We start from the raw sequence: 72,089 nt of genomic DNA, 5'->3' as shown, positions 1-72,089 counted from the left end.
TGTCAGTGATGTGTGTGCCCACATTCCTTGGGGGGGGGAATGGAAAGGCACCCCTCCCACACATCTAGGCTGGCTGGTCATGATCCTTTACCTAGGAGTAAGTTTGGTTGGTGGCAATGGGTGTCGCTTCTGAGGAAACCCTCTGAGGGGCGCGACACAGCCATTCAAAGTATGTCACGGTTACTGTACCGAGCTTACTCCTGAGTAATGCGTGCCTGGTTTTCTTAACTGTAACCGCAGTATTCAGGGAATGTAGGGTGCCTGGCCCCTCCCTTCCAACCCTTGCATGTAGCCCCTCACTCTCTTACCTCCCTCACTGCTCTTCCCTTGCATACCACCCCTTCCCCTCTCTCCCTTCCCTTTCCCTCCACTAGGGTGGGTGGGTCATATCAAGATGCTGGGGCCCCTGCCTCCCCTCCCTTGCATGCCACCCCACTCTCTTCCCTTCCTCACTTCTCTTCCAGCAGTGGCGTAGGAGGTTAAGAGCTCATGTATCTAATCTGGAGGAACCGGGTTTGATTCCCAGCTCTGCCGCCTGAGCTGTGGAGGCTTATCTGGGGAATTCAGATTAGCCTGTACACTCCCACACACGCCAGCTGGGTGACCTTGGGCTAGTCACAGATCTTCTGAGCTCTCTCAGCCCCACCCACCTCACAGGGTGTTTGTTGTGAGGGGGGAAGGGCAAGGAGGTTGTAAGCCCCTTTGAGTCTCCTGCAGGAGAGAAAGGGGGGATATAAATCCAAACTCTTCTTCTTCTTCTTCTTCTTCCCTTGCATGGCTCCCACTCCATCCCTTTCCTCTCCCTCCCTCTCTTCCCTTGCATGCCACCCCTCCCCCTCCCTCCCTTCCCTCTCCCTCGTGTGTATGTGTGTGTGTATGTGTTTCACTTCCACTCGAGTTACTGCCTATGTACTGTTTTCACTGCTCATATCTGGCCGTCTGAGTGAACATTCTAAGCAGCACAAACATTCTAAAAGTGACAGTTACACACAGGCAGCTGCATGTCCTTCACCAGGGAGCGCCAGGAAAAAGGCATTTTACCTGGGCCAGGTGTGAAATTCCAAGTATGTGAACATCTAAAAACACTCTTGCCTGGCTGACTATAGTGGCTGGGAATTTTCAGAGGAATTGGCCCAGCAGTTACTGAGGTATACTGTCATCAACAAAAATACTGTTAACTTTATATATATATACTAGCGGGGCCCAGCCATGCGTTGCTGTGGCTTATTGTGGTGAAATGGGAAAGGAACAGTAGCAGCAAATCAATGCTGCAGAGGCCAGCAGTACATGCTCATGCAAACACGCAGCCTGATACTGTGCGACGTCATTGATGTGTATGCCCGCATTCCTTGGGGGGGAATGGAAAGGCACCCCTCCCACACATCTAGGCTGGCTGGTCATGATCCTCTACCTGGGAGTAAGTTTGGTTGGTGGCAATGGGTGTCGCTTCTGAGGAAACCCTCTGAGGGGCGCGACGCAGCCATTCAAAGTATGTCACAGTTGCTGTACCGAGCTTACTCCTGAGTAATGTGTGCCTGGTTTTCTTAACTGTAACCGCAGTATTCAGGGAATCTAGAGTGCCTGGCCCCTCCCTCCCATCCCTTGCATGTAGCCCCTCACTCTCTTCCCTCCCTCACTTTTTTTCCCTTGCATGCCACCCCTTCCCCTCCCTCCCTTCCATTTCCCTCCACTAGGGTGGGTGGGTCATATCAAGATGCTGTGCCCCCTGCCTCCCCTCCCTTGCATGCCACCCCTCACTCTCTCCCCTCTCTCACTTCTCTTCCCTTGCATGCCTCCCACTTTCCTCTCCCTCCCTCTCTTCTCTTGCATGCCACCCCTCCCTCTCCCTCCCTTCCCTCTCCCTCGTGTGTATGTGTGTGTATGTGTTTCACTTCCACTCAAGTTACTGCCTATGTACTGTTTTCACTGCTCATATCTGGCCGTCTGAGTGAACATTCCAAGCAGCATGAACATTCTAAAAGTGACAGTTACACACAGGCAGCTGCATGTCCTTCACCAGGGAGCACCAGGAAAAAGGCGTTTTACCTGGGCCAGGTGTGAAATTCCAGGTATGTGAAAATCTAAAAACACTCTCGCCTGGATGACTATAGTGGCTGGGAATTTTCAGAGGAATTGGCCCAGCAGTTACTGAGGTATACTGTCATCAACAAAAACACTGTTAGCTTTTTATATATATAGATAGATGAGCAAAATGAAAGAAAAGGTTTTACAGAAAGTGTGCAGCATTTTTTTTAAATTTAACACAGTCGACAATATTAAACAGAGGTGGGATCCAACCAGTTCTCACCACTTCTCTAGAAGTAGTTACTAATTAGAAAAAATTGGAGACAATGTCTTACATCCCCCCTTGCTAGGTTCTGTTAGGCTTATTACATGGGGGTTACTAAAGGGGTTACTAAAGAAGGGGTTACTAAAGCAACCTCCCTGCCCAATAGGGACTGGAGGTGCATGTGTGTGGCGGCGCCACTGTTTGAATCCCACCACCATCGGAACCTGTTACTAAAATGTTTGGATTCCACCACTGCCTTCCCCCCTCACAACAAACACCCTGTGAGGTAGGTGGGACTGAGAGAGCTCTGAGAAGCTGTGACTAGCCCAAGGTCGCCCAGCTGGCATGTGTGGGAGTGCACAGGCTAATCTGAATTCCCCAGATAAGCCTCCACAGCTCAGGCGGCAGAACTGGGAATCAAACCCGGTTCCTCCAGATTAGATACACGAGTTCTTAACCTCCTACACCACTGCTGCTGGATAGGCACATCCAGACTCAGAGCTCTGAACTAGATGGATCCAGAAAAGCCATTTTCATATTCTTTGGTTAAAACAGAGAACCAATGTAGTGTAGTGGTTAAAGTATCAGACAAGGATCTGGAAAACCCAGATTCAAATCCCCCTATACAATGGAAACCTACTGGGTGACCTGGGGCCAGTCACTAACTCCCAGCCTCCACTTTGGCTAGTATTTGGATAGGAGAACTCCAAGGAAAACCAGGGGAATAAGGCAGAGACAGGCAATGGCAAACCACCTCTGATTATCTCTTCCTTCGGAAATCCTACAGGGTTGCCATAGGTCAACTGTGACTTGATAGCAAAAAAGAAAGGAAACGGAGGGGGGGGGATAAAACTAGAAAGACAACATTATGGTAATGAGAAAGCTTTATTAGAACTAACAATGTATTTGAGTAAACAATACTCTAGGCAACTTTTTTTAAGTGTACAAAGCTTAGCTGACAAACAGAAATGAAGAAATACTTCATAAAGTGACAGAGAATGCAGCAATCAATACTGACAGATGAGATCCATGAACAATATACATGGGTTGATTTTCAAGGATACATACAGCTCCCAAGCTCCCATTGACTTCAGCTGGGATAGAATGTCCTGAGCATATCTAAATCTAAGCTTAATCTGCAGTGTCTCTCTTTGACTTCCTGTTTTTCCCCATGTAATAAGCCTAACAGAACCTAGCAAGGGGGGATGTAAGACATTGTCTCCAATCCCAATGGAGCCTCCCAGTTGTCTTCCCAGAGTACCAATTTAAAAGGGGGCCAGGCAGGGATTGCCCCGGCCACCCAGAATGAGGCTGCCTCCTTGGCCAAGGGAGCCTCCCAAATGTCCCCCAAGAGTTCCAACCCTCCCTCTGTGGAATCCACCATAGCTAACAGCACATGGTGTGTGCCCCCCTACTTTAACAGGCCGGCCAGTAGCAGAGAGGATGGGCCCTGGGAGGGTCACAACAGAAGGGGGTGGCTGGATCACGACCTCTGCTGGTGGAATCTGGTTGATGCAGGAAGGCTCAACTCCTGATAGCACACCGAGACTAGCTGAGGGCACACCCGCTTCAAATAAGGGGCCAGAGCTGAAGCCAGGGTGGAAACCGCCGAGACGTGCTGATCCGAAACCAACAAGTGGAGAAGAGGCACAGGATGGAACGGCAAAAGATGGTCCGCAGTAAGCCATGTCTGTCAGATGCGATCACGTCTGAAAAGAAGACAGGAGGCAAACAATGCTATTCATGAAAAATACCACTGTCAGTACACTCTAAGGGCGATTCCGCACACGAGTAAAATAGGTTCGACCCAGTCCCCTGAGAAGGGTACTGACCTAGGTCGAAGCCATTGTTGTTCCCCACTGCAACCAGCTTGATCCCAGCTTGGGGGGCGGAATCATCCTGTGCCTCTTCACAGCTCTGTTCCAATTGGATACTGTTCTACGGCCATGTTCCGTCTATCCCCACACACGTTATAAAAAAACTGCCACAGGAATGGAGGGACAAAGGTGGCGCTTTTTGATTGGCCAGCTGTACGCATGCCCGAAACACTCAGCTGTGATTGGCTGAATGGGGGACTCCTGGCACCAGAGATTCCGCACTTTACTGGAATCGAGCTGAGTTCAAGTGTGGTTCCCTGAAAAAGTAGTAGTTCCCAACTGGAGTTGGAAATTTGACCGTTACACGGGGCGAAGCTGGTACAAAACCACGTCAATCCCAGTGGTTGTGCGGAGCACTTAGGTTGAACGCAGCTCGAACTTAGGTCAATAACCCAAGTGCGGAACCGACCACAGCCTGTTTGGGAAGGGTGGTATATAAGTCTCAAAATAAAGAAATATAAATCAAAACAAGTATTATTATGGAGGCTTGGCTAAAGCAATAATTAATGGACTCCCATCATAAATTATCAGAATCAAAGCACATTATTAGAATGTTTTAATGTTAGTTGGTTATGTTTTTAAATGCATGTGGTGAGCTGCCCCGAGCCCAAAAGGGAAGGGGCAGCCTATTAAATACAAGCAAATGAAAAATAAATGAAAATAATGGCTATAATTAGTGGCCATAGTGGAGCTCAGAGGAGATTAAGAAACAAAAAACAAGGAAGTCTCTCTCCCCCCACCCCAATCCCCTGAAAGCAAAGGCAGCTATAGGAAAATTGGTGTATCTAAGCTATGAACATGTTCAGCAGCATAACCTGTTGGTACATCCAAAACCTATTAGTGCATCTAGAACCTGCTGGGGCATCTAGAACATTGTTCCTACTAGAAGCATCTAAAATTAGCTGTTTGGCAGAGATGATGGTGCGGCATGCGGGCATAGAAACAAAGGAAAATGTCGGCTGAAGGAAAGAATTTCTGACAATGGAACAGGAATTCCTCATCTTTTCCCTTTCTACTGTACTCTAAAATGCACCTCCAAATGCTGATCTTCAGGAACAGGAAACTCTTAGGAAGATCCTGAGATAGGAATTGGAGGTCTAATGTAGGACTCAGGAAAAAAATGCCTAACCCCAGCCCTCCCCACTTCATTAGTTGAAATTTTCCAGTAGATCAATTTTTCTGCCCCCAAGAGAAATCATATCTGACTCCAAGTGAAAAAACACAGGGTGAACTGGAAATATTACACAACAACCACTTTTGTAAGTGAAAAGTGAAATGTACTCTCCCTGTAGTAGGACAAGTTTCAAAGTACAGGAGAAGAAATTCCTGAATTCAAAGTTCAGGAAAAGAGATTCAACCTAAGATCAAGAAGAACTTCCAGACAGTTAGGCTGATTCCGCATGGGCCAAAAACTGCTGTGTGAAAACGGTGTGAAAATGGTGTAAAAGGGTTTAAAATGTTGTAGAAGGATTTATACTCTGAAGATCCTCTTCAGATCCTCTGAAGATGCCAGCCACAGATGCAGGCAAAACGTCAGGAAAGAGTGCTGCTAGAACACGGCCATACAGCCCGGAAACCACACACACCGTTTTCACACCACTGTTTTTGGCCCATGCGGAATCAGCCTTAGTCTTTTTGACAGTGGAATATACTACCTTGGAGTGTGGCGGAACCTCCTTCTTTGGAGGTTTTTAAACAGAGGCTGGATGGTCATCTGTCAGGAGTGCTGTTACTATGTCCCTGCATGGCAGGGAGTTGGACTTGATGGTCCTCACGGTCTCTTCCAGTTCTAAGATTCCCTACCCAGTCACCCTCACAGACTTCAGGGTTTTTAGGAGAGGCTGAAAATCCTCTTAGAGGAGTTTAAGTTCTCAATAGAGACAAGTCTGAGAGGAAAACAAGCTCAAATACCAAAGTTCTAACTATGGAAATGCATCAGGAATCACTAGATTTGTATGGAGCAAGCCAACGGAGATTATTAAAAACGTTATGCCGGAGCTAACCTGATAAAATCTTGGAAACAAAGCAGGATTGGCCCTTATCAGTATTTGGATGGGGGACCACCATAGGCAGACAATGGCAGACTACCTCTGTACATCTCTTTCCTTGACCTGGATGGCCCAGGCCAGGCCAGTCTCATGAGGCATTAGGAGCTAAGTAGGGTGGGCCCTGGTCAGTGGTTGGATGGCAGATGACCAAGGGAGTCCAGGGTTGCTCCATATAGGCAGGCAATGGCAGACTACCTCTGTACACCTCTTGCCTTGATTTGGATGGCCCAGGCTATCCCAATTTCATCAGACCTTGGAAGCTAAGCAGGGCTTTCCCTAGTGAGTACTTAGATGGGAGACCAGAGTTGCTACACAGAGGGAGACAAAGGCTATGGTGCTGCCATGGATTGGTTGTGACCTGTTGGCACTTTCCAGAACTATCACCACATACCACCCAGTTAAGAAAATGTTGGTGGAAGTGTATAAAAGCTCTACGTAAGTCCTGTTTCAGAAGGTATAAAGTGACTCTGATGGTCCAACTTACCCTTTTCTCTGCGAAGAAAAACTCAAGAGAGGTAGAGAGACGAAGTTGTTGGAAACTGGAGAGAGACAAGGGTTTTTATACTGTGTGGCATTCTCATTGGTTCAGAGAAACCTCTTTGTACAAGATGCCTTAATTACAACAGCCTTGAAATCTGCTGGTTTCATCATACGTACAATGATTTATATAACCCCCAAGGTGCTGAACCAAAGAATTATGCATTCCTAAGTTCAGTATGATAATTAAATTCCTTGTTATTTTCTCAGTTGTTTGTTTGTCTGTTTCCCACTCTGGAGAATTTCATCGAGTCAACAGCGTGGCGGAACAGCCCTGTTGAACTGTGGGTGAATTTCTTTTTCAGCCCTCCAACGCACCTAGGCACCCAGTGACTATCATAAGAACATAAGAACAAGCCAGCTGGATCAGACCAGAGTCCATCTAATCCAGCTCTCTGCTACTCGCAGTGGCCCACCAGGTGCCTTTGGGAGCTCACCTGCAGGATGTGAAAGCAATGGCCTTCTGCGGCTGTTGCTCCCGATCACCTAGACTGTTAAGGCATTTGCAATCTCAGATCAAGGAGGATCAAGATTGGTAGCCATAAATCGACTCCTCCTCCATAAATCTGTCCAAGCCCCTTTTATAGCTATCCAGGTTAGTGGCCATCACCACCTCCTGTGGCAGCATATTCCAAACACCAATCACACGTTGTGTGAAGAAGTGTTTCCTTTTATTAGTCCTAATTCTTCCCCCCAGCATTTTCAATGAATGCCCCCTGGTTCTAGTATTGTGAGAAAGAGAGAAAAATTTCTCTCTGTCAACATTTTCTACCCCATGCATCATTTTATAGACTTCAATCATATCCCCCCTCAGATGTCTCCTCTCCGAACTAAAGAGTCCCAAACTAAAGAATCCCAAAGTATCCTGAGTCTTGTCCTGAAACATAATACTGCCTGGCTCACTTGACCCTTGAAGGGGTTTCCTCTCTTACTTCTTCCCCAGTATGTTAGGAATTATCCACAAAAGGAGCAATACCCCCAGATTTATTTATGTATTTATTTATTGGATTTATAACCCAGCCTTTCTCATTGAGACAGGCTCCGGGTGGCTCACAACAATCTAATGCACAACAATGAAAACATAATATATACAGTTTCCCCCAACTCTAAAGATTCTGATTGTTGCAGTGCCATAAAAGACTTTCCTTCAGCGTTTCTGTTCTCACACACCCCATTATGTTTGAGTTTCCCAATACCAAAAATTCCCAATACCAAAAATTCCCAATGCCAAAAAGATTACTGCAGGGATGGTTTGCAAATTTGCTCACTCCTGCAGAACTCGTGAGTTAGCTGTTGACCGATATCTTCCCCTGCAACCCATTTTGAATAGTGAATTCATGCAGTGGAGGTCTGTGTGATACAAAGAACTGGCACTCACAGTGGAAAATAGAACATTAGACAAATTCTAATATACACAAATGCTCTCTGCACAGCGATGGATTGAGCAAGGAGCAGCAGTGGCGTAGGAGGTTAAGAGCTCGTGTATCTAATCTGGAGGAACCGGGTCTGATTCCCAGCTCTGCTGCTTGAGCTGCGGAGGCTTATCTGGGGAATTCAGATTACCTGTGCACTCCCACACATGCCAGCTGGGCGACCTTGGGCTAGTCACAGCTTCTGGGAGCTCTCTCAGCCCCACCTACCTCACAGGGTGTTTGTTGTGAGGGGGGAAGGCAGTGGTGGGATCCAAAAATTTTAATAACAGGTTCCGATGGTGGTGGGATTCAAACAGTGGCGCCGCCACACACATGCACCTCCAGTCCCTATTGGGCAGGGAGGTTGCTTTAGTAACCCCTTGCAGGCTTGACCACTTCAAAATGATGCAGGCTTGACCGCTTCAAAGTGACAAGTGAAGGTACTGTCTCAGAAATTCAAGGTCAGGCAGTATAAATAGACAACCTTTATATATTGGCATTCATTGACTGGGTGTCAAGAATGCAGCATATCAATTGCTTTCCATCCAGGGGTTTGATCTGTTGTTTTAACTTTGGCCCTTTCCGCACGGGCCAAAAACAGCGACCTGGGGACGGCAAAAACGCCGTTCCCAAGGACCTGTTCACAAGGGGGGCGCAGCTGTTTCGCAGCTGCACCGCCCTTGCTCCTCCCCAGCGGTGCGAAGTCGCTGTTTCCCAACCTCGCTCCCTGAGCAAGGTTTTTGGGAAACAGCGGCTTCCAAACGCTGCCGTGCGAACGGCAGCAGCTGGAAGGTGCTATCCCTCCCCCCTTTCCCAATCAACCTACCTTCCCTGCGACCGTCCGGCGTGTCGCCGAGGCCTGGGGACATGCCCCACTGCCCTGCGACTCTGGAGCAGTCACACAGGGCAGGGGGGGTGTCCCCTGGCCTCGGCAACACGCCGGATGGTCACAGGGAAGGCAGGTCGATTGGGCGATGTCACAATGCGGTGCAGTCTTCCCGGTAGTTTCCGGGACTGTTCGTGCGAACGGTCCCGGGGGGGGGGTTGGGTCGGCATCATGTACACCGACCTGCCCCCAGTGTGGCCGTGCGGAAACAGGCCTTGATTTTATCGTATTTTATTCTATGTCAACCTAAGCATTCAAGGGGAAGGACAGCATACAAACTGAGAACATAATAATAGTAATGAAAATAGAAATAAAATAAATTGCCGTTGGATTTCCAGAACTTTGGTAGTAGGAACTTACTAAGGCTCAGAAACAACTGACTTCCCTCCTCTGCTTGCCTGCTGCTAAAAGTGAGGAAAAAAATTTCAACCTAAATGTCAAGATTTCGTGAAGTCCAAACCATGGAGTAAAAAGATATTTCTCCACACACAGTAATATGTAAGTGCCACTAAACATACTGTAGTCCTATTTGCATGTAAATATTAGAAATTTTTACTGAATTCTCCTCTGATGAATTTGGAGATCTGGTTTTATTAGATTTTTAAAAACAATTAACAGTGGTGAAGTTGGAACCTACTATCCTCTTTAAATTTCAGGAATCTGAAGTGTGTCAAAAAGGAACAGGAAGAAAGGAACATGAAAATGATGGCTCATACACATGCAAGCCACTTGGGTAACAAAGTGTTCCTTGAGATACTAAGCTTGTAGACAGGCCAGAAACTAACTGGTTAACAGTACAGCTGAAGTCTAGCAGTAGGTATTACAGTGGTGGGATTCAGCCGGTTCGCACCACTTAGGCAGAACCGGTCGTTAAAATGGTGCTTGTAAACAACCAGTTGTTAAATTACTTGAATCCCACCAATGGAACCGGCTGTTAAATTATTGGAATCCCATTACTGTATAGGCACTCTGTGGAATAACCTGCCTTCCAGGAATTTGCAGTCCACAACCCAGAGAGGAATGATAAGAATGTCAAAAGAAATGTTATTGTCAATTGAACGTACAGTGACTGAAATACTCAGTTATATCTACATACATAAATTCCATAAGATTGCAAGCAATTTGTGGAGCTGTCAAGGGGCTGTCAAGGCAAGTGAACAGCAGAAGTGGTTTGCTATTGCCTTCCTCTGCTTCCTTGGTGGCCTCCCATCCAAATGAAAACTATGCTTAGCTTCCAAGATCTGACAAGATCTTGAAATATATCAGGTTGCCTTCCCTCCAGGGGCACTCAGTTGTCATTGGACAGATTTATGAAGTCGATCTATGGCTACCAATCTTGATCCTCCTTGATCTCAGATTGCAAATGCCTTAGCAGACCAGGTGCTCAGGAGCAGCAGCAGAAGGCCATTGCTTTCACATCCTGCACATGAGCTCCCAAAGGCACCTGGTGGGCCACTGCGAGTAGCAGAGTACTGGACTTGATGGACTCTGGTCTGACCCAGCAGGCTAGTTCTTATGTTCTTATGTTCTTATAAGTTGAAACCTTCATTGGATCATCTCACTGCTTTTTTCTTCCAAGTTGAGATCATACTCCACATGATCACCGTTGTGCCTCTGCAGTCTGTGAAGTCCATCCTGATAATGAACTATTACAGAATGTCCAACACAAGGTGCTTTGTATGCTACAAGGTCATGGGGAACCACAAGACTGAAATGTGAGCAAAAAAACCTACATGCCAAAAGACCCACAAAAACATGAATCAAACATCAACATCAAATGAACAGGATATATTGAATGCATTGTCTAAGGCAGGGGTAGGGAACCTGCGGCTCTCCAGATGTTCAGGAACTACAATTCCCATCAGCCTCTACCAGCATGGCCAATTGGCCATGCTGGTAGGGGCTGATGGGAATTGTAGTCCCTGAACATCTGGAGAGCCACAGGTTCCCTACCCCTGGTCTAAGGCTTTCACAGCCAGAATCAACTGGCTATTGTGTGCTTTTCAGGCTGGGCAGGCATGGTCTGGTAGTTTTTGCTCCTAACATTTTGCCACTTTCTATGGCTGGCCCAGAGAGAAAGACATATCGCTGTGATATACCTCTGATGATGTCAGCCATAGATGCAGGCAAAATGTTAGGAGCAAAAGCTACCAGATCGTGGCCACACAGCCCAGAAAACCCACAACATCCAGAACACATTTCACTAGATTATAATGCCAGTGGTTGGTAAAGAATGGAGGGGAGTCCCACAATTGTGTGGCAAACTCAGAAAAGGTCCCATGTCCAGTAGCTACCCACCTGACCTCTCAAAGAAGGAACACTTGGACTAAGCTTTTTCTTTTGGGAGACTCTTTCCTTGCATGGGAGAACTTGAATGGATATTTCTTGTATAGTACTGATAGTCCTCAATTAATACAAACATGAACAAGTGCCTGGAGGCAGTTCTGGAATGGATGAGGGAAAACAAGTTGAAACTTCAGTTCAACAAAACAGAGGTACTATGGTGTGGAAGGGAGCTAGGCCCTTTCCACACGGACCTTTTACAGCACCCTGGGGAGGGCGAAAAACGTCGTCCCGAGGGAGCTGTTTGCATGGGGGGCGCAGCTGCTTCGCAGTCGCACCGCCCTCGCTCCTCCCAGGGACACGAAGCCGCCATTTTCCCACCTCGCTCCCTGAGCGAGGTTTTTGGAAAACGGCAGCTTCCAGCTGCTGCCGTGCGAATGGCAGCGGCTGGAAGGCACCATCCCTCCCCCCTGCGACTGTCTGGCGCGTCGCTGAGGCCTGGGGACAGCCCCCCCTGCCCTGCGACTCTGGAGCAATCACGCAGGGCAGGGTGGTATGTCCCCTGGCCTCGGCGAATCGCTGGACGGTCACAGGGACAGTAAGTCGATCGGGCGACGGCGCAGCGTGGTGCCGTCTTCCGGTTCATTACTGGGACCGTTCGTGTGGATGGTCCGGGGGGGGGTTGGGTCACCGTCATGTACACCAACCCAACCCCCAGTGTGGCCATGTGGAAGCGCGAGTGGTTCTTGATGTGGCTCAGGGTGTGCTTCTGGACCAGGCCTCTTGTTGGATAAATAAGTGGCAATAGTGGGCAGAAATGTCTGTCAACCACTTCAGTTGTTGAGGCCCTTCCTGGGCAGAAAAGTTCTTGCCACTGTGTTGTATACCCTGATAACTATCACAGAGAGAGAGAGAGTCAGATGACACTAGAAAAAAAGGCCAGTAACTCTTATTGGGGGTAAGCATGATGTAACAAAAAAGTTTTCACCTGGTAGTGAAAGACACCTATGGGCGGAGTTAGACATATAGATCTGGGGAGGAAGTCTGCATTCTGTGGCGGAAGCAGAGGTGGGATCCAGCAGGTTCTCACAGGTTCCCGAGAGTAGGTTACTAATTATTTGTGTGTGCCGAGAGGGGGTTACTAATTGGTGATTTTTGCCCCTCCTCTCAGCAGTAGCGTGCAGAACTTGAAGCAGTCTAGCAGGAGGTGCACCGGCGTGCGTGGCAGCCTGAGCCTGTGTGCATTCGTTTCCCACCCAAGGACCGGCGCAGCGGCTGCATCCTTGCCACAGCCCCGCCATGGCAGCCTGAGCCTGTGTGCATTCGTTTCCCACCCAAGGACCGGCGCAGCGGCTGCGTCCTTGCCACAGCCCCGCCAAGGAATGCCCGCCCATGCCCCCGTCGTGCCCTGCCCAGCCCCATTGGTGCTACACCACAGTTTGAATCCCACCACCATGGGAACCTGTTACTAAAATTTTTGGATCCCACCACTGGGCGGAAGTTATAGCAGTGTGTGTCCACTGCTGAAAAAAGTTCCAATTATCTTTGTGGATTAGAGAATCTTATTCAAATTCAAAAGGACTATTCAAATTCAGTCAAAACCATGAACATCTGTACTGTTAAACATAGACCTTTGAAAAAGGAGCCTTTATATTGTCCCAGACGGCTATTAGCAAGACTTGCCTTTTTGTAAAGTTGGGGCACAACATTACAAAAAGGCAAGTCTTGCTAATAGCCACTTGGAGCAATAGAAATGCTCCTTTTTCAAAGGTCTGTGTTTAACAGTGCAGGCAATAATGGTTTTGATGGAAGCGGCACTTAAGAGACACTCATGCAAAAAGAAAATCAGAAGCAGGGGGAGACAGTCACTACGACCCTGATGAGCATTTAAACACAAGGAAGGCCCAGGAAGATATGGCAGATTAATTCACACATCTCCTGACATTTTTTCCCTGAGACATTGGCCCCTTCTGCACGGGCAGAATATGGTGCCCTGGGGACGGCAAAAACGTTGTCCCCAGGGAGCCGTTCGCACAGGGGGCGCAGCTGCTTCGCAGCCACGCCACCCTCGCTCCGCCCGACTGGTGCGAAGCTGCCGTTTTCCGACCTCGTTTGGGAAGCGAGGTTTTTGGAAAATGGCGGCTTGGAGCTGCTGCTGTGTGAACGGCAGCGCTCCAAGGCGCCCTCCCTCCCCCCTTTCTCCCTCTACCTACCGTGTCTGTGACTATCCAGCACATTGCCGAGGCCTGGGGACACACACCCCTGCCCTGAGACGCCAGAGCACTAGTGCAGGGCAGGGAGGAGTGTCCCCAGGCCTCGGCGACGTGCCGGACGGCCACAGACATGGCAGGTCAGCCGGGTGACGGCGCTCCGCGCCTCCATCTTTCCGGCTGTTTCTGGGACCGTTTGTGCGAACGGTCCCAGGGGGGTTGGGTTGGCATGGGATACGCCCACCCAACCCCGATCATCGCCGTGCGGAAACGGCCAGAGTATAGCAGAGAACAAGTCATCATATTATATCATAGAAAAGCATTCCTGACTCAAAAGTCACAGGGGTGAATTAAATTATTCTTTGTCTTGGTCAGCCCTACTGCAATTCTCCTTTGGGACTGTCAGTAAGTGTGGTGGAGCTTCATGTCCTAGGAAGTAGAAGGAAATTAGTCTCCCTGTTCCCAGAGGAGAGGTAACATGAGGCATAATGCCAAAATATAGGGGAGAAAGCTGCTGATTTCAAATTAGGGAGGATAGAATGGGGACTACACCTGAAGATGGCGGGAAGGGGAGAAGGACCAACCCGGTATTCATATTAATTAAAGTATAAACATGTGCTATGTGATGCTTGCAAGTGTTTAAACTATTCCTCAGATAATGAGCTAATATATGCACAGGGTTTCAAAAATATTTTGGCACAGCCAGCTATGCATTTTAGCCTGGTTAGCACAGTGAGATTACATCTCAGCCTGGCATTGGGCCGCCAGTCTGGCTAACTCCACTGTACCTTATTTTAATGTGCACTTTGATCTTTGAAAATGACTTGAAAACACTATACGTCAAGAGCAGAAAGCTTGCAAAAGCTGATCAGAACTTTTTAAAAAGTTTATTAGGGTTTTTTTTCTTTGTAGAGAGCATAGAATCATAGAGTTGGAAGGAGTCACAGTGGCTGTCTAGTCCAATGCCCTGCTCAATGAAAGATGAGCCTAGAGCGTCCCAGACAAGTGTATGTTCAGCTGCTGCTTAAAGACTGTGAGTGAGGGGGAGCTTACCGCCTCCCTAGGTAGCCAATCCCACTGCTGGAATACCCTTCTGTAAAAATAGTTTTCCTAATATCCAGTCTGACTTATTGTCTCAGAAAATGACTTGAAAATGCTGCACATCAAGATGTTACCCAAAATAGAAGAGTCTGTTCTCTTTTTAGAGTGGGAAATTAGCAGGAGCAGCCATTTTGCCTTAGCGAGAGCTGGATAAACCCAGGATCTTTTCCAGCTATGTATACCAGAATCTATTCTCTAAGCAATCTGCAGGAAAGCAAATAAAGTTTATCAAATTTATTCATGGATACCACACAGCACCCCAGTGATTCCGGTCGTGAAAGCCTTTGACAATACATTGAACATCTCTACGGGGAGAAATTGTTCCAAGACACACAGAGATTGGAAAAATACGGCTCAGGAAAGCACACCTACTACTCCACTTGCTTTCCTTTCCTACTATCAGATCCTCTGAAGATGCCAGCCATAGATGAAGGCGAAACGTCAGGAAAGAATGCTTCTAGAACACGACCATGCAGCCCAGAAACCACACAGCACCCCAGCAATTCTGGCTGTGAAAGCCTTCGACAATACATATTCACGAATAGTTGGGAGAACACCAGCACACAAATCAAAGCACACAGCGAATTCACACAGACTTAAGATAAATATAGTGTTGAGGAGAAAGGTTTGGTGATAGATTCAGGCAATTTTGGGGATTTAAAGGGCAATATATTACTAGGTCTTGAAGAATATGGGATCTAAGAAGTGACCCACTCTGAGTTCCAAGGAAGAAGACAATGTGTTAGGAACAGTATTACCAGACAGAGAGGTGACCAAATAATATTGAACACTGACTGTTGGAAGAGTGGTTATTTATACCTGAAAATGGGTCCTGAGGGTATGCTAATGGATCTGAGCTTCTGAGACAAAGGACAAAACTGGCTTTCTAAAGAAGGGACAAAGGGAGAGATTAATGTAAATGTTTGCTGATGGGCTAGGTGCTTGGCTTAATGGGCCAAGTTAGGAGTGGCAGGATGAAAGTAATGTTTTAGGGGGTTAAGTTGATGAAATAACAACTTCAAGACAAAAAGCCAATCGGGGGGGGGGCTGTGGTTTTAGGAGAGGTTAGTCAGGAAGCTGAAAATGAGATTAGTATTTTAAGGCAAATGTCAGGCAGGAACTTCACTGATGAGTGGGTTTTGCAGAAGCTTTGTCTAAGTGGCAGGGCTGGGGCTTGGGAGCTGTTTTCCAGGTCGGAAGGCATTATTTCTCTTAATACATCCAAGCAGAGGTATGGTAAGGTCTTTTGCATTGTTGATAGGGGCAAGAGAAATTCCAGACTAGCTGGCTGTCCAAGCATCACGAGGGCATTCTACAAGGCTGGCAGCATAAGTAGCAACATGTTTCCAAAAACATGTCACCCCCATCCACCATATATTAGCTTGGTAACAAAGGGCAGGAAGTTTACCAAAGCCAGTCAGGACATTTTAAAGGGATTTTTAAATGTTTTATTTATTCCTTGAATAGTTACAAAAATATTCCCAGCATGAGGTTCTCATGAGTTGGAACTCATTCATTAGATGCAGACTACCAAAAAGGTAGCAAAGAGAGATGTTACAAAGAGATGCCATATTTAAATAATATTTAATCCAAACAGTAATCAATCCGTCCAAACGGGATGGGTGGACAAAGCAAGATTCACCTGCAGTCACTGTTCTCCTCGGCCCTTTCCACACACGCGTAGAGCCGAGCCTCCACTGGCATAATTTATGCCTGCGGAGGCTCGGGGGCCGTTTGCACGCTAGCGGCCGGCACTTCCCCCTCAGCTGGAGAGGCGGTTTCATATGGAGCCACCTCAGGTCACCCCCCTCCACTCGCTGTCCCATCCAGTGTCGCTCTGGAGGAGTGCAGGGACCCGCCCACACTGCCATGTGACCACCAGAGGTTAGAGGGCAGCAAGGGCGGGTCTCTGCAGCCCTCCAGAGGGATGCTGCACAAGACAGTGAGTGAAGCCCACAGGGGAAACAGCATCTTCTCAGCTGTGCGGTTCACACTGTGTCGGCAGGAACACACTGTTTTTCTAAAACCTCGCTCATTGAGAAAGGTTTTCAGGGGTGGCTTCATGCCGCTTGAGGAAAGCCAGGACAGCGCTGCTGCAAAGCAGCAATGCGTCCTGTGTGAACGGTCTCCCAGGGACAGCATTTTTGCCATCCCTGGGACACTGTATATGGCCTGTGTGGAAAGGGCCCTATATAAGAAAAGCCAGTGGGAAATTACTAAACCAGTGTTCATCAAGAAGTTGAGTACAAGCATCCAGTTCTTGAAAAGGATCTCTGTCCCTTGAAAAATTCCACTGTGGATATTCATCTCTCATCTCTTCTCTGACAAATATTAATTGATTCAGTTATACATCACTGCTTACCTAACTCAATTGTTATATAGCCTATCTGTATATTTTGGTCCCCTCAGCATTATGATACAAAGAACCATCAAGTTGCAGTCAATTTATGGTGATACCATAAGGTTGTCAAGAAAAGAGAAATTCATAATGGTCAAAAGGACCATCAAGTCACAGCTGATTTACAATGACCCTTTAGAATTTTTAAGGCAAGAGATGTTCAGAGATGGTTGATCATTGTCTCAGACTTCCATGGTGATCTACCATTAAAGTACTAACTAGGGTCCATTAAATTATTAACTAATTTCTTCATGCAATGTGTGATTGGTGTTTGGAATATGTTGCCACATGTGGTGGTGATGGCCACTAACCTGGAAGGCTATAAAGGGGCCTTGGACAAATTTAAGGAGGAGAAGTCGATCTCTGGCTACCAAAGTCGATCTCTGGCTACCAATCTTGATCCTCCGTGATCTGAGATTGCAAATGCCTTAGCAGACCAGGTGCTGGGGAGCAGCAGCAGCAGAAGGCCATTGCTTTCACATCCTGCATGTGAGCTCCCATGGGCCTCTGGATTAGATGGACTCTGGTCAGATCCAGCAGGCTCTTTCTTATGCTCTTATGTTCTTAGATGGACTCTGGCCTGATCCAGCAGGCTTTTTCTTATATTCTTATGGTCTTAACAAGGGTAAACCCTGCTTAGCTTGAGACTGGGTTGGTTGGGACTCCCCCTGCATTAGCCGAACCAATTTAAGACTACGTCTGTTTTTTCAACAGTTGAGAGAGATTCTTATTCACCTTCTTTTTTGATTGCTCAGTATTTTGAATTGGCAAGGTGTATCCATGTCTTATATGCCATATACTCCCTTTATTTTTCCCAATAAAATGTGCACATTTTCAACATGATATTTTCATTATTTGACCTCTACAGTCCAATATTATGTCGAGTAAGGCTACAGAAATGAATGGGCTTAGACTGGAATTTCTCTGTGTAGAATTGTATTATCAGTGCTCAAAAGATGACATTAAACAAGGCAGCAAATCAGGAACACCAGGAACGAAAACTGAGTTGAATGAAAAGGGCTTCTGACAGCATCTTTGTACATTCCTACTCAGAAATAATCCACTGTAGATGCAATGGGAATGGGGTGTTCTTATTTAAAGAGCCGCAACTTGCTTACTTAAAAGTCCCTCCAGGAAATCACAACACAAATATTAAAAGAGTTTATTCATTATACTAAACTAATGACTGCAAAATTCATTTGTTCAGTACCTTCAGGATTATTAAAGTCGTCCTGGATGTGGTGAAACCAGCAAATATTGATGGTGTTCTAATTAAGACTTTATGCACAAAGAGGTGTTCTACAAACATCAATCATTCCACAGAGACAGTATAAAAGCCCTTTCTTGGTCTTTTCATAGCTTCACCTCTCAATGGTTTTTGTCTGTGCAAGTTGTTTACTAAGCAACTTGCCAGCAAATACAATTTTTTTTCTCATAAACTTCTGCATATTTTTTCCTCTGTTTGGTTCCAGAAATGTTTGTAGTTAACTGTTTCTGTGTTCTTTCCAGAGTAAAGAGCTGGGCCAAAACAAACAAAATGAATTTCATAGATAAATGTAAGATCTACACTTAGGCCCCTGCCGCACATACAGAACAATGCACTTTCAATCCACTTTCACAATTGTTTGCAAGTGGATTTTTCTGCACAGTAAAATCAGGCTCCAAAGGGTATTGCAAGTGTTTTGAAAGAGTATTATTCTGCACGTGCGGAAGGGGCCTCTGGCAGAAAAAATGAAATGCACCGATATAGGATTGGTAACACTTGGCTTGACAATATTACATGCAAAAGGGATCTGGGAGTCTTAGTAGACCATAAACTAAATATGAGTCAGCAGTGTGATGCGGCAGCCAAGAGAGCTAATGCGATTTTGCACTGTATCAATAGGAATATAGTGTCAAAATCTAGGGATGTAATTGTACTTCTCTATTCTGCATTGGTTACACCTCACCTGGAATATTGTGTACAGTTCTGGGCACCGCAATTCAAGAAGGATATTGACAAGTTGGAATGGGTCCAGAGGAGGGCAACAAAGATGGTAAAAAATGGCCACTGAGCCCACCCCTCGTGTTGTTCTGCACACTGGCTATCTATTGGACCATCTGCCAATCCCCTCCCTTCCCAGGGTTTGATCACTGGGGTTGGGTGCCAGACGTCTTCTATTATTAATCAAATTATTTATTGAAGGCTACTACTGCTGCCGTAGTTTTATAGTTTTAAGGCTTTGTATTTTAACTGGGGTTATTCGATTTGTTTTATTGTATTGTTGTTTGTTGTGCACCGCCCTGAGCCCTTTGGGGATAGGGCGGTTTACCAAATAAACAAACAAACAAACAAACAAACAAACACACACACACACACACACACACAAAGAAAGAAAGAAAGAAAGAAAGAAAGAAAGAAAGAAAGAAAGAAAGAAAGAAAGAAAGAAAGAAAGAAAGAAAGAAAGAAAGAAAGAAAGAAAGAAAGAAAGAAAGAAAGAAAGAAAGAAAGAAAGAAAGAAAGAAAGAAAGAAAGAAAGAAAGAAAGAAAGAAAGAAAGAAAGAAAGACCTGGAGTCCATGCCTTTCGAAGAGAGGCTGAGGAAGCTGGGGATGTTTAGTCTGGAGAAGCGTAGGTTAAGGGGTGGCATGATAGCCATGTTTAAATATTTGAAGGGATGCCATGTCGAAGAGGGAGCAAGCTTGTTTTCTGCTGCCTCAGAGGATAGGACATGGAGTAATGGATTCAAGGTGAAGGAAAAGAGATTCCACCTAAACATTGGGAAGAACTTCCTGACCATCAGGGCTGTTCAACAGTGGAATTCATTCCCTCAGAGAGTGGTGGAATCTCCTCCTTTGGAGGTTTTTAAACAGAGGCTGGATGGCTACTGTCAGGGGTGCTTTGATTGTCTGCTTCTGCATGGCAGGGGCTTGGACTTGATGGCCCTTGTAGCCTCTTCCAACTCTATGATTTTATAAGATAAGCAGTGAGATATGGACAGTATAAGTCAGTATGATTTTGCGTAGTGCTTGTAATGTGCTCCTCTGTTCTATGGGTGATTCCCCACACTACATTCTGCAGAGCTCGACTTGCGTCTGGCCGAAATTTTCTTCATGAGTCCGACTCGCTGTTGTTCCGCACATCGGCCGAGCTGGATCTCCCTTAGGCGAGCTCAGAGGGCGGGATGAGGTGGGCATGCCTCTTCCTGCTTCGCATTCTATTGGCTGCCACAAAAAGTTGGCACATGAGCCCGATTCGCCGTTAATCCGCACATTGCCGAGCTCGGCTCAACTTACCAGAGCTCAGTGGGCGGGCTCAACTCTGTGTGTCATTCGCCCTTCTGCCCCGATTGGTTCCCTTTCTCATGGCGGGAGATATGAAATTCCTTTTTTTAACAAGCATGTTGCAATGCCAGAGGAACTTTGTGACACCCTCACAAAGTCGGGGCAGGTTTTGCGGCTGTTTCCAGAAATGGAATTTTGCTGAACAACGCACTTATAATCTCTCTTGAGTGCCTTAAATTTATTTCTGCACTCCAGCGGAGACCTTTTGTGGCCCCTAACGCACATCTCCGCCGCAACCCTTTCAGAAAGATGGATGTTACGCTGGAATGTCTTGATTCTAATGTGGAGCTCAAGCTCACCCCAGATTTCAATCAAGTCCCTTGTCTCCCGGTCCCTCCAGGAAATGCCTCTCCCCACCCCTCTGCTACCTGAACCACTATTGGAGGAGGAAGCGGTGGTCTCACAATAGGTATTCATTGTAATTCAGCAAGGGATTTCAAAGCAAGGAAATCGCGAATTGCTGACCACCCCCCTTCGAACATCCCTCCTGCAGGTAGGGAGGGAGAGATATAGGCAGCAAGTGTTGGTGATTGGTTGACAGATAATAGGCAGGTACAGTAGGGCGACGTGGAATTGATTGCCGGGTAGACACTCCGTATGTGACACGAGCAAATGTTCCCTTTTCAGATTTCGCTTTTTGGCACGGCGACTTTCTGGCATGTATGCATGCTCTTCATGGCCGATTATAATTGGCTTGCCGAAAATGCACCGTGATTGGTTAAAGGGAAACTAAGCCCTGATTGGGCAGAGAAAGGAGCGACGCAATTGGCTGGAGGGGCGAGTCGAGCTCAGCAGACTGTCCGCAGAAGCGTGAGCTCGACACGACTTCATGAAAAAGTACTCCCTCCCAGCAGGATTGAGAAGATCCTGATTAGGCAGGTCGAAGGAGAGTCGGACTTGGGTTGAGATCTGCAGCTGTGCAGACAACCCGAACTCGACACAAGTCGAGCTCTGCTGGTAACGTGCTGTGCGGAACTGTGCTGTACTTTAGAGCAGCGATTCTCAACCTGTGGGTCGCAACCCCTTTGGGGGTCAAATGACCCTTTCACAGGGGTCACCTAAGACTCTCTACCTCAGTGTTCTTCATCTGTAAAATGGATAAATGTTAGAACTGGGGGTCACCACAACATGAGGAACTGTATTAAAGGGTTGCGGCATTAGGAAGGTTGAGAACCACTGCTTTAGAGTGACTGGTTCTGTGTTAAATGTTGTAGTGGTATAAAAACTAAATACAATTAATTAAAAATGAATTAAATGTGTCAAAAATGCACAATCAGTAATAATCCAAAAGTCCAAAACTGGGACAAGTTCCCTATTATTGCACGTTTTCAATTGGCTCTTCCCACTTCATCAGCAGTTTAATTGATCTTGCCCATAAATCCTGAAGTCACTGTCTCATCATCTGTCCTAAAAGGCAAATAGGCCATTTATAATATTTAGTATTCTGACTCGAGGATGTGACATACTTCATTGAGCTAAGTAATTTCGTGCTTAGAAGCAAAAGGGTTAAGTGTCAATGCTGGGCTCATTCCGCACATGCAATATAATGCACTTTCAAACTGCTTTCAGTGCTCTTTGAAGCTGTGTGGAATGGCAAAATCCACTTGCAAACAGTTGTGAAAGTGGTTTGAAAAAGCATCATTTTGCGTGTGCGGAAGGGGCCCTGGTGTCAACTTTTGGTGTTAAATCTGTATATTCATAAATTTGGGTAGCCTTGGTCTTGTTTTTATTTTTGCTGTTTTCACATTGCATGCTATTCATTGATTGCTTATAACTGGCAGGGAGGGTGCTAACATCTGGGCTGCAAAACACCAGGCAATTTGGAAGTGAGGGCAAAGTTTGGGGTGTGGAGAGTGTGCAATAGAATTTACCATCTGAAAAATAAGAACATCTCTGGAGAGGACTTGTTCGGAGATCACTTGCAATTCCTTGAGGACTCCAGTTCACATCTGGAGGATGGAAACCCTACCTACAACATTTAACAAGATTCCTGGAACACTTCCTGGCCAGGTAAAGGCCGCTTCCACATGGCCACGCTGGGGTGTCTGTCGGCATATATGACACTGACACAAACCCTTGGGACAGTTCACACGAATGGTCCCGGTAAAGACAGGGAAGACGGCACAGTGCTGCACTGTTGCCCGATCGACTTACCTTCCCTGCAACCTCCGGGTGCATCGCCGAGGCCAGGGGACACACCCCCTGCCCTACGCGACTGCTCCGGAGTCGCAGGGCAGGGGGCGTGTCCCCAGGCCTCGGCAACGTGCCGGAAGGTCGCAGGGAAGGTAAGTCGATCAGAAATAGGGGGGATGGCGTCTTCCAGCAGCTGCCGTTCACACGGCAGCAGCTGGAAGCCACTGTTTCCAGAAAACCTCGCTTGGGGAGGGAGGTTTGGAAACAGTGGCTTCGTGCCACTGGGGGGAGCAAGAGCGGCACGGCTGCGATGCAACCGTGCCCCCCATGCGAACAGCTCCCCAAAGACGGCGTTTTTGCCGTCCCTAGAGCGCTGTAAAAGGCCTATGCGGAAAGGGCCAAAGTTTGAGGCCCTACAATCATCACAAGATGACAGAGAGGTGGAGGAAAAAAGACAAGTCCTATCTAAATGAAATATCTAAATGAAAGAAGTTTATCAATGCCTTGAAAATTACCACCCTCCCCCCCCCAAAAAAATATAAAGAAACACATAGAACTGTTCAAGAAACATGTGAGGGGAAACAGGCCCCCTTTCCGCACACGCAGAATAATGCGTTTTCAAACCACTTTCACAACTGTTTGCAGGTGGATTTTGCTATTCCGCACAGCTTCAAAGAGCACTGAAAGCAGTTTGAAAGTGCGTTATTCTGTATGTGCGGAATGAGCTAATGGTTCTTTCTACCCAAAACTTTTAAAATGTTTCGTCCATGGAGTTCCACATTGTCCCCCAGCCCCCATGGTTCTGAAAAAGTTTTATTTCCAGATTCAAAATTATTTCTGTGAATCCTCTTTAAAAAAATAAGTCGTTAGGCTAACATGTTTTCAAAATGGCTTCATTGTTGTATGATCACTTAAAGATGTTTTTAACTCCTCTCTGTCTTCCCTGAACTTCTTCCTTGGAACCAGTTTCTCAGCAAACTCTCTGGCTCCTTCCGCATATGCAGAATAATGCACTTTCAAACTGCTTTCAGTGCTCTTTGAAGCTGTGCGGAATAGCAAAATCCACTTGCAAACAGTTGTGAAAGTGGTTTGAAAACGCATTATTCTGCTTGTGCGGAAAGGGGGCCTGTTTTCCCTCACATGTTTCTTGAACAGTTCTATGTGTTTCTTTATATTTGGGGGGGGGGGGGGGGGGGGTAATTTTCAAGGCATTGATAAACGTCTTTCATTTAGATATTTCATTTAGATAGGACCGAACTTCTCTTGTTCAGTCTTTTACAGTCTGTTTTGCAAAAGGAAGGAAATAGTTTATTATTAGGACATTTGAGTTCCAGTGAAATAGAAGCCCCGAGTCTTGGAAAATTTATTTGAAGCTGGAGAGAATACTGGAAACTGTCCAGCTTATGGACTTTCTTGTCATATTATTATATTTATATTACACTAAGTTTATTTATTTATATTACGCTAAGAATTTATATTACACTAAGTTGAAAAATTGATTTAAAAAACAGTGCAGACTGAGTTCTTGGAATGTACAATCAGCATAAGGGAACTGTGATTGTGGAATTTGAATGAACCTCACAGGTTGGACATGTAAATATTAGTACTTCAGTCTAATCCGTCTGTTCAGTCCATTGGCACTGCTAGCTTCTTTTGTGCAATTGTTTGCTGTTCCTTATTCAGTTACAGAAACCACTTTGCATTTTGTGTCTGGTCAAGAATAAACAAGATGTTGACTCCGTATGCATTTGCTGAACAAAAGGCAGCCATTGCAAGACTGCCTAGGGCAGTTCGCGGCTTTAAAAATTAGCAGGCTCAATTAAAGATGGTGTAGATTGGCCAATTTTAATACATGGGTCAATCCCAAGATGTGATCTTCAGTCTGTATGAGGGGTGCTGGAGAAAGTAAGAGTGATCTTTCAAGCAAATGAATGAATAAAGGCGGAGCACAGGTGACGATGTCATGCTGCCTTGGAGCCAATATCTGCTCCAGTAAGACTTTCTTCTCCCTTGTTTTGCGTTGAAGGTTAAAGCAACACTAGAAGAGCAATATCATGATAAAAAGGTAAATTTATTCAGAAGGCACACAAAGAATGGCTTGAAAAAGGTCAACCCCGCCCTTTACATTCATATGTGAACAGCTTCATTGGAAGGAAAGAGAAAAAGAGAGATGGATGACATTTATAGAAGATCCGCAACATTTAGATTAAAAGGGGATACATGGAAATTAGATCTGGGACTGGGTTTCATGGATGTGGACAGGACCACCTACATCTATTGATTTGAGCTGGGATGAAAGCTGACGAGCGCAACTATGCTCAGACTTGTTTCTTTTACCATGGTTTTTTTTTACCATTCTCCTTTTCCATTTCAATTACAGATGGGAACTGAGCAGGGAGAAAAGCTGCCTCTGCGCCCCACTATGAGACTGCCTCTGCGGCCAAATGGGCTCCCCAAACGGCCTCCAAGAGCAGCAATGCCACTTGTAACAACGGTTCTTCCAGGTCCACCATAACTTACATCACATGGAGTGTGGCCACCTACGGAGACTGGTTAAGCGATGCAGAGGATGGGTCCTGGGATGGTCATGACGACGGGAGGTGGCTGGATCATGACTTCTGCTGGTGGGATCTGGTTGATGCAGGAAGGCTCGACCCCTGAGAGTATACCAAGGCTAGATGAGGGCACCCCAGAAGCATAGCCAAGGCCTGCGGATCCAAAGCCAACGGCTGGACTGGAGGCCACGGAGGGAACTGCGAAGGCTGGTCCTGCGGAGCCCAAGCCATAGCCGATACTGTGGAGGCCACGGCCATAGCCCAGACCTGCTGACCCAAAGCCAATGGCTGGGGCAGAAGCACAAGAGGGCACTGCAAAGGATGGTCCACAATAAGCCATGTCTGAACAATGAAGGTGAGTCTGCAAGAACATAAGAACAGAAATGTTATTCTACACAAGAAAATAATGAGTCCCAGCATGTCTCATGCACAGAAGGAGATCTGTCAATAATACAGAATGAAAAAGAAAAGGAAATCTACCCCAGCCAACACATTGGGGGCATTGGTACACTCAAGGAATGAACATGGCACCTACAATACATAACACATGTTTCCCTCTGTCTATCCCTCCATCCTTGCTATTTGCAATAGAAGGTGCAGTTCTTTGCTCATGACAGCTGCCAGTCACCCGAAATGAAAGCTGGGTTTAAAACTGAACCCCATCTTCAGGATGATGATGGAAGTAGCCGTGGAAAAATGGAAAGAATCAGGACATATTGGCTCACCAGGCCCTTCTATGCTATAGGTGCTAAAGTTCTCTACTTCTAGCAGGCATAGCTCAGCAGACATGAAAGTAGGTTTTGAATGCTGGCTTTCAACTTCCGGATGATCATGGGCGCTGCAGGGTCAACAATGAAGGGAATTGGAACATCCTCATACATGTTGGCCAAAGAACCTACCACATGCAATAGCATGAACAGTTGCCCATGGCAAGTGTAGTGCCTAAGAAAATAAAGCTGGGAATCTATGGATGCTCATCTCCAGGTGGGATCTGGGAATCCCCGAGAAATACACGTCGCCTCTAGTCTATGGAGATCAGTTCCCCTCAAGAAAATGGATGCTTTGGAGGGCAGTGTCTATGATATTGTACTACACTGTGATCCCTGCCCTCCCTTGGCTCCATCCCTAAATCTCCAGGTGTTTGCCAACCAGGATCTAGAAGCCCAACTCCACTATACCCACCAGTGGCTTGGGGGGAGGGGACACCTGGCAACCCTATGGAACAGGGGTGTCAAACTCTGGCTCTTCAGATATTCATGAATTATGATTCCCATCAGCCTCTGGCAGGGGCTGATGGGAATAATAGTCCAGGAACATCTGGAGTGCCAGAGTTTGACACCTGCTATAAAAGTCTCAAAATAGTCCACCATCTCCAGTATGATATGGAAACCTTGTCTGGATTCGCCGGTCTGCTGGAAGATTGCTGGACTACCTTGGGTCAGTCATTTTCCCTCATCCTAGTCTACTTCACAAGGCTGTCTTGAGAATCAAATGGAGAAGGGGAGACTGTTGTAAGTTTGCTCTCCTCATTGGGGAGGATAAAAGTGAATAAACAAAGTAAACCTATAACAATAAAATAGGTATATTTGTCCCTGGCAGGCAAAATTAATCATAAAATAAAACTAAAGATTTAAAACTTAAAACAGTAAATGGAGTTGCAGTGGGTAGTTGATTGTTCTGCAATATTCAAAGAAGGAGAGTCAGTTTTTATACCCCACTTTTCTCCACATTAAGAAATATCAAAAGCAGCTTACAAACTCCTTCCCTTCCTCTCCCCACAACAGTTGGGTGAAGCTGAGAGAGTTCTGAGGGAATTGTAAATGGCCCAAGGTCGCCCAGCAGGCTGCATATGGAACAGTGAGGAAACAAACCTAGTTCATTGGACTAGAGTCTGCCATTCATGTGAACCAGACATGTGAACCAGAGGGGAATCAAACCCAGTTCTCCAGATTAGAGTCCACTGCTCTTAACCACTACATTCTCTAACAGCTCAATTTGATTTCAGTTGCAGCTTAGAGACTAACAAGATTTTGGGAGTATGACTTCTGGCAATGGGAGCTTGGACTCTTGAAAGCTTGCACACACACACCCCCCCTCCAAATCATATTTCTCTCTAAGGTGCAGCAGTGGTGTAGGAGGTTAAGAGCTCGTGTATCTAATCTGGAGGAACCGGGTTTGATTCTCTGCTCTGCCGCCTGAGCTGTGGAGGCTTATTTGCGGAATTCAGATTAGCCTGTACACTCCCACACATGCCAGCTGGGTGACCTTGGGCTAGTCACAGCTTCTCGGAGCTCTCTCAGCCCCACCTACCTCACAGGGTGTTTGTTGTGAGGGGGGAAGGGCAAGGAGATTGTAAGCCCCTTTGAGTCTCCTGCAGGAGAGAAAGGGGGGATATAAATCCAAACTCTTCTTCTTCTACTGTCCTTGAATCTAGCTTTTCTACCAACGATCATGTAGCACAGGCACACAACAGAGAAGGCAACAGATGAATAGTTTCACTGACATCTTAATGCAGTGCCTATGAAAAGTTTTGGACAATCCACACCTACCTGCTTCCTTGAGATGCGTGCGGAGTAGATGTTTGAGAGGAAGAGGAAGCTGTTGGAAGGCTGGAGAGACACCAGAGCTTTTATACTGCACGGTGACATTCGTTTCGATTTAAGGACGCCCTTTTCCGTTCTAGGTCTTAATTAGAATGTCATCAAAAATCTTCTGGTTTCATTGCATGCAGGTTTTCTTTAATCATTCCCAAAGTGGTTGAGGACGTTTGGCGTCATTAACGGTCTACAATGATCGCAATCTTGGTCCTTTCATGTTCAATGAGATGTCCTGAGGCATTTTTTGTACTCACTAAACAGTTCCTGCATAAATATTTATTTATTCATTAAATTTAATAGACTGCCCACCCCCTGACACTAGCATGTAAGCCCCACTTCATTTCTGCCTACTATCGTTTATGCGGTTTTTGAATAGTTGATTTTAGGCCATTTTTGGATCAACTGTACAACTAGGCTACATTGAAGTTTGGACTTAGAAGAAGAAAAGTTTGGATATATATCCCCCCTTTCTCTCCTGCAGGAGACTCAAAGGGGCTGACAATCTCCTTGCCCTTCCCCCCTCACAACAAACACCCTGTGAGGTGGGTGGGGCTGAGAGAGCTCCGAGAAGCTGTGACTAGCCCAAGGTCACCCAGCTGGCATGTGTGGGAGTGTACAGGCTAATCTGAATTCCCCTGATAAGCCTCCACAGCTCAGGTGGCAGAGCTGGGAATCAAACCTGGTTCCTCCAGATTAGATACACGAGCTCTTAACCTTCCCCAGCGAGGTTTATGGAAAACGGCGGCTTCAAGCTGCTGCTGTGTGAACGGCAGCAGCTCAAAGGCGCCATCCATCTCTGAGCCGGTCAACCCTGCGTCTCTGCAGCCGTTGACGCGTCACGAGGCCTGGGACATGCCCTGCCCTGCGGCGCCCGGGCTGATGCGGCGCAGGGCGAGGCGTGTCCCCAGGCCTCAACATATTGCCGGGCGGCTAACGATGAGTCAACCGGGCGACGGCGCTCAGTGGCGCCGTCATCCCGGTGATTTCTGGGACCGTTCATGCAAACGGTCCCAGGGGGGTTGGTTCGGCGTCATGTACGCCAACCCAACCGGTAATGGCGTCGTGGAAACAGCCACAATGTCCCAGCCTGCTGTTTCCTTCCCTCTGAGATCTCACATTCTGGAGCCCCCCCCCTCCAATGTTTTAAAAGATAATGGGTAAATGGATTTATTCTAGTTGCAAAGGCCTTTTTCTTGACAAGCTTGAATGGGTCCAGAGGAGGGCAACCAAAATGATAAAAGGTCTGAAATCCATATGCCCTACGAGGAGAGCTTGGTATGTTTGGTGAAGAGAAAGTTATGAGGTGACATGATATCTACGTTTAGATATTGGAAGGGATGTCATATTAGTGACAGAGCAAGCTTGTTTTCTGCTGCTCCAGAGACCAGAACCAGGAGTAATGATTCAAGGTGAAGGAAAAGAGATTCCACCTAAACATCAGGAAAAACTTCCTGACAGTAAGGGCTGTTCAACAGTGGAATACACTACCTCGGAGTGCGGTGGGGTCTCCTTTGGAGGTTTTTAAAGAGATGCTGGATGGCCATCTGACAGGAATGCTTTGATTGCCTGTTCCTGCATGGCAGGGTGTTGGACTTGATGACCCTTGGGAGTCTCTTCTAACTCTGACTCATTCCGCACATGCAGAATAATGCACTTTCAAACTGCTTTCAGTGCTCTTTGAAGCTGTGCGGAAAAGCAAAATCCACTTGCAAACCGTTGTGAAAGTGGTTTGAAAATGCATTATTTTGCGTGTGCAGAAGGGGCCTCTATGATTCTATGATTCTGAGGGGAAAGATTCTGTGAGAAGAAAAAACCTGTGTGAGTGAAATGGATCCACAGGACTCAGACTGATGGGCGGCTCTTCTTTGGTAATTCATCTTTTGGGGCTAAAAATAAAACACACTATTTTGAGAAAAGGCGCATGTGAATTACCATGAGGCGGAGTTGCTGATCGGGGTGGGGAATTGGAATGAGCCCAGCTGGCACTGCCCAGGCGGGGGCGGAACTGGAAAGGGAGCCACCATGGGAAGGGACAGCGTCACCAGATGAAAGGAGGAGCGAGCCAAGGCTTTAAAGGGACTTGCCCTCCTTTGTTCAGGCCACGTGCTTGCTGGCCGACGATTTGCCCGCCCACCTCACCCTACTTTTATATGTTAATGCATGGTGTTCTGTCATAGCCTAGTTCGCTGCGGTTTGGCGCATGGGTATTGATCTGGAAGGGGAAGGGGAAGGGGGCTAGGGAGCCGCGCCTTCCCCTTGGGAACGGCAACAGCGACAAGAGGCGACCGCCCTGTCGAACCGGGCGAAAGGGGGGGGCATCTCTGGTCAGGAGGCGGTAGCCTGGCAGAGCCCCACAGTTGAGCGAAGCTCGGGACCGGGCACCACCCTTTTGAGCTGTAGCATGTACCCGCATGACCAGATCCAGACCCATGCTTAGCCTCACGCTTCTGCTCAATAAAATGGCTATGGCCAATTTATTACCCCAGCAATGGTGTGATGTGTATCATTGTAGAGGGGCCTCGCACAAGAAGTGATCCACCCTCAGGCAGCAATAAATAAATAGCAAGAATGATCTACAAATATTAGAAAGGACCATTTTTAACCCCACTGAAACCAGTTTCTACAGAGGTCCAACATCAGGGCATAGAAGCTATAGTCTTCTGATTTTGGTTACTGGCATTGGAAGGCTGAGATTTACTTGCTTTGAATGTGGAGATTCCCTTTAAACAATGCCCTGTAGTCACAATGCCCTGTAGTCATACCCTGTTTCTCCTAATATAAGACATCCCCGAAAAATAAGACATAGTAGAGGTTTTGCTGAAGTGCAAAATATAAGGCATCCCCCGAAAGTAAGACATAGCAAAGTTTTTGTTTGGAAGCATGCCCGACAAACAGAACACAGGAAAAATAAGACATCCCCTGAAAATAAGACATAGCACATCTTTGGGAGCAAAAATTAATATAAGACACTGTCTTATATTCGGGGAAACACGGTAGTTAGACCTCTCTGGGATTAGTTAGTCATAGTTAGATTCTCTGGGAATCTGACTATTTCCCTTTTAATGACTTCTATGCTTGTGGCCACTTCTACAGCCTCTGGCAATGAATTCCACATTGTCATCACTCACCATCTTAAGTACTTTTTTTGTCTGGCCTAATGCCACAGCCTGTCAGTTTCCTTGGACACCCTCAAGGGATAACAATTTACCTTTGAAGAAAAAGAAGAGTTTGGATTTATATCCCACTTTTCTCAACCATGAGGAGTCTCAAAGCGGCTTACAAACTCCTTCCCTTCCTCTCCCCACACCAAACACATTGTGAGGCAGACGGGGCTAAAAGAGTTCTGAGAGAACCAAACAGATGAGAAAATTATTGGAAAAGGTGCTTTCATAGTAATTGTTAGGATTTTGGGGGGGGGAGGAAATGATGTTAAAAAAATGAATGACCCACATATAATTCACTCCCATCTTTTTTGCCTGTACTAACCTACCAAAAAAAGTTTTATTTTGGACTGCATTTGGCGAAGTGTAGCAGCGATGGTGGTGATTTTAAAATGTTGGTTTTCCATCTTAATGTTTTGTATTTTAAGTGTTTTTGGTAGGCCACCTTGAGTTTGATAAGACTAATAAATGTTCCAAACAAACAAGCAAGAGGAAGTATTGTCGAAGGCTTTCACGGCCGGAATCACTGGGACTGTATGGCCGTGTTCTAGCAGCATTCTCTCCTGACGTTTCACCTGCATCTGTGGATGCCAGCCACAGATGCATGTCAAGGCTCTCTGTGCTCAGCCATACAACCCGGAAATAGCACCCCAAGCAAGAGGAAGTTTTAGCCTTTCCTCAACAAGCAGGACGCTGGAGAGGAAACCAGTAAATTTCTTCAACCAGGAATGTCCAAACCCATTGACTGAAGGGCTACATTCAGAAACCATTTCGTAGGTCAGATCTGAAAATGTGATGGTCTGATACAAGCAGGCTTTAATTGTGACTATGGAGTCCCCAGCCCAAGAGCATGCTGTGATTTGCACTGTCACAAGGGAAACAGAGCCAATGGAGTCAGAGGATGGGTGCTGACTCCTCAGTTTTTCCACTGCAAGAGCCTGTAAGCAGCTTCATGGAAGCCGGGAGAGAACGCTGGAAGGGGAATCTGAGAAATAAAGCTCAAAGACTGGGTGAAAAGGGTCAAGGACCAGCCATTGCCTCAAGGCTAAGGTGACCTTTGTGAACTGAAACGGGAGGGTAGGTGGGCGGCCGCGCCCATGCCCATGCGCGCGCAGCCGCAGGGGCGCACTGCCTCCTGGGGCACTCCCATTTCCCACCCTGTCACAGGGCGGGAAAGCGGGGAATGCCCAGAGGAGGCAATGCCTTCCCTGCGACGTGTGAGGCACTGCCTTGTGCCCCAGAAGGCAGTGCAGCAGCCTTTCAAAAATCAGGACACTTGAAAAAAACGGGGCCTTGGGACAAGTTGCTGAAGCGAGGACTGTCCGCTTCCATGAGGCGATCTGGTCAGCCTACTCAAGGCCTTTGTTGGGACATTCCTGTTCTAATTTAAATTTTGCAGCATGGAGATATCACTTAAATTTGGTGTAACGTGTAGTCCTGATCAGAAATGTACCCTATCGAAAGCAATGGAAATGAAAGCATAGCCTTTAGGTACTAGATAGACTGAATAAAGACTGAAACTTTTAGCACAGCTTTTTTTTAAAAAAAATGCACACTCCTTATTTCAATGTACTTTTGACATGCTCATTCATTTTTACGACGGAATGTATTGGTTGCTATTAAAAAATAAATGAACTAGGATTTATATTCTATTAAAAAATTCCTGTCCTGTCTTAATGGTGCTTCGCTCATAAACAGGACTTTGACGTGAAGCATTTTTAAGATCAAAGCTGGCATCAAAGCAGGATTATTTTGGCTTTGTCCCCTTGGTTTCTCCAGGCCATACAAAGATAGAATCTCGATGTGAACAACAGCTGAAACTCACTCTGTGGTTTTTCCAGCCATCTTTTTTCCTGATGCTTGCGCAACTATTGTTCCATTGTTCCAACAAAAAGACAGCACTATATACTCTCAGCATTTGCCAGCATTCCAACGTGTGCTTTTATCATTTAATTAACAGTGACCTACAGTCCTAACTTGATTCCCTCCCTTTCAATCTGAAGTGTCTTCCCCATTCTCTTAATCCAAATGGGAAACCAGCAGCTTGTTCCTGTCTTTTGGCCTTGTGTTGCTAATTCCCTATCCCACAAAGTGTGCCGACTCTCCGGCCCCTTCCGCACACGCAAAATAATGCATTTTCAAACCACTTTCACAACTGTTTGCAAGTGGATTTTGCTATTCTGCACAGCTTCAAAGAGCACTGAAAACAGTTTGAGAGTGCATTATTCTGCATGTGCGGAATGAGCCTTTGACTCTTTGCCTCCTGCCCCGTAGGACCTTGCAGACCCCTGAAAATATAATTGACAGTCACAAAAGAGAGAAGCAAACAAGTCTTGATTTGCATTTTTTCTAAAAAAAAAAAGACAACAAACAAGCATTGATTTGATTTTTTTTACAGGTCTGTTTCTGTTTTGTCAAAATTATTTTATTTCTCCATTTGCCCCTGGTGAATTTTTAGATATTGCTGCTATTTTACGTACACAGTGAGTTAGCCTGCCACTGACAAAGAAAACAGTGATTAGGGACGTTTTCACAGAGACCGTTTCCACATAGAGACAGTGAGCGGGGGTGCATCGGCATAAATTATGCTGATGCACCCCCCCCCCCAGACCGTTCACACAGACAGTCCCGGTAAGGGCGCAGGCAAAGGCACAGCCTTTGAATGGGCTGCGCCTTCCCCAGCTAGCTTGCTATCTCCTGCTGGCTGCCATCAGGTTGTGGAGGCCGGGGACAAGCCCCCCTGGCCTCCATCTCCAGAGCCATTTCTCTGGCCAGGGGGGCGTGTCCCCGGCCTCCACAACACAATAGCAGCCAGCAGGAAATGGTAAGCCGGCTGGGGAAGGTGGGAGGAAAACACCGCCCTCCACCCACTGCCATGTGAACGGCAGTGGGTGAAAGGCACCACCCACTTTTCACACGAAAACCTCGCGGTAGTGGAGCGTAGGGTTCAAAAGTGGTGGTGTTGCCGCTTTTCCGCTTACCACAGAGGCCTTGAGGGCTGCTGTGTGAACTCCTCCTCATCGTTTTTGCTGTCCCTGGGACTCTGTATTCCACCCATGTGGAAACAGCCAGAGTGAATCCCAGTGCAGTAGTGCCTTAGAACACAACTCAGTATTCAGGGTATAAACCTTTGACAGTCAAAGCTCTCTTCATCAGATCCTTTCGAAAGCTTATCCTTAAAATTCCTGTTTTTCTCTAAAGTGCTACTGGACTCCAATCGAACTGTTGTTCTGCACATCAACACATCTACCCCCTAAAGCCCACCTGGTCTGAAAAGGTGCCCAGGATTAGAGCCTGCAGAGCAAATGTCCTGGGGCTACCTTCAGCAAAGGGTGGCAGGGAGAATCCCTTCAGCTGCACACAAACTGTTTGGCTTAAGCTAAGGGTGAAACTGACCAGAGAGCAAAATGGTCAAGTGGGAAAGATCCTCTTTTCCCCTCTGATGCCTTTGCTCTCTGGAAATCGCACCAGAAGCTGCCTCCTTTTTAGAAGTCCCCCAGACATCTTATTTTGGGTGTGTGGAGTGAAAAGAGGCAGTTGCCTCTTTTAAAGATGTCCCACAGATGTCTTTTTTGTGCTGCGTGGAATGGACCGGCTTAATGTTATATTGCAAGCTGTATGGCTGCTTCGGCACATGAAGAATAATGCACTTTCAATCCACTTCCACAATTGCTTGCAAGTGGATTTTACTATACCACACAGCTGCAAAGTGCATTGAAAGTGGATTGAAAGTGCATTATTTTGCATGTGCCGAAGGGGCATTTGTGAAATTGACAAAGCTGATTCAATCACCCCTACTTCTCATTTCTGCCTCAGCATTACATTGCCAGTTCAATATGATAAAAATAAAAACATACTTTCCAAAGAGGAGGGCAAGGGGAAGGGGAAAATGGCTGAAGGGGAGGTTTGGCAACAGCATTGGAGTGTGAACAAGGACTAGGTTTCAATATGATCACACATTCAAGGAAGGTGGTTGCAAATGGATAGGAAAAACAGCAATAGAAGTGCTTGGGAAAACAGTGGAGGAAAAATTAAGGGAAACATTTACAGAAACAGAGCAAAAAAGGAAGAAATAACTTGCAGAATTCAAAGGAAAAAAAACCCCAAGCATTTCGTGACAAGATTCATTGTAAACAACTCATGTGGAGAAAGCCAAAGACTAGTTCAATGACAAAAAAATGTGCAAGGTCTTTATAAGCAAGAACAACTTTATGAAATTATTCTATGACCATTTTCCAGGTATCTTTCTGAAACTGAAAAATATAGTGAAGAAAGGAAGGAAGGAAGGAAGGAAGGAAGGAAGGAAGGAAGGAAGGAAGGAAGGAAGGAAGGAAGGAAGGAAGGAAGGAAGGAAGGAAGGAAGGAAGGAAGGAAGGAAGGAAGGAAGGAAGGAAGGAAGGAAGGAAGGAAGGAAGGAAGGAAAAAGAATCACAGATTCTGTGATGATAATTGCAGAATTTCTGAAACTGCTTTGGGGATGTACTGATGTGGCCACTTCAAATGATAAATTCAGCTGAGAACAATTCCATAAACGCCCTTCATGTTTGCAATTATGCAAGTCACACAAAGTTCCGTGAGGACTGCTCTTTTGGGATTGTAGTTTACTCAGTAAAAATTTTGCCGCAGAAAATTAACAGGTAAAAGAAAAGATCACAGAGTTTAATCATAACAGTATGTTACGATCATTCCTTTGTTTAAAAAAAAATTGAGTTGACGCAATTAATTTTGGATGTGATTAAACCAGCAGCTTTTGAAGGTGGCTAATTTACTCCTTGGGGGCAAAAAGAATGCCACACAGTGAGTATAAAAGCTCTTGCGCCTCTCCAGTTATTCAGTTTCATCTCTTTCACTCTTCTGTCTTCAACTTCTCCGAGAAGCAGGTAAATCAAGCCATACCAACTGAAATCAGATTTTAGAGACAGACTTTGCATGTCAGACCTAATATAGTAGTGTTCCTTGTTGAACGAAAGTGTGTTACGTTAGTGGTTGCTGAAAAAGCTCACTATGGATTGAATCCTCATAGATCGAATTCTTTGGAATGTCTAAAAGCTTTGAAGATTGCAATTGATTTATCTTCATAACTCTGCCTTTAATACTTATTTACATTACACAACAATGGAACAATAGCTCCATGAAAATAGCTAGGGGTTTCTATCTGGATTCCCCTTACACTCACCACATGACATTTCCTTTAATTATTTTGAGGCCTGGCTGGTATAAACTAATGTATCATTATATTATAGATAATACCTGGGTTTCACGCAGCAATGGTTCATTTTGATGATATCGTTTCTGTTTCTTGATTCCTGCTTTTTCTTGTGTTGTTTTCATTTTGTCCATTCTGATACCAATCGTGATACAGTAGCATGTGTGACTTTCTATCACCTTTCATAATTGGCCGCAGGAGGATGTAGTGAATACCACAGGCACAGACTGCTATAAATAGAGACTAGGTTGAATCATGGATGAGAGGTCTATAAGTAACTACTAGCCATAGTGACTAAAGGGAAATTCCAAATTCAGAGGAAGGAAAACTCTGAATTCCAGGGCCAGAACAAAAATCAGTGGAAAGCCATAGTATGAGGTAGTGGTTAAGAGCAGGTCGATTCTAATCTGGAGAACCAGGCTGATTCTCCACTCCTCCGCCTGAGTGGCAGAGACTTATCTGGAGAACCAGATGTGTTTCCACACTCCTACATTCCCGCTGGGTGCTAGTCACAGTTCTGCTAGTCACAGTTCTTCAGAACTCTCTCAGCCCTGCCTACCTCATAAGGTGCCTTCTGTGGGGAGAGGTTGGGAAAGGGAGTTTGTGGACTTTTGCGTCTTCTTATTTTGTGACTTTTTGTGGACCCTACAAAGAAACCAGTTGGTCACTGGGTCAGACAAGATGGCAGCCTAAATGGAACACTACCCTGATTCAGCAAGGCTTTTCTTAAGTTCTTCTTATGGACTCTAGAGGAGATACTACCAGTGAAAATGCCTAGATGACCTAATACAGGTTGTTCAGCATGATGAATTTTGCAGACTCACCCTCCATCTCTTAGACATGTCTTACCGAGGGCCATTTCTGGTGACTAGTAACTGTCATGAGCAGAGAACCACAGCTTCTATTGCAAATAGCAAGGATGGGGGGATAGACAGAGGGAAACATGTGTTATATATTGAAGGTTCCATGCTCATTCCTTGAGTGTTGTGTTTGATCCCTGTGTGTTGTGATCCCTGTGTTGGGTGGGCTAGACTTGGGTGGGCTAGACTAGGCAGTTTATTTCTACAACGCGTAGAGTAACAGAGAAAGCTGAATCTAAGCTCTCCCTCTTAGATCCAGAGATTATATCCTACAACCCCCCCCCCATTTGATTCCCACCAAATGTGTTTCACAAAGTGTATAACATTTGCACTACAGAGCTTCAAGAAACCTGGGAACGTTCGCACCTTCCCGCAGGAGGGCTGGCGCCAGGGAATTGCCAGGGAGGGGAGAGGGAAACAGGAAAGCATTTACAGGAAACATTTGCAATTCTTACACAGCAAGACACCTGGGCATTGACAGGCTTAGACCTGACATGTGGTAGGTTCTTTGGCTAACATGTATGAGGATGTTCCAGTTCCCTTCATTGTTGACCCTGCAGCGCCCATGATCATCCGGAAGTTGAAAGCCAGTATTCAAAACCTATTTTCATTTCTGCTGAGTTATGCCTGCTAGAAGCAGAGAACTTTAGCACCTATAGCATAGAAGGGCCTGCATATAAAGTGAGCCAATATGTCCTGATTCTGTCCATTTTTCCACTGCAACTTCCATCATCATCCTGAAGATGGGGTTCAGTTTTAAACCCAGTTTTCATTTCGGGTGACTGGCAGTTGTCATGAGCAAAGAACTGCACCTTCTATTGCAAATAGGAAGGATGGAGGGATAGACAGAGGGAAACATGTGTTATGTATTGTAGGTTCCATGTTCATTCCTTGAGTGTACCAAAGCCCCCAATGTGTTGGCTGAGCTAGACTTCCTTTTCTTTTTCATTCTGTATTATTGACAGACTTCATTCTGTGCATGAGACACGCTGGGACTCATTATTTTCTTGTTATATATAATAACATTTCTGCTCTTTCTTATGTTCTTGCAGACTCACCTTCATTGTTCAGACATGGCTTATTGTGGACCATCCTTCGCAGTGCCCTCTTGTGCTTCTTCCCCAGCCATTGGCTTTGGGTCAGCAGGTCTGGGCTATGTGCGTGGCCTCCACAGTTATCGGCTATGGCTTGAAGGCTCGCGCATGGGACCAGCCTTCGCAGTTCCCTCCGTTGGCCTCCAGTCCAGCCCGTTGGCTTTGGATCCGCAGGCCTTGGCTATGCTTCTGGGGTGCCCTCATCTAGCCTTGGTATACTCTCAGGGGTCGAGCCTTCCTGCATCAACCAGATCCCACCAGCAGAAGTCATGATCCAGCCACCTCCCGTTGTCATGACCATCCCAGGACCCATCCTCTCTGCGACCGGCGAACCAGTCTCCGTAGGTGGCCACACTCCATGTGCTGTTAGTTATGGGGGACCTGGAAGAACCATTGTTACAAGTGGCATTGCTGCTCTCGGAGGCCGTTTGGGGAGCCCCCTTGGCCGCAGAGGCAGTCTCATAGTGGGGCGCAGAGGCAGCTTTTCTCCCTGCTCAGTTCCCATCTGTAATTGAAATGGAAAAGAAGAATGGTCAAGAAATCCATGGTGAAAGAAACAAGTCTGAGCATAGTTGCGCTCGTCAGCTTTCATCCCAGCTCAGATCAATAGATGTAGGCGGTCCTGTCCACATCCATGAAACCCAGTCCCAGATCTAATTTCCATGTATCTCCTTTTAATCTAAATGTTGTGGATCTTCTATAAATGTCATCCATCTCTCTTTTTCTCTTTCCTTACAATGAAGCTGTTCACATATGAATGTAAAGGGCGGGGGTTGACCTTTTTCAAGCCATTCTTTGTCTACCTTCTGAATAAATTTACCTTTTTATCGTGATATTGCTCTCCTGGTGTTGCTTTAACCTTCAACGCAAAACAAGGGAGAAGAAACCCTTACTGGAGCAAATATTGGCTCCAGGGCAGGATGACATCTTTACCTGCACTGCACCTTGGTTATTTTGTTTGAAACATCACCTGTATTTTCTCCAGGTAAAGGCACAGGAGCATAGCACAAATTTAACAAATATATTAAAATTAGTTGATTGAAGTCATCACTAATTAAACTTGTTGATGTTTAATTAAACGTTTAATTAAACATTTTGGCCAGTTTCAAGCAAGTTCCCTCCTACAGAGGGGTTTTTTGTTTTCAGTCACCTCCTTCTCAGGATTCATCCTCTCGGCCACTAATGAACCAGATTCTACAGGAGACTGTAGTGAAACAGGCCTGGTTTGATCTGCAGACCCTATTCCACCCAGCCCTCTTCCAGGAATCCCAACTTCTCCTGGAAAGGACTTTCTCTCTCTCTAGGGCAGAGGTGGGATCCAGCAGGTTCCCACAGGTTCCTGAGAGTAGGTCACTAATTATTTGTGTGTGCCGAGAGGGGGTTACTAATTGGTGATTTTGCCACGTGATTTTTGCCGTAGTTACACCCTCCTCTCAGAAGTAGTGCGCAGAACTTGAAGCAGTCTAGCAGGAGGTGCACTAGCGTGTGTCACAGCCTGAGCCTGAGTGCATTTGTTTCCCGCCCAAGGACCAGTGCAGCGGCTGTGTCCTTGTCACAGCCCCACCCAGGAATGCCCCGCCCCCCGGAATGCCTGGCCATGTCCCCGTCGTGCCCCACCCAGCCCCATTGGCGCTTCACCACAGTTTGAATCCCACCACCATAGGAACCTGTTACTAAATTTTTTGGATCCCAACACTTCTCTAGGGTAACTACGGTCACTACCTGACCTCTGTAGGAATTTCCCACTGGGAAGGATCACCCCCCCACACACACACACACAGTTTCCCTTCCAACACTTATCTCTGGCCTCTGTGTCTCCCACTTCTTCACTCCTGGGTACCATAGGGATGGTTTATGGCCTGGTACACCCCTGGAGGAATAGCTGCTTGCCAACTGCCAGCCTTCTCCCTGGCACTCTTCTTTTAAAATACTGTGTCCAAGATGGTGGAGGTGTATGTGCTGCAGAGAACTGCTACCAGAATCCAATGTTAAAAGTATTTTTTGAAAAAAAGAAAATGTTTGCAAGCATACTTTTAGCACAGCACCAGATTAAGCAAGGGATTCAAAAGATAGGAGAGATAAACACAATTTCTCTGTCCCTTTCCTCTATACATACCTTATCAGTTGTTAGAATGGTTCTTACAGTAAGAACGGTTCTTACAGTTAGGATGTTGCATCACTCCCTCTCTGCTCCCAAAAGTCTTATCAGTTTCCAGTCCCCACCCCATTGACCTGATCAGTCTGGGTCAAGGAATCTTTTCCTGCTTGATCCAGGTATTTGCTTTCTGAGGTCCTTCAGTCTTTTTGAGAACTCCAAAAATGTGATACCTTCTTGGAGAAGGGGGGCACTTAACCTATCTCATTGTCTGTCACTACTTGATTGGTTGGTTGGTTGGTTGGTTGGTTGGTTGGTTGGTTGGTTGGTTGGTTGGTTGGTTGGTTGGTTGGTTGTGTGTGGTTGGTTGGTTGGTTGTGGTTGGTTGGTTGGTTGGTTGGTTGGTTGGTTGGTTGGTTGGTTGGTTGGTTGGTTGGTTGGTTGTGTGTGGTTGGTTGTGGTTGGTTGGTTGGTTGGTTGGTTGGATGGTTTGGTTGGTTGGTTGGTTGGTTGATTGGTTGTGGTTGGTTGGTTGGTTGTGTGTGGTTGGTTGGTTGGTTGGTTGTGTGTGGTTGGTTGTGGTTGGTTGGTTGGTTGGTTGGTTGGTTGGTTGGTTGGTTGGTTGGTTGGTTGGTTGGTTGGTTGGTTGGTTGGTTGGTTGTGGTTGGTTGGTTGGTTGTGGTTGGTTGGTTGGTTGGTTGGTTGGTTGGTTGTGTGTGGTTGGTTGGTTGGTTGGTTGGTTGGTTGGTTGGTTGGTTGGTTGGTTGGTTGTGTGTGGTTGGTTGGTTGGTTGTGGTTGGTTGGTTGGTTGGTTGGTTGGTTAGTTGGTTAGTTGGTTGGTTGGTTGGTTGGTTGGTTGGTTGGTTGGTTGGTTGGTTGGTTGGTTGGTTGGTTGGTTGGTTGGTTGGTTGGTTGGTTGGTTGGTTGGTTGGTTGGGTTGGTTGGGTTGGGTTGGTTGGGTTGGTTGGTTGGTTGGTTGGTTGGTTGGTTGGTTGGTTGGTTGGTTGGTTGGTTGGTTGGTTGGTTGGTTGGTTGGTTGGTTGGTTGGTTGGTTGGTTGGTTGGTTGGTTGGTTGGTTGGTTGGTTGGTTGGTTGGTTGGTTGGTTGGTTGGTTGGTTGGTTGGTTGGTTGGTTGGTTGGTTGGTTGGTTGGTTGACTGGCACATTCCTCCGCTCTCCCACAGAACTCAGGGTGGCTCACAATAAAAGCATATGAAATCAGTCAATACAATAAATAGTATGAAATAAAAATTTAAACATTATAAATAGCATAGGCTTAAAAATAGGTTACAAAAAGATGGCATTAAAAAAAACCTACATGGGGACATGAAAATGGATGCACATGCCATATTAGCATTTCTAAACTTGTTCTACTCATAGGAAAGAAAACATATATTAAAAATGTCCCCTTCAAATCTCAAAGAGAGGCAACCATTTCTTCACAGAGGCCACATTCCATATAATGTTAGTTTTGGTGGATTTAGTAGCAGTCCTTATGGAGGTAATGCTGGTATGTTCGGATATCATTGAAAATGCTGGGGGGAAGAATTAGGACTAATAAAAGGAAACACTTCTTCACGCAACGTGTGATTGGTGTTTGGAATATGCTGCCACAGGAGGTGGTGATGGCCACTCACCTGGATAGCTTTAAAAAGGGCTTGGACAGATTTATGGAGGAGAAGTCGATCTGTGGCTACCAATCTTGATCCTCTTTGATCTGAGATTGCAAATGCCTTAGCAGACCAGGTGCTCAGGAGCAGCAGCAGCAGCAGAAGGCCATTGCTTTCACATCCTGCACGTGAGCTCCCAAAGGCACCTGGTGGGCCACTGCGAGAGCTGGACTAGATGGACTCTGGTCTGATCCAGCAGGCTAGTTCTTATGTTCTTATGTTATTAAGCCCTGTGGACAAAATAGGCTGTATCATCTATGTCTCCTTGCTCAATTCTCATTGAATATTTCAATTAAACGTGGAGCAATGAAGAAACCCCTGGCATAATACAGAAGAACCTGAAGAAGTGTTTGGATTTATATCCTGCTTTTCTCAACCATAAAGTGTCTCAAAGCAGCTTACAAACTCCTTTTCCCTTCCTCTTTCCAAAGAGATACCTTTCCAAACAGATACTTTCTTCCAAACAGTGGTGAGTTTTCATGCTTTAGACTTTACTCCCAGAAAGTTCCTAACGGCCAAAGGAGGTTTACATCCTAGCTGCACTACCTCTCATTAATGAAGAAGAAAAAAGAGATTGTGTGAAAAGAAGTCCAAAACACATTGCAGTTAATGCCAGAAGGAACTTAAAGATCTCTCTAAAAGGCATGGAAGCTGAGCAATATTTAAAAAGTTAAGAAGCAAGTGTTAAATAAGTGTTAAAAGGATCAACCTAAGAATGAATTGCTGAACTAGAGACATAGGAGAGTCATTGGCTAAGTAAGAAATCTGATCTGATGACCTCTCCAGCTGGCAAAATTGCCAAATGCTGGGAAAAGAGAGCCTTTGTTAAACAAAAGAGGGAAGCAAGTGGACTTTCCAGAGCAGAGGTGTCAAACTATCGGCCCTCCAGATGTTACGGACTATAGTTCCCATCATCCCCTGCCAGAAGGGATGATGGGAACTGTAGTTCATAACATCTGAAGGGCCATGAGTTTGACACCTGTGTTCCAGAATATATGTACTATATGTAGGTGACTGTTATGCAGTGATATTTAGTGGCCAACAGAGGCATGGCTCAAAGGAGTTTAAAGGGATTAAGAATGATGGGCCTATCTCTTCCAATTAGTAGTAGTAGTAGTAGTAGTAGTAGTAGTAGTAGTAGTAGTAGTAGTAGTAGAAGAAGAAGAAGAAGAAGAAGAAGAAGAAGAAGAAGAAGAAGAAGAAGAAGAAGAAGAAGAAGAAGAAGAAGAAGAAGAGCAGCAGCAGCAGCAGCAGCAGCAGCAGCAGCAGCAGCAGCAGCAGCAGCAGGGATTGTTTGCTTCTTTCTCACGCAGCTTTCTTTTGTGACTGTCAATTTTTCACAGGGTTGCTCCTACCTAAGGTGTGGGGAGGAAAGAATCTACATGCTTTTTTTGAGATAGGGTGTTGCAGGTTTAGCAACAACAGACTGTGTCAAGCTGATGGTTTCAAGTTAGAAAGAATGGAATGAAGAAAATACCCGAGGCTGAAGGGGAGGGGAGGGGAGGGGTGGGGGAAAAGACAAGAAGGAACTTCGCGTCATGGTTAATTAAACTATGAAAGTGTGCAATCTGATACTGCCAAATGCTGACAGTAGTTGGTGTTGTCTTTTGATAATGGGGTAATAGCTGCACAGGCGTTAGAAAAGATTGATGGCCAAGCTGAGAAGGGAGTCGGAGCTCTTGCTCACATCAAGATTCCATCGTAGGGTGGCCTCTGGAGGCCCGAGTAACAAACCCCGCTTTGACACACACTTTGATCGCCTGATATGACTTGAAAATGCCACATGCTGAAGGCAGGAAATATCCTGTCAATTCTGAGGGAAATGCAGTTCTGAATCCTGCAAGGTCCTAATATCTAATAATAAAGAGCTCCACTATGTTGAGGCCAGAGTTGAAAAAGCACTGGCTATCATCGAGGCCAGCCAAATATCCTTCTCCATCAGTTCTTGGAGAGCTCATGGGCAGAGCATTTGCTCGACATCCAGAAGGTACCAATCCTGGGCATCCGCCATTTTTTTAAGGACCATTTAGTAGGTGATGGGCAAGAACCCAACCTGAGATTCTAGAAATCTACTGCAGTCTGAGCTTGAGGGACCCATAGTCTGATTCAGTATAACAGTATAGCACAGTTTCATACCTGTCTTCAGTGGATGGCTGCAATACACTGGGAATTTTTTTTTATTCTGACATCTTTACCTTAAATTAGGCATGTGCATTTGGATATGTTCTGAATATATATTCAAAAATACATCACACATATATTGTGTGTGTATGTGTGTATTTGGGTTTCCATATGGTATCTGGGAAATACCGGGAAATACCAACCACGCACCTCATATCCAGGCTACATGAAATACAATCACAATATTAAGATATTGTTTAGTTCAATGTATATAGTCACTTTTGTAATTTTTCCTCTATGCATAAAAGCTTGGCCCAATTATTATTTTTATCAATATATATCACAAGCATCCATCGTTTATACAGACATTGGCCCTTTCCGCATGGGTGCTGAGGGGGGGTGTGTCGGAAATTTATAATAGTTTATGCGGCGCGCAGGAGCGTTAAGCATGGGCCGGTCCCCACTGGAAATGCGGCGCAGCGCAAGCCGCCGCTGCAGGCTGCACCTCTCCCAAACGCTGCTTACCTCCCGTCGCCTTCTGTCATGTTGTGGAGGCCAGGGGACACGCCCCCTGGCTAGAGCGATGACCCTGGAGAATGAGGCCAGGGGGGCATGTCTCCTGGCCTGCACAACGTGACAGAAGGTGACAGGAGGTAAGCAGCGTTTGGGAGGGCCAGGGGAGAAATGCTGGCTTCCACCTGGTGCAGTTCGCATGGCACTGAATGGAAGGCGGCATTTGCAAAAAAAACCTAGCTCCCCGAGCGAGGTTCAAAAACACCGTTTTGGCGGGAACCAAGCGCCACTGCAGCGATTTGGCAGCGGCAGCTGTGCGAGTGGTCCCCGCCAAAAAGGTGTTTTACTGGCCCGCCGCCGCCGCTTTTGGCCCCTACACAAATTGGGGGGGGGGGTTCCAATTTTTGCAGTTCTCCATTTTGTCTATCAGGAGTTGATCTTTTGTTCCTCTGCTCCACTTTTTGTTCCCATTTTGCTCCACCAGAAGGATGTTAGTGGCTTCCAAATAGTCCACGATATTATCCGCTATTATGCTGGTGACCAGTTTGACCATAATAGGCAAGCATGTTATTGGCCTGTAGTTTTCAAGTGCTGTCCCTTTGACCAGAGCTTTCTGAATCCAGTATGTCTTCCCTGTTCTTAGCCATTCATCGATATCACCATTTTGCATTTTTTCACTGAACTGCTGGGTCACTGGGAGGTGCAAACTGGTCAGGTAATTGAGCCAGAAGCCGTGCAATTGATCGGGCCCAGGATGTTGTAATGTATCAGTGTAGTATTCATATGGATCCCAGCTAGGGTTCTTTTTTGAATCTGACAGATACTGATTTTATTGCTTTAAATATGTTTGGAGTGCAGCCCTAGTTTGTTGTTGTTTGTTAGTTTTCCCTTATGTTATTATTATTATTTCAATTTATTTTATTGTTTTATTGTGAGACAGGAAGTGCAATACAAAAAAATGTTCCAAGTTGAATGACTGATCTTGATAAGTAAGGAAAACCGACAGATCAAGCGAACAACGAACAATCAAAGAGAAGAATCACAGATTCTACCATGATTATAGTACAGTTTCTAAAACTGACCTGGTAAAATACATATGTACAGGAAAGAATTTCATAAATGTCTGTCTTGTTTATTAAGATTTATTTATTTTATTCATTGATGTTGGATTTATATCCCGCCCTATCCCTGAAGGACTCAGATATAAGTGACACTATTTTAAATGGGGCTATTTATTTTTGTTGTGGTTGTTCACATGATTGCTCTTCAGGATTATTGTTTACTGAGTAAAAATCTGCTTCAGAAAATTAATTGGAAAAAGGAAAAGATAGTGGAATTTAACCAGGACACCAAAGTGATGACTATAACATCCCTTGCTTGAAAACATTTGACACTACAACATTAATTTTGGATGTGATTAAACAAACAAATGTTAAAGGTGGTGACTAATTCAAATCTTGCGGGTAAAAAGAATCACTAAATAAAAAAAGAACGCTATGAAGTTGATATAAAAACTCTCGTACTTCTGCAGTTATTCAGCTTCTTCTCTGTCATTCTCTTGCTTCTGACTTCTGCACCTGGTCTGCTAAGGCATTTGCAATCTGAGATCAAGGAGGATCAAGATTGGTAGCCATAGATCAACTTCTCCTCCATAAATCTCTGCAAACCCTTTTTAAAGCTATCCAGGTTAGTAGCCATCACCACCTCCTGTGGCAGCATATTCCAAACACCAATCACACGTTGCGTGAAGAAGTGTTTCCTTTTATTAGTCCTAATTCTTCCCCGCAGCATTTTCAATGAATGCCCCCTGGTTCTAGTATTGTGAGAAAGAGAGAAAATTTCTCTCTGTCAACATTTTCTACCCCATGCATAATTTTATAGGCTTCAATCATATCCCCCCTCAGCCGTCTCCTCTCCAAACTAAAGAGTCCCAAACGCTGCAGCCTCTCCTCATAAGGAAGGAGCTCCAATCCCTCAATCATCCTCGTTGCCCTTCTCTGCACTTTTTCTCTCTTTGATATCCCTTTTGAGATATGGCAACCAGAACTGAACACAGTACTCCAAGTGCAGTCACACCACGGCTTTATATAAGGGCATGACAATCCTTGAAGTTTTATTATCAACTCCTTTCCTAATTATCCCCAGCATAGAGTTTGCCTTTTTCACAGCTGCCATGCATTGAGTTGACAGTCCCATGGAACTATCAACTAAGACACCCAAATCCCTTTCCTGGTCTGTGACTGACAGCACTGACCCCTGTAGCGTGTATGTGAAGTTTGGATTTTTTGCCCCTATGTGCATCACTTTGCATTTTGCTACATTGAACTGCATTTGCCATTTCTTAGCCCACTCACCTAATTTATCAAGGTCCGCTTGGAGCTTTTCACAATCCTTTGTGGTTCTCACCACCCTACGTAATTTGGAATCATCTGCAAACTAGGCCACCACGCTACCCACCCCTACTTCCAGGTCATTTATGAATAAGTTAAAGAGCACTGGTCCCAAAATGGATCCTTGGGGGACACCACTCCCTACATCTCTCCATTGTGAGAACTTCCCATTTATACCCACCCTTTGTTTCCTGTTCCTCAACCAGTTTTTAATCCATAGGAGGACTTCCCCTCTTATTCCTTCATTGCTCAGTTTTCTCAACAGTCTCTGGTGAGGAACTTAGTCAAAAGCCTTTTGGAAATCCAAGTAGACAATGTCCACTGGTTCCCCCTTATCCACATACTTGTTTACACCCTCAAAGAACTGTAGTAAGTTTGTAAGACAGGACCTGCCTCTGCAAAAGCCATGCTGACTCTTCCTCAGCAGGTCTTGCTTTTCTACATGTTTAATAATGTTATCTTTAATGATAGATTCTACTAATTTGCCAGAAACAGATGTCAAACTGACTGGCCTGTAATTTCCTGGGTCCCCCCCTAGACCCTTTCTTAAAGATTGGTGTGACATTGGCCATCTTCCAGTCTTCAGGGATGGAGGCAGATTTCAGGGATAAGTTGCATATTAAAGTGCACATTAAAACATACATGCACACGTGGACATTATCTGAATAGGTCATTGTCTGTGACCCTTTCCACACAAACGTTTTGTAAATGTTTCCAAACTGTTTTCAAAACTGCCCATTCGTCTGTACTCAACCCCTCAAAAGCACTTCCTGACTGCCATTTTGTGATCATTCCATTTTTAAAAACCTTTTTGATTCATTGCTTTGAGGCTTCAAAAGCCACATGCTGTGATTCTCTAGTGGTTGTGTAGCTACATAGATATGACCCCTCAATTTTTATGTTTTTTTTTAATTTATAGAAATATAACACAAAGTGCATGTTTTAAGCAAATCCCCTTTCAAAAATATTCTCTGGTTGATACAGTTTGAAAACGTCTTCAGTTGCTGAGTGAACTATTGACTATGTTTCCGATGCTTGTCTGCTTCCCCTAACTTTCTCCTCAGTGGCATTTTCTGAGCTCCTTCAGTTTCCCCTTGCCTGATAATTTGCAGCATTTTGTTCTTTCATTTGTGGGGGAGGGCAATATTGAATGCACTAAATATATAAAGAGTACAGAATCGCAGCAGGAGGCTTTGAAACACTGAAGCATTGGTTTAACAGAAAACTAAAAAAGGGGGAGGAATCCTACAATCCCATGAATTATGGGAAACATGTTCAAATGATTTAAGGGATTTATGTGGAAAGGGCGTGTGCTTCTGTTTGAAGGTACATACTTCAAACCAAGGACGTAGGTAAGGGGGGGTTTTCTCAGTTCAACACCACCACCCCCCATTAAATGTCCGAAGCTCAACTCTCCGTTTGTGGGTTTTTTTTATATTTTAGTATTTTTTTGCTTTTGGCCTGCAGGGGGCGCAGTTTTTAGGCTAGCAGTGCCAAAATTTCAGGGATTTTTTTGTGGGGGGAGACTCTCCTGATGATACTACCCAGGTTTGGTGAGGTTTGGTTCAGGGGGTCAAAAGTTATGGACTCCCAAAGGGAGTTTCCAATGGGAGCTAATAGAAGATGACGGCTACACCTTTGAGTTTCCATAACTTTGGACCCCCAGAACCAAACTTCACCAAACCTGGGTGGTGTCATTAGGAGAGTCTCCTAAAGATACCCTGAAAGTTTGGTGCTGCTAGCTTAACAATTGCACTCCTGACAGCAGGCACCCCCCAAATTTCCCCAGATTCTCCTTTTAAATCCACCCCCTTTGGCATGGATTTAAAGGGAGAATCTGAGATCCCCAGTTAAACATTGAAAGTGATGCTGTTTCAGGGTGGGTGATAATCCACCCCAAAACAGCATCACTTTCAATGTTGTTTTAACTGGGGACCCCAGATTCTCCCTTTAAGGTGGATTTAAAAGGAGAATTTGGGCTCTCTAGTTTAAACACCATTGAAAGTGATGCTGTTTGGGGGTAGATTCCAACATCACAGTGCCAGCCTATGGGGGGCCCCTGCAAAACTCAGATTTTGCACCGGGCTCCATTTTCCCTAGCTATGTCTCTGCCCAGAGGGGCTGCTGGCTGGGAGCCCAGTTGGTGGGGGTGAGGGGGAGGGCAGGGCAGGGCAGGGCAGGGGAGGGGAGGGGAGGGGAGGGGAGTCTGCCCTCCCTGGCCTTGGAGAGCTGCTTTTATAAGCAGAGGCTGGGGGCGGGGTTTGGGGAGGTGCGGTCATGCCCCAAGGGTGAGTGGGGGCATGGCCTCACCCCCCCGAGCCCCCCATAAAAAATCTATACCTGCATCCCTGCTTCAAACATGTTACCGTGAATGCAGGAGTCAGAATGACTGCTGGAAATAAAATACTAAAGCATCTGCTTCACATTTTTATGTGTGTGTTGCTAATTGGGATGAATTTTGAAAGCTTCCTTAGCCAGAATCTTTTAAGTCAAGTGACTGTGGACAATTCTTGGAAACAGAATGCTTGACTAGATGGGTCTTTCTCTGATGCATTTTTTAAAAAAGTTTAAATCAAGGCAAGACTGCCAGTTATAATGATGCAAAGTAAGCTTTATTAGGAAACAGGAGAATTCTTTCAGGTGAATAATTTTTAGGAGGCCTTTTTAAAGAGGTAAGAGCATACACAGAATAGAACATCTTTCAGATACAAAGAAGAAAGATACTCGTAAGGCAGATAAGGTAGAATGGAGGTAGGCAAGAAAATGGCGGCTGGCTTCGAGTCTCAGAGATGCTGAAGACGCATCATGCTATGCTTCCACTGGATGGAGGGTGTTCAGCTGATCGATACTCAGGCCTGTCGATTACGCCAGAGATTTCCTGATTTAAATAACCATTGAGAATTTAGCAGGGAGGCAAGCTGCGTCTGCGCCCCACTATGAGACTGCCTCTGCGGCCAGAACAGCTCCCCAAACGGCCTCCGAGAGCAGCACCACCACTGGTGACAATGCTTCTTCCAGGTCCGCCATAACTAACAGCACATGGAGTGTGGCCACCTACGGAAACTGGTTCGCCGGTCGCAGAGAGGATGGGTCCTGGGATGGTCATGACAACGGGAGGTGGCTGAATGACAACTTCTGCCGGTGGGATCTGGTTGATGCAGGAAGGGATGACCCCTGAAAGAATGCCAAGGCTAGAGGAAGGTACCCCAGATGCATAGCCAAGGCCTGCAGATCCAAAGCCAACGACTGGACTGGAGGCCACGGAAGGAACTGCAAATCCTTGTGCCCCAGAGCCTAGACCACCACAATAGCCAAAACTGGGTGATCCAAAGCCAACAACTGGAGCAGAGGCACAAGATGGCACTGCAAAGGATGGTCCACAGTGAGCCATGCTTGAGTGGTGAAGGTTGAATCTGCAAGTATACGAAGAAGCAGAAAAGAACATTAGGCAGAAGAAGTTCTCTGAAAGGCAGTGTAAAGCACATCTATACAAAATATCCTACATATGATAATTACTCCATGAATTTCTCTCCAAAGATAGAATACAGGATGCATGTAGGAGAAGGAATCTGATGCAAGAAAATTGAGCAAGTTGGGGGGGGGGGGGCGTCGGCACCCATGGCAAATTCATGACTCTTCAAGTGATTAGTTCCATGCAAGATTAACGTGCTGAACTACACATCTAGACTAGCATTTCAGCTGGTAGAATCTCATCAAGATCCAACATTAACAAAACCAAAATGGATTAGACCATTGGACTATTGCTGGATTAGACCATTGGACTATTGCTGGATTAGACCATTGGTCCCTCTACTCTGGAGGTTCAACAAGAAGAATTGAACTCAAAGCCTTCCGCGGTCGTTGTATCCTGTCACTGCTATTCAGAAATCTGTGTATTTGTGTGTAAAATTTTGCAGAAGCTAATTTTAAGTAATAGAAGTTACAAGGCAAGCGAGTAAGCAGAGGTAGATTGTCATTGTCTTCCTCCGTAAATTCTTCCTTGCTGAACATTCATCCAAGTACTGACCCTGCTTAGGTGATGAGATCAAAGAAGAAGAGGCTATACTATACTATTCCACATCATTGAGCGCTTTAATGCCTCTAAACATGGACATTTTTCTTCATTTATCATGGTTATAAGCCACTCGTTAGGCCCTCTTTCCCTTCGTTAGGCCCTCTTTCCCTATTCGTTAGGCCCTCTTTCCCTATCAGAAGCATTTAGCTGCTTGAAAACTAAGCTATTAGAACAAGAGTATAGGGATATGATAACGGCTGCGAGGAAAACGTCTTCCCCCCTGACCCTGCTTATTCCAATTGAGCAAGGACAGATGGCCAATTATTTACATTGGATCACCAACCCTAAATTAAGAAGAGCCTTAACACTGGCCAGATTCAATCTAATGCCTTCTATGCTGCTCTATGGCAGATATCAACAAATTGATAAACAGAGGAGGCTATGTCCATGCAACATGGGTCAGGTGGAGACACTCGATCATACCCTCTTTCATTGTGTAAGGTTTGCAAAAATCAGAATGTTGCAATCTGCACTTATCCCATTTCTGTATAACAATCTAACCAATGCTCTTAAGATACCTATGCTTTTGAATAACATGGATCCCACAGTGTGCGAGAATGTAGCAAAATTTCTGCTAACGATAATAGATGTAGTTACAGAAGGACCATGTATATATTTTAGTACCAGTGTCTATGACTGCGAGCAATGGTGGGCAGGTTTTGTATGCTTGTTTTGTATGTTTATTTTATGCCAATAAAGGCTTGTTACTTACTATAAGCCACTAATAGACCTGTCCTCCATGATTCTGTATAATCCCTTTTTAAAGCTGCCTATACTAGTGGTTTTCAAAAGAAGAAATGAACAGAAATAATATTATTCACATAAACAACTTCCACATTAGCTTCAAATAAAATCCATACTACACAGGTTCTTTTTTAACCACTTTAAATGTTTATGCCCTCAGATTGAAATTGACTTCATAATGTTTTAAAGAGAAGAGAGTTCAAAGGTTTCTGGCCATTGTCTACCTTTGTTACTGCCCTGAACTTCGTTGATGGTCTCCCATGTGTGTCCTCACCTGGCCACCCATACTTCACTTCTGAGATGTGACAAGATGGGGCTAGCCTGGGCCATCCTGGTCAAGGCAAGAGATGTTCATTGCTTGACTCTGTGTTAATACCCTGGATTTCCTTCTCACATGCAAGTCTTAACCAGTGCCCACTCTGTTTAGCTTTTCAGATCTGATCTATCAGTCAAGCCTGTACCATCCGGGTCAGGGCAGAGGAAGATAAGTGTTTTGCCATTGCCTGCCTCTATATTAGTACCCTGGACTTCCTTGATGGTCTCCCATGCAAGTCTTAACCAGGACCAACCTCTGTTAGCTCCTGACATCTAATGAGATCAGGCAAACCTGTACCATCCAACTCTGGGCAGACAAATTGCCACTGCCTTCCACTGCTTAGTGATCTTAAACTTCCTTGATGGTTTCCCAATCAAGTAAACCAGGGTTGACTCTGCTTAGCTTCTGAGAAGAAGAAGAGTTCAGATTTATATCCCCCCCTTTCTGTCCTGTAGGAGACTCAAAGGGGCTGACAATCTCCTTGCCCTTCCCCCTCACAACAAACACCCTGTGAGGTAGGTGGGACTGAGAGAGCTCTGAGAAGCTGTGAATAGCCCAAGGTCGCCCAGCTGGCATGTGTGGGAGTGTACAGGCTAATCTGAATTCCCCAGATAAGCCTTCACAGCTCAGGTGGCAGAGCTGGGAATCAAACCCGGTTCCTCCAGATTAGATACACGAGCTCTTAACCTCCTACGCCACTGCTGCTCCATCAGCTTCTGAGAGCTGATGAGATCAGGCTAGCCTACCCCCAAATATTTAAGCCTGTTTTAGTGTTGTGATGGGAATCTGACTTGAAATCTCCAGGAACTGTCCTAGAACTGAGTGTCCTATGAGAAAAAGAAATAACCGCTGAAACGCATTGAGCATCCTGTGAAAATAAGCCTTAAAGGTAGCATTATGATGAAAAATAATATAGCAAACTCCTGACTGGAAAGACTTCAGACATTCAAAAGCACTTGTTCTGTAGGGGGTTAAGTCCACTGCAAGATTTTTCAGCAAAGAACATTAAGCACAATTTGATTTGGCATTAGCCAAGCTTACCTGCTTCTTGGAGAAGTCAAAGGTGAGAGATCGAGGGAGATGAAGCTGAATAACTGGAGAACTTTGAGAGCTTTTATACTGATGTTACGGTGTGTTTTTTTCTCCCTTTTTAATTTAGAGATACCTCTCTGTCCACAAGATCTGAACTAATCAGATTCAAAATCTGTTGGTTAATCACACGGGAAATTAATTTCATAATCATAAAGGTTTCTTAATAAGGGGTGATGCAGCCACTAGCTCTCGGTAATGATTTAACTCCCTGCTCATTTCCTTTTATAATTTCCTGCCGCATACTTGTACTCAGCAAATAGCAAACAGATGCTGGTACACACCCTGCTGCCATTTTGCCTCCATTTTGTCCCACTAGCATTTCAGGTGATGGCAGGCAAAGGTACGATTTGCCGGGAGGTCCCCTACAATACCTAAAGTTACTAGCAAGAGATTTGGGAACCCAAGTGATTTACCTGTATTCAATCATTGAAGACCAGATCAACGGCACATTCCTGAGTGGAGGGGTGAAATTGAGTGGGAAGCTAGGTGTGCCAGTGTAACTCTGAAATGCACCATGTGCTTGGTGGTAGCCCACAGCAAAGGCAGTTCTCATCTCCCTATCAGAGGAAATGGCAGACCCAGGTCATTTTCCCACTTACCGTCTGCTGCGTGCTACTGTCGCCAAGTAGCACGGGGTCCCCCGGCACTCCCCACTACAGGGGCGGTGACAACGCAGCCACCCCGAAGCTGCCTCTGTCGCACTCCCTCAGCGTGCATCATTCCTGGCGCTCCTCAAAACGGCTCCTTTTTATGACCCTGCGCAGAGCCCGGGAAGCCCGGGAGCACGGCAGAAATGACGCGCGCTGAGAGTAGCGCGCAGCAAAGGGGGGTCGAGGTAAGTGGGGAAACGACCTCAGAGTCACGGCAGATATTGGTTGGCTCTTTTACACACTAGCCTTGGAATGCTCCACATAAGGGGAGAAATGTTTTCGACTTCTATCACCATTTCTATAAAGGTCCAGCTAGCCACAATACATTATCAAATGTAAATATATATTTAGTTAGTGTTATACAGAATAAAAATTACTAGGGCATTAGATTGACCTCAACCCAGGATGTAGATTGGCCTCAACAGAACCAGGGCTTTCTCTGCCCTGACTCCAGCCTGGTGAAACCTCTGTTGGCTGACACCAGGGCTTTGCAGGACCTTAAACAGTTCCACAGGGCCTGTAAGATGGAGATGTTCCACCGGGCTTTTGGTTGAGGGAATTCGTCTGTTCGTTTACATCTGCTGGCCTCCTAACTATGTACCACCAATGTCCACATTATATCTTGTGATGTTCCCCTCTTCCTAATTTCTATTTCCCCCCCCCCCCCGCCATGTTCAAACAGTCCTAGTAAGGGACTATGTTGAGGTGAGGAGGATGTTTTCTCCATAAGATTTGTCATTTTTACGTTTCACCATCTTTAGGTTATCTCGCCAACACCTACATCTTAAAGATTTGAGTTTAAGGTTAGTTTTATGAATGTGATGTTATGCAGTGTTTTAAATATGTATGTCAGTGATGGCGAACCTTTTCGAGACTGAGTGCCCAAATTGCAATCCAAAACCCACTTATTTATCGCAAAGTGCCAACACGGCAATTTAACCCGAATACTGAGGTTTTAGTTTAGAAAAACGGTGGGCTCCGAGGCATGCATTACTCAGGAGTAGGCTTGGTGGTAGTCGGTGGCTTTGCTTTGAAGCAACCGTGCAACTCTTCCAACGGGTGAATCACGACCCTAGCAAGGTTTTCTCAGAAGCAAGCCCCATTGCCAGCAACCGAGCTTACTCCCAGGTAAAGGATCATGCTTAAGTTCTTCACATGAAAATCAGTAGCGTTTAACAGCACTTAACAGGGTTACTTACACTGCTTCCCCAAAACTGGGTCTTAGGTTTAATGCTAATAATCGAGCCCAGCAGCCCAGGCCAGCCTAGATGTGTGTGGGGGGGGCACTCTGTGCATGCCCACAGAGAGGGCTCTGAGTGCCACCTCTGGCACCCATGCCATAGGTTCACCACCACTGATGTATGTGCACCACCCTGAGCCCAACATTGGTCAGGAAGGGTAAGATATAAATTACATAAAATAAATAAACCAAATAATAGTTTGTTTGTTTGTTTGTTTATTTATTTATTTCTAAGTTTTGTATACCGCCCTACCCCCGAAGGGCTCTGGGCGGTGCACAACATAAATTTATAACATATACAGTTAAAAACCCTATTAAAATAAAACACAGCGGTAGATATAATAAAACAGCATCAGCAATAAAACCCTTATTAAAACCCTCCCAAAGAGGGGAGAAGGAAAAATGGTTCCCATAGATAGTAAAGAGACCCTAAGCACAGGAGAATAAAGGGGCACTTTATCAGCGGCTGGACACTCCAAAAGCCCGGCGGAACAACTCCGTCTTGCAGGCCCTGTGGAACTCACCAAGATCCCGCAGGGCCCGGACAGCTGGAGGAAGAGTGTTCCACCAGGCAGTGGCCAGGGCCAAAAAGGCCCTGACCCGAGTGGAGGCCAGCCACATCATTGAGGGGCCAGGAACCACCAGCAAATTGGCCTCTGCTGAACGCAGTTAAAAAACTGTTTAAAAACATAGGTTTGAGAAACCAGCTCCCAATACATATTGCACATAAATGTATTTATTTAGTTATTGAACGTATTTATACCCCACCTTTACAAACAAAGAGGCATACAAAATATGATAAAATACAATAATACAATCAAAATAAAACCAAAAACAATAAAACCCATAACAATAAAATGAAATACAATAAAATGAATTACAGTAAAATCACACCATACCATAAAAATTAATCAATTACACCTAAATTTTACAAGTAACAACACAGTTGTTTTTATAATTGATGATTACCGTATATTAAATGACTAGCAAAACTGTACATGTTTACAAAGACTTGTGTGTCTTATCTTATTCGAGGAATTTGCAAGCAGAAAGGCAGCTTTTTGTATCATGATAGATTAATTGCTCAGGCTAATATTTACCGTTCGACAATCTTTGACAGTCTCCAATGAAAGTTCATGTAGACCTTTACATGAAACTTAGGCCCCTTCCACACGGGCGGAATATGGCGCCCTGAGGACGGCAAAAACGCCATCCCCAGGGAGCCATTCGCACAGGGGATGCAGCTGCTTCACAGCTGCGCCGCCCTCGCTCTGCCCAACCGGCGCAAAGCCGCAGTTTTCCGACCTCGCTTGGGAAGCGAGGTTTTTGGAAAACGGCGGCTTGGAGCTCCTGCCGTGCAAACGGCAGGGGCTCCAAGGCACCCTCCCTCCCCCCCTCTCCATTGTTCACCTACTGTGTCTGTGGCCGTCTGGCGCGTCGCCGAGGCCTGGGGACACGCCACCTGCCTTGCGATGCCGGAGCAGTCGCGCATGGCAGGGGGCGTTGTCCCTATGGCCTCAGCTTACATTATGCTGGACTCGCCACGGATAACAGTAGGTCGGCCGGGCAACGGCGCCCGCGAATGCCAGTTCTTCCTGGTTGTTTCTGGGACCGCTTTGTTGCAAACGGGTCCCAGAGAACGAATTGGGTCGGCGTGGAATACGCCGACCCAAGCCCGATCGTCGCCATGCGGAAACTGCTACTGTTACATATTTATTTTCTTTATTAAATTTATTACTTCACCCTTCCCAGCCAAAGCTGGGCTCAGTGCAGCTTACAAACATAGCATGAAATCAGTTACCAATAAAACTCAATGTCATTATGATAACACATTAAAAAACAGTAAATATATTAATGGCAAAAAATTGGGTATTCAGAGGATCCCTACATAGGCTGAAAATATCAATCCTGACGGTAGTTGATCAGCGAAAAAAGTGAGCAGGGGAAAAAAAAGTATTTTAATACCTGTTTCTCTTTTGAACACCTGTGAACTATGCTTTCATCCCTAGCAGATACTCCCTTTCCAGAGGCTTTACTCAAGATGGACCACAAACTGACAAGTAAGCAGGGGTGGGAATCCACCTGCCACTCCCTGGACATCTGTAACCTTCCTCCTATGTTGCCCTCACATAAACTTGGGTGCTGTCTCAACAATCTTGGCTCCCATACACAAGGCCAGTAAGGTGTGCGTATGGGAGAGGTCTGATTCAGGCCTTCCTGACACCATTTCCCTTGACATATAACATGGCTCCCTATGATAAAGTGATAGAACACTTGCAGCCCTGTATCCAGCATATAGTGTAGTGGTTAAGAGCAGGTGGATTCTAATCTGGAAAACCAGGTTTGATTCCCCACTCCTCCACCTGAGTGGCAGAGGCTTATCTGGTGAACCAGATGTGTTTCCCCACTCTTACGTTCCTGCTGGGTGACCTTGGATTAGTCACAGTTCTTCAGAGCTCTCTCAGCCCCACCTGCCTTACAAGGTGTCTGTTGTATTAGAACACTCCCTTGTCAAGGTACTCTCCTTTAGGATAGGGGGAGGGAACAACTGTGGTTTGGAGCTGCCATTCTGTGCCCTGTGGCTCAGCTTGCCAAACTATCATGGGTCTTGCAAGATTTGAGCCCTATGCAGCAGTAGATGGAGCAGATGCAGAGATCTTCCTCATGGAATCCATGTCATTTGAATGGCTACAAATGGCTACCCTTGGTGTGTGTGTTTGTGCTGTCAATCTGACCTATGACCAGCCCAAAAAGTTTTCAAAGCAAGGGACTTTGGATGTGAGTTGCCATTATCTGCCTCTGTGAGGGCTGAAAGGGTTCTAACTGGTGACTGTGACAGGTGCAAAATGCAACAACACAAGTCTTTACCAGGAGGAGGAGGAGGAGGAGGAGGAGGAGAAGGAGGAGAAGGAGAAGGAGAAGGAGAAAAAGAAGAAGAGGAGGAGGAGGAGGAGGAGGAGTTTGGATTTATACCCCACCTTTCTCTCCTGAAGGAGAGTCATGGTGCCTTACAAGTTCCTTTCCCTTCCTCTCCCCACAACAGGTAGGTGAGCTAGGGGCTGAGAGAGTTCTGAAGAACTGTGACTAGCCCAAAGTCATCCAGCAGGAACGTAGAAGTGCGGAAACACATCTGGTTCACCAAACAAGCCTCTGCCACTCAGGTGGAGGAATGGGGAAATCAAACCTAGTTCTCCCAATTAGAATCCACCTGCTCTTAACCACTACACCATGCTGGCTCTCACATTTGATCAGTGCTCTATCAGCCACATTGGCTCCAGGTGAAGTAGTGGATCAGATTCAAAGCTCTGATATTGACATTGAAAGTCCTAAGCAGTCTGCCCCTTCACACGAACCTGCTACTTTAAAAAAAATCCAATGCATACTTAGTGTAGGGCTAAACACACTTAGACAAAGCTAACTTTAGAAAAGGAAGTTAATTGATTTATGTTGCCCTAACTACAGGGTGCTGGAACTGAGGATTTGTGTCCTCAGTTCCAGTATTTATTTTAGTTCTGAACTCAACAACAACCAATCAGCTTTCTCCTCCCCTCCCCCCCGCCCAGTCTCTGGCCTCTCATTGGCCGTGAAGCTCCGGTGGGATGTACTTTCTCAGTTTGTTTTCCTGCTCTTGTTGGGCAAGGTGGGCAGGTGGGCAGCTGCCCAGGGCACCACCTTGTGGGGGGCATCAAAATGCAGGGTTCATTTTTGGGTATTTTGTGGTTTTCCATTTTTGGCCTGCAGGGGGCGCAGTTTTTAGGCTAGTGGCACTAAGATTTCAGCGCATCATCAGGAGACTGTCCTTATGCTACCCCCCAAGTTTGGTTAGGTTTGGTTCAGGGAGTCCAAAGTTATGGATTCCCAAAGGGGGTGCCCCTATCCCCCATTGTTTCCAATGGGAGCTAACAGGAGATGGAGGCTACAGTTTTGAGGATCCATAACTTTTGCCCCCCTGAACCAAACGGCACCAAACCTGGGGGGTATCATTAGGGCAGTCTCCTGATGATATCCTGAAAGTTTTGAGACCGTGCCTTCAGAAATGTGCCCCCCCAGCTTGCAACCCCATTGATAGCAATGCAGAAAACTCAATGCAGAACAAAGATTCAGGATGTTCCTGCAGGGAGGACATTCTTGGACATATCAGCACCAAAATATCAGGGTATCATCTGGAGACTGTCTTGATGGCAACCCCAAGGTTTGGTGCAGTTTGGTTTGGGGGGTCCAAAGTTATGGACCCTCAAAAGGGTAGCCCCCATCTCAGCAAAGTCATGGATTCAAAGTACAGGAAAAGAGATTCCACCTAAACATTAGGAAGAACTTCCTAATGGTCAGAGCTGTTCGACAGTGGAATAGGCTGCCTCAGAGTGTGGTGGAGTCTTCTGCTTTGAAGTCACCTCTTAAACAGAGGCTGGATAGCCGTCTGGTGGGACTGCTTTGCTGGTGTATTGCTGCATGGCAGGGGTTGGACTTGATGGACCTTATGGTCTCTTCTAACTCTTTAATTCATACTGTGAATGCTTTTTTCCTAATGACCAGTCTGTACCTTTCTGCCCATAATTTAAAACCATGATTGTGAGTCCTATCCTCTGCTGCCAACATGTTTCCTCTTAACCTCCTCTTCTCCAGATTGAATATTCCCAAGTCCCTCAGCCTTTCCTTGTAGAACTTGGTCTCCAGGTCCCTGATCATCCTTGTTGCTCCTCTCTGCACCTGCTCCAGTTCTGTCCACATCTGTTTTGAAGTGAGGTCTCCAGAACTGCACACAGTAGTTCAGGTGCAGTCTGACCAAAGAAGTGTATTACTGTTATTACTGTTATTACAAAATTATTACATCTTGTGATTTGGATGGTAGGCCCCTGTTGATACACCCCAAAACTTCATTAAGCTTTTTTGACTCTGCATAACACTGGCTGTTCATATTCAACTTATGTTTGATCCTCCAATCTTGATCCTCCTTGACCAATCTTGATCCTCCTTGATCTCAGATTGCAAATGCCTTAGCAGACCAGGTGGTCAGGAGCAGCAGCAGCAGCAGCAGGCCATTGCTTTCACCTCCTGCATGTGAGCTCCCAAAGGCACCTGGTGGGCCACTGCGAGTAGCAGAATGCTGGACTAGATGGACTCTGGTCTGATCCAGCAGGCTAGTTCTTATGTTCTTATGTTCTTATGTTTGACCTGATTCCTACAATCTCATGCACTCAAATTGCTGTCCAGTATGTGTGCTTCCCATTTTTGTTACCCAGGTGCAGAACTTTGCATTTATCCTTGTTGAATTGCACCTTGTTCACACCTGCCCGCTTTTCCAGTGTGCTCAGATCTTGTTGAATTGTTTCTTCATCTTCTACAGTATTTGCTACTCCTCCCAGTTTGGTGTCATTTGCAGATTTCATATGTAGTTCTCCCACCCCCTTATCAAGATTATGTAAAAAACATTGAAAAGTAGCAGCAGCAGCAGCAGCAGCAGCAGCAGCAGAAGAAGAAGAAGAAGAAGAAGAAGAAGAAGAAGAAGAAGAAGAAGAAGAAGAAGAAGAAGAAGAAGAAGAAGAAGAAGAAGAAGAAGAAGAAGAAGAAGAAGAAGAAGAAGAAGAAGAAGAAGAAGAAGAAGAAGAAGAAGAAGAAGAAGAAGAAGAAGAAGAAGAAGAAGAAGAAGAAGAAGAAAGATTGCACAATATTCTACACATCGAATTGCAGGCTTTGTGTGTCAAAATCAACTATATATGATGCCTTTTTTTGGTTTAGCTGTCATAGAATCATAGTTGGAAGAGACCACAAGTCCAACATCCTGCCATGCAGGAATATACAATCAATTCATTTCTGACAGATGGCCATCCAATCTGTGTTTAAAAACCTCCAAAGTAGAAGACTCCACCACACTCCAAGGCAGTTTATTCCACTGTTGAACAGCCTTCCTGTCAGGAAGTTCTTCCTAATGTTTAGGTGGAATCTCTTTTCCTTCACCTTGAATCCACTGTACTAGTCTCTGGAGAAGCAGAAAACAAGCCTTCTCCCTCTTGAAATGTTTTAGCACGGCTATTATGTCTCCCATTAACGTTCTCTTTTCCAGACGTACATACCCAGCTCCCTAAGTCTCTCCTCATAGGGCATGGATTCCAGATCTTTTACCATTTACTGCTGTCATAAGCAGGAATACTGCATGTAAAGGCATGAAAGAGAAATGTAGCTTAACGAGAAAGAAGATGGAGTTGGATCAGTTTTTCTTCCTTTTTAAGGCCCCTTCCACACACGCAAAATAATGCGTTTTCAAACCACTTTCACAACTATTTTCAAGTGGATTTTGCTCTTCCGCACAGCTTTAAAGAGCACTGAAAGCAGTTTGAAAGTGCATTATTCTGCATGTGCAGAATGAGCCTAAGCATCTGCATTAAATTGTTTCTGTGCCTTGATGAAAGCAACAAACTTTGTAGCAGGGAAGATACCTGGTCTAAATTTACCTGACTGACCTACCTATTCTTTTTCAAGTCTTAAAGAAATAAATTGATTTAACAGATCTTTACTGACCATTTAATTTTATATACGATGCTAGGGAGAAGAAAAGCAGATATAATATCCAAACAAATAAATGTTTATGCCTTGCCATGAAATGTCCATATTAGTAATGCAAGGACTGATTTCATACTATCTCTATATAACATTTCTTAGCTAAGTAAATGTCCTTCTGAGAGACCAGTAAATTGAATGTGACTTAAAAAAAGAGAATAAAATGAAGCAAAAAGGCTAATGGATAAATCAAAATCTATTAGGGACAGATTCAAATTAGTTTTTTTTTCAGAAGAGAGGAATCATAGAATCATAGAGTTGGAAAAAAACCACAAGAGAGGAATCTTAGGCCGTTTCTGCATGGATGCGGAAGGGGTCGGGTCGGTGCAATCCACACTGACCCGACCCCTCTGGGACCGTTCGCATGGACGGTCCCAGAATCGGCAGGGACGACGGCGCAGAGCTGTGCCATTGTTAGAGCGACACACCTGTCCTGCGGCCCTCCGGCATGTCGACGAGGCCAGGGGACACGCCCCCCTGCCTTGCGCGACCACTCCAGGGTCGCAGGGCAAAGGGGGCGTGTCCCCAGGCCTCAGCGATGCGCTGGAGGGCCACAGGACAAGTGAGTCGCCCGGTCGGGGGGCGAGGGAAGGCGCCTGGAAGCCAGCGTTTTCCAACAACCTCGCTTGCCGAGCGAGGTTGGGAAATGCCGGCTTCGCAGCAGCTGCGCCCCCTGTGCAAATGGCTCCCTGGGGACGGCGTTTTTGCCGTCCCCAGGGTGCCATAAACCGCCCGTGCAGAAAGGGCCATAGAATCATAGAGTTGGAAAAAACCCAGTTCAACCCCCTGCCATGTGGGAACACACACTCAGATGGTCATCCAGCTTCCGCTTAAAAACCTCAAAGGCAGCATAGACCACTGTCAAATATCCTTTACTGTCTGGAAGTTCTTCCTAATGTTTTGATAACTCAAAAAACAAAACTAACGCAGCACTAAGCTTAATAGGAAAACAACACAAGCAATTTGTGGTGGGGATTCATTTGCATGCTTTTATGTACTCCGGGGAGTGTTTGGATGGTTCACATTTTTTTTCAGGAGGATTCTGGCTTGATTTCAGACTGGTTGATGTATTATGGATGACTGTGTGAACAAGATGAGCAAACAAATAAATCCGGATGCTTTGGCACTGTGGATCTGGTTCTCACATTAAATTCCACCATCTCTCTAGGGCAGCATCTCAGAATTATTATTAATCTGTGTTACCTGCTGCGTAATTATTTACCCATAAAAATGTGGGCACATGCATCAGACTCATTGATTTAAGTAGGTCAAAGCTTTTCCCAGGAGAAATGTACAGATTTGCACAGTTTTTGCCTAAAATACTTTTGTGTATGCTTACTTTTGGGAGTAACAGCCTCCCTAAATATTTTCTATTTAATTTCTTTATCTTAATAAAATATACAATGTATTATGCCAATGTAATGCAAATCATGATGAAAAAGTGCATACACTTTTTGAGGGAAAAACATGAAGAATCACAGCCTCTTTTTCAAAGGAGGAGGAGGGGGGGTAGGAGGTGGGATTTGGATTTATACCCCACTTTTCTCAACCATACAAAGTCTCAAATAGGCTTACAATCACTTTCTGTTCCCCTTCCCACAACAGACACCTTGGCTGTTTCCACTCAGCCAAGGGAGAAAGCCTGCATCGGCATTTATCATGCCGATGCAGGCTCTGGGGCCGTTCGCACAAATGGCCCCATGGGCTGCGCAGCTGTTGGAGCAGGCTCCGCACAGCCGCACAGCCCCCTTGCCTCCTGCTGGCAGTCATCGCTCTGCTGTCACTCTGAGGAGGCCAGGGGACACGCCCCCATGGCCAGAGCGACATCTGCAGCAACGGAGGCCATGGGGCATGTCCCCTGGGCACTTCAGAGCGACGATGAACCCTCTACCAATAAGGGAGCAGGACTGAGTCCTGCTCTCTTATTGGTGGACTGTTTGTCATCAGACATTCCATCTCCGCCCCGGAGCAATGGCACCCTTTGGGCACTGCTCCAAAGCTGCAACGAACCCTCTTGCCTTCCCCCCGTCCCAGCAAGCCTCCTGGCCTTCCCCCTACCCAGCGTGACCACCCTGGCTTCAAACACCACCACCCCTGCTCATCCTTTCTCACCCCCAAAAGATAAGGCAGACTGAGGCTCCCATAAGCCTTCCCACCCCTCTGCCCACCCTCTCCCACCCCACCCCCCAAAGACAAACTGGGAAAACCCAGTCCAACACCTGCCCTCACCCCCCGTCCTATCTAAGCCACATTTCACAGAAACTTGCTGTCATTCTTTCAAAGAAGCATTTGATGGGGGGAGGGGTTATGGAACAATTATGTAGCAAGAACGAGTCTCATTTCTTCAGCCTACAGGATGCAGAAGGGAGCACAGCATGGCCCTTTCTGCACAAACCTTGTAAAACGTTTTGAAGTACAATATTTCCTCCATGGAGTTCGGCAGAGTTTCCCCCTTTGGTTTCAGAAATGTTTTCTTTCCAGTTTTTTCTGAACCATTTTTTCCTGACCCACCCCCTTTTTTCCTGACCCCCCTAGTGATTGTATTGTTTGAAATGCTTTCAAGCTTCTCTTGCTGTATCATCATTTTTAAAATACTCTGTCTTTCCCACCAAAACTGGCAGATCCATGGCTCACTCCACTGATGTCCACCATTTTCCGCTTTTTGCAGATTGCAGGCATGACTGTCTGCCATTTCCCTCCCTAAAATATTCTTTTATACGTGTGTGTATGTATATATTAAAATTGGGTTTTAGGTTAGAAAAGGCATCATTGTTCTGCCCCCCAAGTGAATCTATTTTTGGTGCCCTGTACTTGGCTAGGACAGCGAGGCGGAGACACAAGCCAAGTTCAACAGTTCAACAATAGGTTTATTTCTTAGGAGAGAATCAAGACCCTAACTCCTCCTCCCTTGGGTCTATCTGAATCAGAGTACTTGCTTGTCTTGAGCAGGTTTGAAGCTGTAGACTGTGCCTTCTGTTAGCTGCTCTCAAGCAAGTCCACTGTGTCTTGCTTCCTTTCAGTTCTTTCAGTCTTTGTGTAGTTCTAATTACTGTTAAACTTAACTTGTGCTCTATGGACCACCATATACTGATATGTGCATCACGAATATTCCAGTCTCCAACTACCCTTAGCACCTCACTCTGACTGACTGGCTGGAACTAAAACAGGGGATTGCTGCATAAAGAAAAGAAACTGCCTATTGGGAAATGTCTTAAAGGGACAGGGGCTAACTAAAATACCCTCCCTTAGAAGACTTAACAATGAACTAAAACCATGCTAACTAAATGCTAACTAACTAACTAACATGCTAACTAACTAACTAACTAAACCATGCTAACTATGGGGAAACCAAAGCTTAATGGGGAAATAACAAAAGCGTCTGTGGGGGCATGACAATCATTTTCATCATTATTCTTCATTTTGTTCTGTACAATATATTGTTTTATGAGTATACCCTCCAAAGGGAATCCAGCCAGTGCAGGGAAGCAACGGAAAGAAGAAAATCCCCAGCTACGTGAAGAGCCCCCATTGGGGCAAACATACTTAGGACACTCTATAAGGTGGTGTAAGTCTGACTTCTGCACCTGGGGCAGGGAGAGGTTGTCATGGTAGGTGAGTCAAACTGGTGGGTATTCAGGCATTTGTCTTTCCATTTGTCTTTCTTTTTGTCTTTTCATTTGTCTTTCTTTCCTGGGCCAGATAATGCTGCTGCATGTACAGCTTATTTCAACTAGAGCAGTGATGGCAAACCTATGGCATGGGTGCCAGAGGAGGCACTCGGAGCCCTCTCTGTGGGCACACGTACACAGAGTTCGTCATCTGGGGAGTGGAAAATCACCCCCACACACACACACACACATCTAGGCTGGCCTGGGTCACTGAGCATGAGGTGCGCACACCGCGGTGAGCAGGGAGGACTCGGCTGGCGGGCCTGGTGCTTGTGCTCCGGGTGGCTGCTGCCCGAGGGGTATGGGCACAAAGAAGACAGAGATGCTAGAGAGGCACAGAGTGGTGTGCATGGGACTTGCTGGAGGCTAGAGCAGGCTGGCCCCTGCTCAAGTGGGTGGGGCGAAGGAATTGGGAGCCAACCGGTTTTTTCTAAACTAAAACCTCAGCATTCAGGTTAAATTGTAGGGTTGGCACTTTGCGATAAATAAGTGGGGTTTGGGTTGCAATTTGGGCACTCAGTCTCAAAAAGGTTCACCATCACTGAACTAGAGGAACCGAGCACTGGAACAACATTTTTGACACTAACCACTGTTTTTGTAAACTCATCAGATAGGGCTGCTGACATGTTGGCTTGGGCAATTCAAAGTGTTTGTTCTGCTTGGGATTGAGGGTGGGACTAGTTTTGGGTGAGCCTAATTAGAGTTGTTGCGGTTCTGTTCTCCCTTCATCAGTGTCCTGATCTTTCAAATTAACTTGACAGAAGCAAATATTTAACCCCATTTAACTCCAGGCAGCACCAACTATAAGATGTCTCAAAATCAGATGAGTAATAAAAAATAGGCTAAATGTGTAAGCTTCTTTCTGAACATGAATATTTTGTGGATGTGTTACCAGAATTATCATTCTATCCCAAACACACACACAAAGAGACGGACGAACGGACGGACAGTGATATCTGAAATCAAATATATTTTTAAAAATGTATATTACCTATTTCTGGGATGGATAGTGACAGGATATAAACTGATCTCACCAGATCTCAGAAGCTAAGGCCCTTTCCGCATGGGCCTAATACAGCGCCCTGGGGACGGCAAAAACGCTGTCCCCAGGGAGCTGTTTGCACGGGGGGCACAGCTGCTTTGCAGCCGTGCCGCCCTCACGGCTCCCGAGCGGCGCGAAGCCGACGTTTTCACACCTCGCTCCCCCCTGTGCCCGAACGACCTACCTGCTCTGCAACCGTCCGGCGCGTCGCCAATGCCTGGGGACACGCCCCCCTGCCATGTGACTCTGGAGTGGTTGCGCAGGGCAGGAGGGGCGTGTACCCTGGCCTCAGCAATGCGCTGGATGGTCGCAGAGCAGGTAGGTCGATGGCACGACAGCGCAGCGCGGTGCCGTCATCCCGGTAGTTTCTGGGACCGTTCGTGCAAATGGTCCCAGGGGGATTGGGTCAGCTCTGCAGAGGACGGCAATGTCAAACCACCTCTGCTTCTCACTTGCCTAGAAAGTACTTTCCAGGGTCTAAGCTAAGTCTAAGTTAAGCTCCATAAGTCTAAGCTAAGCAAAGCGGGCACTGGGAAAGGAGACCACCAAGGAAAACTGCAGAGGAAGCCAAAGTCCTTTCAATCCCCTTGCCGGTGAGTTAATTGGCCAAGATGTTACAGTTGTCCAAGTTGAATGCTGCTGATAGAGCTAACAGTATCAGCATTGCTGACCTGCATCAGTCCAGGTGTCTTCAAAGGTCATTTATGAGGGCAGTCTGAGCCATTTCCACTCTGTGACAAGTGCAGAAGCTGGACTGGAAAGGATCCAGGGCTGATGTCTCATCCAGAAATCTCTAGAGCTGCTTCATGATCTGTCTCTCAATTACCTTGCCCAGGAACAAAAGGTTCAACACTGGGTTGTCATTTGAAGGATCTTGAGGATCTAATGAAGATTTTTTAAAATCAAGAGTGGTCTCACCATGGCCTCTTTCAAGTGGTACAAATATAGGACCAGAATACTATCTGCCTCAAGAGTGGCAGAAAGGTCCTGGCAGAGTAATGAGAATTTATTTGCAAAATAGCTTGCAAAATCATTGCAGCTAAGACTCAAATCTGTACTACTTTGCAGCCTATCGGATAAAACCATTAATTGCTCAATCATCCTAAACAGTTGTGCTGGATGTGAGGTAGTGGATGCAATGTTTGTTCCTAAGTAATCTTTCTCCACAACTTTCAACTGCCATCTTAGACTTTCATGCATATCCTATAAGATGTTCTTACTACTTCCTCGTGAGTTTTCCACCACATTTGCTCTAGCCATCTGAGTTCTCATTTCTTCCTCCTCAGTTCTGAAACAAGGATGCACGATCCAATCAAAGGCTTCAGAAAGGCGGCTATGACAGTCCTCTATCAGTTCATCCAATGAGCTGCTTGGAGGCTCTGGGCCTCAAAGAATCAATTGGATCCATAAGTTCCAGAAGCATTTGGACCCATAAGTTTGTGTGGGCAAGAATAAATCAGCTTACCACCTATACAAGGAGGATGTGGAATCATCATATGAGCCTTCAAAGAATGATGGTCTGATTATGGCACCTGAGTCCTAATAACTGTCTCCATCTCCACCACTGGCTGCCCCGCAAAATATAGCAAACTAGGAAACTTCAGTTGGTGCAGACTTCTTCTGTTCTGTTAGTACTGCGCACCAGACAGAATGTGGATGGGTTCAACATATATTCCATTGGTTATCAATCAAATTACCTTCAGGGTTATGCAGGGTTATCCAGGGTTGACCTACATAAGGACCCTCAGGGTTATGCAGGGTAAAAACACCAGTTGGAGGGAGAACTTTGCACAGCTGCTGCCCATGGAGGTGCCTTCACACGGAGGCGCCTCCGTTTTGTTTGTAAACTTCCCTTCCCCTGTAGAGATCTGCAGGGATGAGGGGACACGCCTTCATGGCCATGGCAATGCCTCGAGGTCGGAGGGCAGGAGGCATGTCCCCTGTCCCTGCATAGCTCTGCAAGGGAAGTTTACAAACAAAATGGAGGCGCCTCCATGTGAAGGCACCTCCATGGGCAGCAGCTGTGCAAAGTTCTCCCTCCAACTGGTGTTTTTACCCTGCATAACCCTGAGGGTCCTTTTTTCTATAAGAAACCCCCTATCCCAGTTGCCATTGTTCAATATCTCCAGATACCTCTTCGTCTAATGTCCCGCAACACGATGTTTTTCATTCTACCAGAGCTAATGCAGGTCGCTCAGCTCTGTTCATCAGACCATCCTGCTCCAAGAACAGGTCACAATAACTCTTACTTACCAATTCCCTTCATCTATTCCAAACCTATCCCCTCAGCACTGCTTATATTCTAGGACTGTGTATGAGTTCTGCTACTTTGATCACTGTGTGCTTTTTGATCACTGTGTGCTTTTATACCTAAATTATCCCTAAATAAACTTTATTTGCTTTCTTGCAAAAGCTGACTTCTGTATACATAGGCAACAAAGACCCCAAACTTGCCTGACCTTTTGCTAAGCCAAGTGTCGGCTCTCACTAATTCCCCCACTCTAAGGGACCGACTCGCATCATTTCAGGTAACAATGTGACATTTCCAGAAATCAAAAATTGAAAGAAAACAAGGAATTCTGTACATCTAATGGGATATTAATTACAATGTACACAGAAGATAATTGAGTTAACAAGTGCGCTATGATGCATGAACCAAAATATGTCAGCAGCTTATTAGTGCCTTGGGCTTAGTGGGATGGGATGTTTAACCGCTACATGTTCTGCCAAAACTGCACCACTCTGAGTCAGCTCCGTAGTATTTAACACTCCCTTTCCTTCTCAACTTCTATTACTTGTTGGAATTGCAAAGTTCCTTTTCTCACAGAATTTTCCAAGGAATAAAAGCATTCATTTCAAAGAGGGGGGTTTAACAGAATTTAAACTTGACCTTCCTTTTTTTTTCAATTTTAAATTCTGTCTCAAGAAATTCTGTCTCAAGAAATTCTGTCTCAAGAATAGCATTTTCGTTGCAGGTCAGCCTTAATACTGATTTATTCAGGGGACTTAAATTCTGTATCTCTGGTTTTGGGGATCCATCTAATTAAACCAAAATCATGCAAAAACAAAAAAAACTTCATAAAAGGTTTAAAAGCAGCTTTAATTAAAAAAAAAACCTGTATGGGCTCTTTTAAAAATCCACAGACTAGAACAACTCACAGAATGAAGGCAGTAAATGTTATTTGGTGTAATATTATGTTCATGAAGTTTCAAAAAAGTCAAGATGCAGCAGACTTCAGCAGTTACATTGCCAGAATATTTGTGAGTGAGTCTATATTGGCTGAACTTTTGTGGGCTAGCAGTGTTCCCTATTTCAATACCCACTCCCAACCCAACTTCCACCCACTGAGAGTGGGGAGACCGGATCTCCTGCTGTACTGTGAGACCTATGGCATCCTCCCCACCCCATTCCCTGATGCAGCTTCCCAGGACAGCAGGGAGGATAATGAATGAAGCAAGTTCAGAAAATGGCACAGAGGAGGAAATCTGGAGCATTCAGAGAGGCATGGAAAACATCTGAAAGAGATCATGCAACAAGTCAAAACATTTTGAAAATCTTTCAGTAAAAGCAATCACTAATACTGAGGATGCATTTAAAACATTTTGGGACTCCTCAGAGGAAACATTCAATTTCCCGCCTCAAAATGTTTTAAAGTGACTGTGCGGGGGCGGGGGGGAGCCTTACTTGAGGGGATGGACCAGCTATTGCTTGGGAGGGGAGACAACACTGATTTATTTTGATCTGTTCCCATGAGCTTTATAATCTTCTGATTTAATTGGTCAAGCTGCATATTAATTTGCATTCAGGAGATAAAAATTAGATCAACTGTCTTGATCACTAGCATAAGGTGACCAGATGGTCACCTTCGCAAACTGGGACAGGTGAGCGGGCGGGCGGGCGGCCGCGCGCATGCACGCGCACGCATGGCTGCAGGAGCACACTGCCTTTTGGGGCACTCTTGTTTCCTGCCCTGTCACAGGGCGGGAAACGGCAGCACCCCAGAAGGCCATGCTCTCCTGCAGTCAAGCAAGCTGGAGGCTGCCAGATCTGTTTCTATACTTCAGAAGGCAGTGCGGCAGTGCCTCCAAAACGCTGACATTTGAAAAAAACTCAAGTGGACGTTGACAAGTTGTTTCTAGCATGGACTGTCCCTACCAAAAGCGGGACGTCTGGTCAGCCTACACTAGCAAGAAGAAGTTTCTCAGATGCCCCCCTTGGGGTGGAGGTAGCATATTGCACCAAGGTATTTTATAGCCCCTTCTTTCCATTGCTAGAGTTTTCACGGACAGCATCAGTTTCTGTATCAACATCAGCCAATGAAGTAAAGAGGCTCATAATTAAAATGTTAAAATAATCTCCATTTTTTCCCCCTGAACTGGCTGTGGAATCAGATCTTTGATGTCCTGTGCCTGTTTACCATACACCATTTTACAGTTAATATACTATCAGTGTACTTAGGCAATTTGACTATAAGCAGATTGTCATCCAATTGAGAGTGGCATGTAGCCTGTCTGAGAGCTTTCAGGGAGCAGCAGTGGTGTAGGAGGTTAAGAGCTTGTGTATCTAATCTGGAGGAACCGGGTTTGATTCTCCGCTCAGCCGCCTGAGCTGTGGAGGCTTATCTGGGGAATTCAGATTAGCCTGTACACTCCCACACACGCCAGCTGGGTGACCTTGGGCTAGTCACAGTTCTTCGGAGCTCTCTCAGCCCCGCCTACCTCACAGGGTGTTTGTTGTGAGGGGGGAAGGGCAAGGAGATTGTAAGCCCCTTTGAGTCTCCTACAGGAGAGAAAGGGGGGATATAAATCCAAACTCTTCTTCCAAACTCTTCTAAAAGCAATGATGATAATGGTTTAAATATTTATCTTGAATAGTAACAGACTCTGCTGTAAAACACTTCAGTTACCTGAAAATCACTCCACTAGGCTGTGTGGAATGGCATAACTCTATCCCACTCCAGTGAATTGAGTGGCATAACTTTCAGCTGGCATAACTTTGAGGTCCGGAATGTGGCATTTTTGGCCCTAAAGGGCCCAAGGAGTCTCCAGAACGGCTGTGCTGTGCCAAAAAAGCCAGCTGCAGTGTTTGAATAGAATAGAATAGAATAGAATAGAATAGAATAGAATAGAATAGAATCTTTATTGGCCAAGTGTGATTGGACACACAAGGAATTTGTCTCCGGTGCATATGCTCTCAGTGTACATAAAAGAAAAATACATTTGTCAAGAATCATAAGGTACAGCACTTAACGATTGTCATATAGGTCTAGTAAGCAATCAGGAAACAATCAGTAGTAATGAAAACATAAAATGTAAAATCATAAAATTAAAAATAAAATAAAATGTCAGCATTGCAGGCTATAGTCATACAGGTCATAAGTGGGAGGAGATGGGTAATAGGAATGATGACAAAAAGTAGTGCAGTAATTATCATATATAAGTATATAATAAATAGTTTAACATTATCGAGGGGAATTATTTGTTTAACAGGAGTGATGGCATCTCGGGAAAAAAACTGTTCTTATGTCTAGTTGTCTTGGTGTGCAGTGCCTGTAGCGACGCTTAGAGGGTAAGAGTTGAAACAGTTTATGTCCAGGATGCAGGGGTCAGTAAATATTTCTCACAGCCCTTTTTTTGACCCGCGGCAGTATACAGGTCCTCAAAGGAAGGCAGGTTAGCAGCAATTGTTTTTTCTGCAGTTCTGATTATTCTCTTGAAGTCTGTGTCGATCTTGTTAGTTGCAGAACCAAACCACACAGTTATAGAGGTAGTGCAGATGAGATGACCTTCAATGATTCCCTCTGTAGAACTGTATCAGCAGCTCCCTTTTGGGCAGTTTTTTGAGCTTCCTGCGAGTTGGCGCAGAAAGAACATTCTTTGTTGTGCTTTTTTGATGACATTTTTGATATTAGGTGTCCATTTTAGGTCATGAGATATGATGGAGCCTA

The 72,089-nt window shown here is 45.6% G+C and overlaps 1 protein-coding gene and 1 pseudogene across 1 annotated transcript; one reads left to right on the top strand and one right to left on the bottom strand.

The window, feature by feature from the left end:
• Window positions 1–35,670: 35,670 nt before the first annotated feature.
• On the top strand, window positions 35,671–38,772 carry LOC125439763 (annotated as a pseudogene).
• Window positions 38,773–49,661: 10,889 nt separating this feature from the next.
• LOC125439885 (feather keratin 4-like) lies at window positions 49,662–50,151 on the bottom strand. The gene has a single exon (XM_048509216.1). It carries the CDS (start codon window positions 50,148–50,150, stop codon window positions 49,662–49,664), a length of 489 nt encoding a protein of 162 aa, XP_048365173.1. The 5' UTR covers window position 50,151.
• Between the last annotated feature and the right edge of the window lie 21,938 nt (window positions 50,152–72,089).

Source organism: Sphaerodactylus townsendi, linkage group LG01 (genome assembly GCF_021028975.2).
Source record: "Sphaerodactylus townsendi isolate TG3544 linkage group LG01, MPM_Stown_v2.3, whole genome shotgun sequence".
Lineage (NCBI taxonomy): Eukaryota > Metazoa > Chordata > Lepidosauria > Squamata > Sphaerodactylidae > Sphaerodactylus > Sphaerodactylus townsendi.
Note: the sequence above shows the minus strand (reverse complement) of the source record. Positions and strands in the feature narration are given on the sequence as shown.

Coding starts and splice junctions, on each gene's coding strand:
- LOC125439885 (XM_048509216.1), bottom strand. CDS start 50,150: ATGGCTCACTGTGGACCATCCTTTGCAGTGCCATCTTGTGCCTCTGCT.